Source organism: Peromyscus maniculatus, chromosome 5 (genome assembly GCF_049852395.1).
Source record: "Peromyscus maniculatus bairdii isolate BWxNUB_F1_BW_parent chromosome 5, HU_Pman_BW_mat_3.1, whole genome shotgun sequence".
Classification (NCBI taxonomy): Eukaryota; Metazoa; Chordata; class Mammalia; order Rodentia; family Cricetidae; genus Peromyscus; species Peromyscus maniculatus.
This window is the reverse complement of record NC_134856.1, coordinates 89,574,380-89,646,468: the sequence shown is the minus strand read 5'-3', so window position 1 is coordinate 89,646,468 and position 72,089 is coordinate 89,574,380. Positions and strand designations below refer to the sequence as shown.

General features: G+C 39.6%; 1 long non-coding RNA gene across 1 annotated transcript; it reads right to left on the bottom strand.

Moving 5' to 3' along the window:
• Positions 1-19,643: 19,643 nt before the first annotated feature.
• LOC143273391 (uncharacterized) lies at positions 19,644-63,462 on the bottom strand. Its single transcript, XR_013051477.1, has 4 exons — positions 63,225-63,462; positions 23,391-23,495; positions 21,743-22,009; positions 19,644-20,946 (listed from the first exon to the last, which is right to left on the bottom strand). It is a non-coding gene; the product is annotated as an uncharacterized LOC143273391 (long non-coding RNA).
• Between the last annotated feature and the right edge of the window lie 8,627 nt (positions 63,463-72,089).

The following is a 72,089-nucleotide window of genomic DNA, read 5'->3' as shown; positions in this document are numbered from 1 at the left end:
CTTTGTTTATGATGTTTCAGAAACACTAGTTTATACATTTACAGACCATGTTTGCTATTACTGTTTAGGAATGGTGTGCTTCTTTTCAATTCCTGCTTTCTCCTGGGCTATTGTTTACACAGTGGAAAGCTTTCTCAGTGTACATGAAGCCTCCTTAATCTCTGTGACACACCATAAAAACAGCAATGCTTAAAGGTTTATAAAAGTATATGTGAGCCCATTTTCTGTTCCCATAAGTGAGTTCAATGGCCTGAGTAATTTAAAGAGTAAAAAGGGTTATTTGGCTCCTGGTTTGGAGATTGGGAAGGTCAAAGGGCACTGAGCCTGCATTTGCTTGGTATCTACTAAGGGGCTTCTTGAGTAACTGTAAAGGCAGATGGCATTGCACATCAAGGCTGAGCAAGTGTACTAGCTTGAAGCACTCTTCCTCATCTTGTAAAGTCAGTAGTGACATCATAGGGATCCTACTTTATCTAACCATAGTTACATCTGAAAGTCCCTGTCTCCAAATGTCATTCAGCTATGATTTAAGGGAATTCAATTTCTACAACATGAACTTTTTGGTGGACATACTCAAACCACATTTAAGGACTTTTCTAGAATAGAAAAAACACAAACACCGATTAATTTTAAAGAGAGATGATATGCATTTTATAAAAGCTTTTCATGATAAAGGGAAAAAGAGAGATTCATATGATGCCCCTCAACCTGTCAGTTTGTGTCATATTTTATAGCTTCAAATCAAATAATAAGAAATCATATAATCAGTGATGTATATTTCTTTCTGAAAACCAAATTTATACCAATCAAAGCTCTACATAAGAGAACAAGTCAGGGCTTCCTTTGGTATTTATTTGTTTGTTTGTTTGTTTATAGACAAGTTGTCCCTATGTAGCTCTATCCTACAATCCACTATATAGACCAGTTAGCCTCAGACCCACAAAGATCTACCTCCCTGAGCCTACTGCATGAGAAAGAAAGCTTTTGCATGAATATCCTTTCTTGGCTTCAAGATACTTGAATGCATTCAACCCAGTCACCCATCCCAAACACATTCAAATGTGTTTCTCTGTCAGGAACCAGTGCATTCTGTTTTGTTGACTCTACTATTTGTCTGAGCTGAAGACTAACATTCATAGACCTTTTGTGGGAGCAACCCAATCTCTATAAATATTAAATGTCTTAAGAAATAAGAATGGGGATGCTTGGAAATGTGGAAATGAGTTATTTGTAAGCCATATCATCCAGTCTCTACATCAAGCCTATGTGACCTTATGATTTCAGAGAATTAGATTAAAATAACATTGGACTGTTGGTTTCTGTTTATCCTGGAAGCTCTATTTCTGATTATGAACTAGAAAAGAGAACTCTAAAAGAGGAATGGAAAGTGATTAAACCTGACATTCTAAAAATGGAGCAAAGGTCAAACTTTCAGAAGATAATGGATTTGATTACCTTTTATTTAGATTACTGATGCTTGTCCCTTTCCTTCCTTTCCTTAATCGTCCTAACTCAGTGCTAGCCTAATTAGCAGTCTCCTGTTTAACTTCCTTCTCTTATTGTTCCTCTTTAAAGCCCTGATTATTGGTATAGGATCAAGGAACTTAAATACAGGAACCCAAAGAAGGACTTGAGATGGCTTCTGGCAGAAAAATCATTGCATCTGCCTGTATCCTTGGCTCTCATAATCCTTCTGCAAAACAGCACTTGGCCTCATACAGTGAATCTAGGACAGGTTCTCAGGAGAGGTTCATTCATTCAGTAAAGAGTGGCTATTAAAGAGTCAGTCATGGACTGGTGGCATAGTGCAGTACAGTGCTTATTACAGAAGTATGAGAATCTGATTATATCCTCAGAATTCACATAATAAAAGCTCTCGGAGGTGGTGTGTGTTTCTAATCTCAGCACTCGGGAAGGGAAGTAGAAACAGTTAGATCCTTAGCGCTCTCCCTTCCTGCCCAGTGATGTGTGTGTGTGTGTGTGTGTGTGTGTGTGTGTGTGTGTGTGTGTTAAATGTTTAGCTAGTTTTGGCGTCAATGATTTTGCTTCTAATTTAATGGCCGTGTAATTAGGTAATGGAAAAAAAATCAGTTCTCAATAGTCCATTCTTGAAATTCAATAGAAAAAACGAGCAAGGCAGACTGTATTTTTCAAAGATGGCCACAGTGTCATCATTCACTCATTCTTCAGTGTGCCCTGAGTACTGTTTCCATTGAGAGATGGAGCCTGTGGACTACTCTAGGATGTAGGCCACTACATGTCTGTTTTGTCGCTAATAGCAGATGGTAGAAGTGATATGAGCCTGTCGTACTAGGCTAGGGAAAAAAAGACAAGGTAGACTTGGCTATCTAGGATGCTTGGACTAGAATCCCGAGCAGGTATGTCATGGTCCCATTGTCTTAACATCATTGTATTAGAAGACAGCCCAAATTAGCATATTTAGAGAAACTATGTCAGAGGTCTCTCAGTTATTTTTCCCTTGCTTTGTCAAAATACTAGTCAGGGACAACTTAAAGAGGAAGGATTTATTTTTGTTCTTGCCTTCAGATGGTTCAATCCACTATGGCAGGGGAAGTTTGATAAAGCATCTCAGTTTACATCACAATGGACCAGGAAACAGAGAGAGACAAGAAGCATCTAGTGATACTAGACTGCCAAGGAGCTGCTCCTGTGAACCAACTTCCTCCAGCTAGGTCCCACCTCTCAAATTGTCACAACTTCTCAAACTAGTGCCACTAGCTGCAGACCAAGCATGCAAATACAAGAGCCTATATGGTATGCACATTTCATATTTGAAGCAGAATAAGGTCCTAAGTCTACAAGAAAGAAGAAAAAGGACTGAGACAGAGAGATACAGAGAAGAGCTGGTGGGGGATTCTTATCAGTTCTCAGTTCTTTCAAGGTTCGATTTCACCAGCAGTAGATGAGCTAAGACCCCAAAGTCATATGGTTATTTCAGCTGCTAAGTGTTGGGCCATTTTCTTTCAAGACAATAGATATCCAGATCGATAAATGTGAAGCCTTAGCAAAGACCCTGGGGAGCCTGGAAGTGCTTTTCCTGTTGTGATCTGGACCCCAAGTGCTTTCCTTCTCATGCACTTGATTTCTTATTCATAAGAAAACCACAACATTTGCTATAATATTCTTTTTGCAGAATATCATGATTTATTTCCAATGAGATAATGTATTCCTAAGAAAAATAAATATTGTTAGACGATAACACAGTATTTTAAATTTCTAAAGAAGAGAGAATAGAGTGAAATGAAGATGTTTTGGTAGAGGATTTCAGAAAAAAAAAAGAAATTAAAATAAATTGTGAACTGCCTTGCATAGGAAGGGACATGCTATTTACTACTTTATGTATTATAAAAATATGTAATTATATATTATTATCCTGTTATGATTATTTCCATTATTATTTTTGAAGAATGAGAAGTGGCTTTCCAGTCATCTTGTCATGTTTTTATCCTGACTCTATCATTAAGTAGCAAATGAAGATAGGTAACTTACCTATGAAATTAGCTATTTAATAGACACGAGTTGTGCACACCTTCATCCTTCCTATAAATTTTATTCTTCTATTCATGTTGTCATTCATTTTCCTTTGATGACATTTGCTCTTCTTGTCTTTCAGCACATGGCTCAGACATATTATTCTCTGATTGTCTTTTTCAAGGGCGGAACCTGTAACTAGTCTACCCTGGGTTTATGGAACCATGCTTATTTCTTTTACAGCACTTATTTCAATGTGCTTTTGTCCTCTGTTGTCTTGCTTATCACCCTGATTAGAGTGTGGCCCATGGGGGAACAGCATGTATCTTCTGTGTCTATCTCCCAGTATGTAGTGCTCATATTGTAGAGAATGGGGAAAAAGAAGGGATGGATCAGTGGATGAGTGAGTTATATATTTGCGTTAAACCACAAATAATGCAAAGCTGGAAAAGGTTTGAGGCAAAAGCTTCTGAGATACTTCTATACTACATAAATTATCCATTTCCAGTGACTAATGTGTCACCTTACTTGATTTGCCGTGAATTTAAAGGAGAAATAGAAAAGGTCTGGAATTCTAATGGAACAATTTGTCATGTTTTTTTTCTTGTAACTTTTTTTATCTCAAGACTGTGGAATCTCAAGTTTATAATTTAAATCTGCACATGTTTCCTATTCACTTAACTAAAGGTGGATTTTCCATGAAACTTGGACTTCTTGGGGTCCCTCTGTGAGAGTTCACAGAGTTGTGTATTGTGTGTATCTTCTCAAAAAGGGCTTAACCTTATATAATGAGACATAATTTGCTTCATCATCCCCAAGGTAACAGTGTCCTGTGTCAGCTGGTGGTAGAAGCCATGGAGATTTTTGAAGCCTGTCTAAGGGGAAGTTAAGTCAATGTCATTCATTGTGAAGGCAGTTTTGAAGGTCATTTTGGAATGTTTCAACAAAGTGAAAAATTCCAAATTCTGACTTTGTGAATGTATATGGTATTTATTCTTTTCATCTTCACATTATTTATAATCTTACAGTGTAAAATAAAAAATCAAATAAAAATGAATGTAATACAAAGGAAACACAATTAAGTACTGCAATTGACCTCAAAATAAATTATGCTAACATGGCAAATATATTGCATAATAATGGTTCATAATACACTGAGAACAATAATTTACTGTAACAGGTATTTCTTAAAGAAATATTAAATAATATTTATTGTTAGTTAAAATATAAGAAAATAAACATTCTGGGAAAATTTGAAACATGTATACATGTCTGGAAGAAATTGAGAAATATTTCACCAAATTTGATTAGAAAGTTGGAAAATCACTGGAGTAGGTCAGTTCGGGCTGTCTCTCGACCATTGCTAGTAGTCTATTATGGGGGTATCTTTGTGGATTTCTGTGGACCTCTCTAGCACTTTGCTTCTTCCTATTCTCATGCGGTCTTCATTTATCATGGTCATTTATTCCTTGTTCTCCCTCTCTGTTCTTGATCCAGCTGGGATCTCCCGCTCCCCTAAGCTCTCTTTCCCTCGACCCTTGCCCTTCATTACCCCAACTCATGTCCATGTTGTTCATGTAGATCTCATCTATTTCTCTGTCATTATGTGATCCCTGTGTCTTTCTTGGGTTCCTGTTTTCTAGGTAGCCTTACTGGAATTGTGAGTAGCAGTCTAGCCACCTTTGTTTTACATCTAGTATCCTTGTATGAGTGAGTACATACTATGTTTGTCTTTCTGAGTCTGGGTTACCTCACTCAGGATGATTTTTTCTAGATCCATCCATTTGCCTGCAAACCTCATGATGTCATTGTTTTTCTCTGCTGAGTAGTATTCCATTGTGTATATGTACCACATTTTATTTATCCATTCTTCAGTTGAAGGGCATCTAGGTTGATAGGATGGCCAAACACCCTAATTGTTGTGCTAGAAACCCCATCCAATGACTGAGAGAACCGGATGTAGAGATCCACGGCCAGGACCCAGGTGGAGCTCCAGGAGTCCAACTGGTGAGAAAGAGGAGGGTTTGTATGAGTGAGAATTGTTGAGAACCAAGGTTGGAAAAAGCACAGGGACAAATAGCCAAAAGAATGGAAACACATGAACTATGAACCAATAGCTGAGGAGCCCCCAACTAGATCAGGCCCTCTGGATAAGTGAGACAGTTGATTAGCTTGATCTGTTTGGGAGGCATCCAGGCAGTGGGATCAGGTCCTATCCTAAGTGCATGAGCTGGCTGTTTGAAACCTGGGGTTTATACAGGGACACTTGGCTCAGCCTGGGAGGAGGGGACTGGACCTGCCTGAACTGAATCTTCCGGGTTAAACTCAATCCTCAGGGGAGTCTTTGCCCTGGAGGAGATGGGAATGGGGGGTGGGCTGGGGGGAAGGTAGGGGGGGAGCGGGAGGGAGGGCAGGAGGGGGGAGAACAAAGGAATCCATGGCTGATATGTAAAATTAAATTAAACTATAAAATAAAAAAAGAAAATTGGAAAATATTGTTTGTCAGCAAGAAGCAAGTCAGAAAGACATTCCTCTAGTCATAAAAAATAATTTGGGTGGCATGCAATAGAGAGAGGCTTAAATTCTCCCTCTTTTATCTCTAGACAATTATGTTACACTGTCATTTTGGTGAAGAAGCAAAGAATAGTTTAACTCCCTCCCCTCCCCCACCAAAGAAATCATATAACAAGGACGTGCAATTAGAATTTTTTGTTTTATTTTGTTTTTAGAGAGAGTCTCCCTATGTAGCCCTGGCAGCCCTGGAACTCACTCTGTAGACCAGGCTGGACTTGAAATCACAGAGATATGCCTTCTTCTGCCTCCATGATGCTGGGATTAAAAGGCCTGTATCACCACTCCTGGCCTTGCTTAGATCAAGTCTAAGTCTAGTTAGTTTTAACTGTCAATTTGAAAAAAAAAAAAAAAAAAAACCTAGAATTACCTCTTTAGAAGTCTTAATAAGGAATTACCTAGATGGGTATGAACTATGGGCATGAATGGCAAGAACTGTTTTGATTTTTAATTAATGTAGGAAAACCAGCCCACTGTGGGTGGCACCAGTATTAGGGAGTCCTGATCAGCATAAGAAGCAAACAAGGATGTATTTTTATTATGTCTTTCTTTGCTCTTGACTGTGAGTATGATGTGACTAATTACTTGAGTTCTTGTCTTGACTTTCTCACAATGATGGACTGTCGTACCCTGAAATTGTGAACTAAAATAAACCATTTTTCCCTAAGCTGCTTTTTGTGAGGGAGATTTCATCAAACCATCAGAAATGGAAGCAGAATAAGTGATACATCAGGCAGGTAATCAAATGTTGTGTAATTCTCCCAAGATTTGTAATGCATATGGCACTTGTCAGCTTTATAATATTTACAATTTATTTTTATTTCTTTTTCCCAATGAACCTTGACTTTTCTATTTGTATGTTGTATTACTGCTCAAAAAGTGTGACCTACAAATCTTAAATCTAACACTCCTTATGCAATTATTTTACTTGTGCACCCTATTTCAGATTTCTAACATCTGTGCTTTAATGTGCTGTCTAATACCCATAAACTTGAGAGATTGCATCCCAGTCTGCAGTTAATGAATTGTTCATTTTCATTTAAGCTTCTGTGAAAATAACTTCCAATCCTCTTGTAAAGATTTCTACTTTTATTCCCATTGACTAACATTTAGAGGATTGTAATGTTCAAGGAAAGACGAAAGAAGTGGAGATGACATATGGAAATGAGGTTGGTATATACTTACAACAATGCACAGATTGTAGGACCATGAATAGCAATTCAACAGGATGGCCAGTAGCAATAACAAAGCAATGGCCCCACAAAATATGTTGTTCTGTTGTTTATCTTTTTATTTGGCAGAATGAGTCCTGGAATAGAAGGACTTAGAAGATATTTTTATAAATAGTAATCTGAATCAATAAGGAATATAAATTTTTGTGGGACTCACCAACTTCAAAACCATTTATAAGGTGATTGACTATCTCTCATGATAGAATTAAGATGTGTGTCCATCAAGAATGCAGTGGCTATTGTCATGGAAGCTTAGTTGTTAATTTGGAAGGTTAATCCACAGGACTCTGTATAGTAAGGCTATTTTGAATGGAAGGTTTTGTCTTCAAAGAATAGCACTGCTTTTTTTATACATTTACTCATGTGCTTGGTAGGTTTGAAAAAATGGCTTAATCATAGTGAGAGAATAGAGACATTATTTCTATTTGAAGGGATAACTTGAGCTAGGTTCTTGCTCACACTTCATCTATCATGTTCGAGTTTCTGTGGTCTCTGTGGATACTTTCACTAATTTCCTTTCCTGCTGTTGAATGGACTTATTCATGTGTCATCCAGAGAACACTGTCTTCTTGTGGCCCTCCCATTTTATCATCCACCATTTTCCCAGCATTGAAACACCAGTGTGTTCTAGGGCTATTTACTCCTCATGATTTTAAATATTATACAATGGTCATAGCCCCAGGTTTTTTTTTTAACTCTGTCAAGGTCTTATCCATGTCTTGATTTTCATGTACTGTTATCTTCCCAAATCTTCTCCTGCACAGACATGTTAAATAGAAAATCTCCTTTAAAAGCAAAACCACTGAGAAACAGTTCTGGAACCTTGTCACTTTCCCTACCTCTAAACTGGTTCAAGCCATGGAAACACCTGCCTGCCCACAGTCAGTCTTTCCAACTGCCCTATTATACATTAGTTATTTACTGTCTCATAACCACCGTCCCAAACTTAGTGATATAAAGCAACATCATTTGTTGTCTCATAGTCTCTGTGAATCTAAATCTAAGTTTATCCAAGCCAAGTACTCGTGGCACAGGGTCCCCTGTGAAGTCATACTGAAGGTATCTGCCAATTGAGTTTTCAGCTCGGAAAATTGCCTTCTAATTTTGCCTCCATGATTGGCAGGTAGGTTATTACTCTTGTAGACTGATGGACTGATGGCCTTTTGTTTCTTGTAAGCTCATGGTTAGAGATGAGATTCAGTTACATGTAGCTGTGTTCTTTCAGAGTCAAGTCAGCAAAATAGTAAGAGATATCAGTATCACCCTAAATAGAAGCAGAGGCTTGTGCACCCCATTCTCAGGTATGAGCTCCCATCATGCCTCAGTATTTAGTTGGTTCAGAACAAGTCAATGACTTTAGCACACATTCAAGATGATATACACAAAACAGGCATGAACACAAAAAGATGGGGCAATTGGGTGCCATGCTATATGCTGCCTCCTATGTTCCTTTATATTAAAATCTTAAAAGATCAGCATTATATCCCAATAAAGTGCAAATCAAATAATATTTCACATAATGGAAAATGCTCAGAAGTTGTCCCACCTCACTCAAAACTTGAACAGTCTAAGAGCCCTCCCTGTATGGAGATGATATCACCTGATCCTCTCTCATTATTCCTCTAATTTTATCTTCTTGCTGCAATGCCCTCTTAACATATTTCTGCTTGAGGACTTGCCTGTATCTGAGTCTTCATCCCTTGGAGACTCCTCCACATATTTGTTCTCTTATCTGCATGCTTCCAGTACATTATTTGCTTCCAGGGCAAATAGTAGGAGTCATAGGACACAGTGGGATATCCCACATGCTTTGCTTATTAATGGTAGTGAAAATGGGGATGTTGGCATCATTTCATGCATGTTCAGGACCTTGCACAGAAGAAGCATGCAGTACATTTGTTTGTTGTTTGAGACGGGCATACTGTCTTGGCTTCTTTGAGAACTCTTGAATAAAGTTCAATTTCTAAATATGTGAAACTACACATTTTAGCTTGTTTTTGTGCATAAGTATTTTATTTCATCAACTTTTCAAACCTGTGAAGCCAGTTCTTTATTATTATCATTTTCTTCTTTTACACATTAGAAATGTGAAGCTTAGAGAGTAAGTGAAGAGTACACAGTTGGGATATGATGATGCCAACAGAGAAATGTGTGTTGTCATCTCAGGGACTCTCCTTCTGCCTTTCCGCTCTGCGCTTAGAAACACATCAAGGAGAAGACGTCAGCATTCGGGCATGTTCCATTGCTGAAGAAGCTTCACTAGGGGACTAGAACCAATATTGACAAAATTGAAGAGGCAATTATAAAACTGAATCATAGTTATGCATAATCAAAAATACTTAATTAAGACAGAGCGAAGATTGCCGAAGGAAAATTCAAGATGCACAGTTTAAGGGTTACCTCTCTCCCCAAGCAAGCTGTACAACTTTGCAGTTTGTCATTTTCTTGAATGAATCCATGTTCCTTATCTGTAAAAAAGACATACTTCACAAAAGTGATTATATGAGAAAAGAATGTGGAAAAGTTGTCATAAATTCTATTCCTATAGGAATACAAGGCATGACTTTTGTTACTATGAAAAATTATCATCTTACTTGAAATGGTGAACTGAAAGCAATCTAAATTTTTAAATGACTGTATTTCAAATTCATCTATGTGAGTCTACACAGCATGTAAAATGCATTTAATGACTAAGTTGTATAGAAAGTATAATTAATTAAATGCAACATGAGTTATTGTTTTATAAAGGATGCACTAGTTTCTACATTGAGAATTTAAAAATAATATGTCATTGGTCCTTCCTCCATGAAAACATCTGACTATAACATATCAGAGTACTTAGGCATATACAGTAATCAAAGTATGAAAGTTAGATGAAAAAGTATAAATTTTTTCATTTGACTGTGCTGTGGATATCACTCTGTATAGATAAAATGCTGATTGGCCAATAGCCAGGCAGGAAGTATAGGTGGGACAAGCAGAGAAGAGAATTCTGGGAACAGGAAGGCTGAAGCAGAGAGACACTGCCAGCCGCCACCATGACAATCGAAGATGTAAGGTACCAGTAAGCCATGAACCAAGTGGCAACTTATAGATTAATAGAAATGGGTTAATTTAAGATATAAGAACTAGATAACAGAAGCCTGCTGTGGCCATACAGTTTGTAAGTAATATAAATCTCTGCGTGTTTACTTGGTTGGGTCTGAACAGCTGTGGGACTGGCGGGTGAGAAAGAGTTGTCCTGACCGTGGGCCAGGCAGGACCAGGAAAACTCTAGCTACATGACTGATTAATCTAGTCAACACTTAATACACGCATTTTAAAGTCTGTCTAGATTTCCAAAATGAGGCCATCCACTCATGAATGTGATCTCATATAAATGCTTTTGATTAATGTACTTCAGGCAACACAAGATTCAGGCAAACTGATAGCCAGTGGCACTTTGGTTTTGAACTCATAGTTCAGCAGTCAACTTTGTTCTACAGATAGTCTAACAGTACAGTCTGTATCAAGCATATTATTTCTTTTTCATAGCTGATTCTAAAATGCAGGGTAGACACGATTAATGTACAGCTTCAACAAATCTACTGTTTTTAGTTTTTTAGACAAGGAAAGTCTCACTGTAGAGCTGAGGCTGGCCTTGAACTCACCATGTAGCCCTGGCTTGCCTGAAACTAATGGCATCCTCCATTACCTCCTCAAGTGCTTAGATTATAGGCACTGACCATTACATCCTGCTTATACTTTTGGATAACTTTAAAATTTTTTTTTAAATTTTATTTTATTTGTAAAAATGGGGCATACATATTGTGTGAAAGTGTGCTTGCCCATATAGGTATATGCAGTGTGCAGATTGCCAGGCATAAGCCCCCAGGATCTTTCTGTCTTTGTCCCCAGTGCTGAAGTTACAAGCTTGTGCTTCCACATTGGGTTCTTCATGTGCTGTGATGAATTGTCAGCTTGATTCAACCAAGAATCACCTTGGAAGTGAGTTTCAGTGAAATATTATCTACAATGGGTTGGACTGTGAGCATGTCTGTGGGAGGTTATCTTGATTAAGTTAATTGATGTGGGAAGAACAAGCCCATTGTGGGGATCACAATTCCCTAGGAAAGGAATCCGGAACTATATGAGTGGAAAAATCAAGCTGAGCACAAATTGAACCAACAATTGAACATGTGTGTATCCATTTCCTTCCCCTTCTGACTGGTGTGAGGTGTTCAGCTGCTTGAAGTTCCTGTCACCTTGATTCTGTGCTGTGATGGATTGTAACCTGGAATTGTGGCCTAAAAGCAACCCTTTCTCCCCCAAGCTGCTCTTTGTCAGGGTAATTTATCACAGCAATAAACATGAAACCTAAAGCATTTGGATATGGAGATCAGAATTCAGGTCCTCACATTTGCTCAACAAGCCCTTGTAACTCACTCAACCTTCTTGCTAGCCCTAGACACCACTTAAAGTAGTGAACCCATGGTCCATACCAAGACCAGGTGAGGAATTAAGGCACAATTTTATTAGGACTATTCATGATGATTGCCATATTTTGAGCATCTTAATACTGAATAAAATTCCTGTGCAGAATCTATACCAAATTAGAATTAGCTGTTAGCAGCATATTGATGCTTTGCTTTTGTTGTTTAATTAGGTTATTGTTTTATGTTTCTTTTCCTAATAATTTTATATTTGTTTAATTTTTTCATATTCTATCATGTCCCCGACTTATTTCTGTGTTTTGAATTTGAAAAATTATGAAGAGCTCCAAAAGGTATCTCAAGAATAATTGAACATTTTTTTTTCTTGTTTTAATCATCCATGTATTGCAAACCATTCTCTATGTAAATATACTGCAGAAACCCTAAGAACCTTCTGTGAGGCTTTCCAGGCACTGTAGACTCAGAGGACAGGCTACTGTAGCCATTAGGCAAGTGCGGCCAGGATTCCATGAAGCCACCCTGACAGTCCTCTCTTGGAAACTCCCCCGTCTGCTTATTTCCCCTGATTTCTCTTTGTCTTCTTCTGTTTCTCAGTAAAAGAGAAGCAGAAAGAAAGGCTTTAATGACCACAGTAGCATGCTGGCTCACAGACCTTTTTGTAATAATAGCTCATCAGTCACTAGCTAACTTGTAAATCTTCAAAAGGCAGAGCATGAATTTCTGATAGTTTAAAATAATTAGTGACAATTCTCAGTAAATATTTTTCTCCAGGATTTCTTAGCAAGGTATGAATAGCCTCTAGCTTCTGATGCAGCTTTTGCTGACAATTCAAACTTAGTTGAAAATAACTTCGAAAGAACATTGAGATCAAAGAGCTCGTGATTCATAAGCAGAAACAAAGGGATTTTCAACCAAGTAGATTAGAATTTTAGAGATGACTGCCACCTGGCATTGTCAGGATGGGTGCTCTCAAGGACACTGGAGCTGAAACTAGAAGGATGGGAGAGAATCAAGTTTCTAGAGAAAAATGCCAGTCCAAACAAGTGCAAAGCCAGAAGGCAATGCAAGCTACCTTGGTCACCCACAGCATCCACAGCATGCCAGATGGCTTGTTGGTGCTAGGGGTGGGAGCAGAGGATTCGTGGGTCACAAAGACATATTTGGTTTAAAAAAATGGAATGCACTAAGTGATTACTGTATGGCAGCTCCTAGGGATGCAGAAGTGGGCACACTCTATAAAAATTCCTGTCATCCTAGGGAGAAGTAAGTAACTGAAGAAAGCAGACCACATACACAAACTAAATAAAGAGAGACACAAATGTGGGGGAAGAAAACATACTAAGACAATAAAGGGATGTGGGCTGTGATTATGTCTGTTTGCTTTGTTGTCTCAGTTGCCGCCATGCTGAAGGAACTGTAGGACTTGAGTAGAAGGAAGACTCCCAGTTGGGGTCCCTACTGTGGTAGGCTGAGTAAGAGAGAGTAGAGGCTTCTCATCAAATGATAGCAGGAAGGGAGTGAGAAATGGTGAGAGTCAGTATTGAGTGGACTTGCCCGTGAGATTGTGTATGATAGAGAAGACTAGTCAATGATGTCCTCAGCAGCTGGGTAAATGGCAGGCCTCTTCCTGGAAGTAGAGAGACAAAAGAAGGAGCACGGTGGGGCCATGACAAGAGTTTGGTGATGACAATGGATATTTGAACTCAATGTTAGGTATATAAGCAGAGGGGACTTGTGGACATTTGGTTACAAATAAAATAGTCATTTTCAGTTTTGGGAGAGAACAAAGCACAAATACAAGAATTGACCTGACTTCAGACCAAACTCCACTGTCTCATGAGACTACAGTGTGGTCAACCAGTGTTTACTGGTTTCCTACTGTTCTCCAAACCTTCTCTTGAGCACCAGTAGAAGACACAGGGTGACTTGCGGGGCACACACACATGTAAACAGCTGTGATGACACATATGCTGAGTTGGGGGTTACAATGACAGGAAGACAGAATCAAAAAAGACCTCCTAAGGTATGACTGGAACAAGCCAGAGAGCTCGGTGGGTTAAAGGACAGGTTCTTGCAGATGCAGTCACTTTATTACCTGGGGTTATGCTTCAGGGAGGGCAGGTGGACTGGTAAGGCAGCTAAGCTAAGCTAGACCTGAGGATGAGCAGCCATAGAGAATTCAGGAGGACAGGGCTGAGAGCAAACAGCTGTGCTATGGGGTAAGGTGGAGACTTCAGATTTAATATTTGAGTTTCATTTGGAGTTAAAGATAAACGAAGACACCTTTATGATTGGGAAGATGCTGAACCACAATCAGATCCCTGTTTCAGAATATTAATGGAGAAAGCAAGCTACTGTGTGGAATGCATTGGATATAGTGGCTTGATCTCACTTGGATGGCTGCTCACAAACACTGTGGATCATAAATGAAACATTCCTCACCTTTATCTGACCCAGACACAGGAAAGACAAAAGACAGTTTCAGGTTGGGAGTACCAATAAAACCATGAGGTTTGTATAGTGACGTGATGAAATGTGTGTGGTGGTGAGAACAGGGGACACAAAGAAACCTCATGCAGCAGGGAGACCCCCAGTGCTTTGAGATGGATTGCAGAGAGAAGATTTGAGGTGATCAAGGTGAGAAGAAAGCAAAGTTGCTATTGTCCATCTCTCCTGTGATGGGTCCATACATAAAGGAACAACACATGTTGATACTGTAACATAGCTTCATTTTTGAGAGAACCTCAAATAGGGGAAAATATAATACCTTCAATATTCTCAAATTTATTGACAGAACCTTCTTAAATGTGAGACTGACTTACCCTTTGCAGCCACCCTCTTACCTTCCTTTTTCTTTTTGTTAGCTAAACATTGAACACAATTATATTTAGATAGGAATAGATTTAATTTGGTACTGACAGCTGTTCTTCCAAATTGCCAGTCTTTGCTTGTCCTCAGATTTTTATATATAAAATTAGCAACTTGGTAATCATTTATGACCCCCTGAGAACAGAAGTTATTAAAGGACCACATACTTTGAAAACAGACATTGTCATGAGAACCCCTCAGCCTTGGAGTCTGTTGACTTTTGCTAAAATGGCCACAGTAGCAAAATAAAATACTCTCTCTCTCTCTCTCTCTCTCTCTCTCTCTCTCTCTCTCTCTCTCTCTCTCTCTGCCTCCCTCCCTCCCTCCCTCCCTCCCTCCCTCCCTCCCTCCCTCCCTCCCTCCCTCCCTCTATCTCTTCTTTAAACTGTTCTTTATCAGGCCTCATTCAGTTATGGAAAAAGAGAAAAAATAGGAAAGGAAATGTAAAAAGATACATAAGATTGAAGGAAAGTGCACTCCTTTTCTGAAGAGATCATTTCAGAGAGGAAGAGAGAGAGTGTGTGAGATGAGAGGGAGAGGCAGAGAGAGAGAGAGAGAGAGAGAGAGAGAGAGAGAGAGAGAGAGAGAGAGAGAGAGAGAGAGAGAGAGAGAGAGAATTATTACAGGCTACTTCCCCATGGCTTTTGATGAACATATGTGCATCCAGATTTACTCTTTTCAGAAAGATGTGAGTACACAATAACAGAACAGCATCATGGGAGAAATGCTTGCTATTTTCCTAAGACTCACTTTGGACAGTTTTAACAAACACAGTGTGCAGAAACACTTTGGGCTTTCTACACTCATTCTCTCCAACAACCATTTTGCAGCAATCCTGCTATGTGACAAGAGTCCTACTGCAAGTGGTGGTATGTTTCCCTTTTTTTCCCTCTCCCAAATTACATAGCCCTTTGCTTGCTTGTTTTACACAATGTGTTCAAATTCTGTGTGTTGTTAAATCAATCAGGGTCCTTGAAGGCAAGAAAATTCATGCTGGATTCCAACTAGTTTATCTCAATGAAGGGCCCACTCTTGGATGTACAGACAGTGTTGAGCTATTTGTTTAGCTTCAGAAAGACAATTTCATTTGTTAACTGGGTCAAATACATTTTTTGTATTCATTCCATTATAAATATTTTTTCAAAGATTTTTTTCAAAGAAGTAAAACACCAATGGAAATTAACTTTATTATGAAAACTTCTATCATCGATATTTTACAAAGAAGAGGGAGTTCCCATGAGAGAGAGAGAGTTGCTTCCCAGTTGTTCTTAGAGTGTATTTGTGTAATTTTATAATGCAGCTAAGGTCTGTTAGAGGCTGAACTGTCCAGGAACTGAAGCTGTGCTAAAGAAGGCATCATGCTTCCTAATCCCAGGAATTTTATTCTTATTGTTTCTCATCACCCAGCAATGTTTTCTAACAACATTATAAAACCAACATAACAAGAAATGGCGGCATGGTGGAAGTCTTGAGAAGGTGATGGGATTATGAGACATCATTTGTTGTTTTGTCAAAAGGATTACCACTAAGCAAATTAAATGACTAAATCATTTTTCTTTACTCCTTTGGTTAATAGCACAGTTCAAAGCCACTGAATTTGGGGATAATTTGTTATATAGTATTGGTGGGTTTAAACTTGTTGGGACATACTTCATGCATAATAAAATTCATTAGTGGTATGGGCATATGTTCTTCAAAATCATATATAGTATAAGCATTCCCTATTAATTTGGCACACTTCTGCCACCCCATAAACTTCCTTCAGCCCATCCCCTAGATTATAGTAACCATCACTTCATGAATTCTTTGTTTAAGAAAATTTATATAGATTATCATAACCTTAAGATATAGAATATGTAAGTTCACTTATACGGTGATTTTGCTATCATTATTAGATATTAGTCTAGAAGGCTAATGTGTTTTTCTTTTCATATATTTTCTTATTACTATGTTAAACAATTTTCTTCTGTTGGTTTTCTTCTTTCCTGTACATTGAAGACTGAAAATGAAAACCCCTGAATTCTCAACTGCAATCAAAGAGAATGACAGCAACCTACAAAGGTGCTCTCACCAGTTTTGATCCAAGCCAGCAGTCCTTTAGGCAATGAAATGAGTAAAGGACAAATAATGGCATATTTCACAAGAGTAGCATTTCCTAGGGCTTTCCATTGTCATTCTCTCATTTCTCATTATTTTAGTCTTTCAAAAAATAATATTGAACATAATTTCTTGGTAATCATAGGTGATGACATTATCACTGGGATTATGAAATACCAAAACATCCAAAGCTGCATAAGCATAATGTAACTAAGATCCTAAAATAAACCTTGAATTTGTAAAGGAAATCAACAGAATGTATCATATTTACACCAAACAAATTTTATTTTTATTAACATATATTCTCCCCCCTTTGGCCTTTGGAAGAATTTTAAGAAAAAAAATATGTCATAAGATAATGTTTGAAGTACTCTTTAAAACTAAAATCTAAAACTGTATCCAATGACCATTGATGTTGAATGCACACAAGATAAGACTTGAGACACTCAGAGTTAGCAATGCAGTGAGATATCCACATTCCAGGTGAGGAGGACAAGATGAAGAATGAGCTCTTGTGAAAGAGTTCAGTGAGAAATAACCATGCAGAGAAGGCAGCTAGATGCACGATAATTCAGGAGGGATCCAGCTACTGGCTTGGGGTTGTTATTTGCTTATTTATTTTTATTTGTTCAGTACTGGCGATTAAACTCAAGACTTCATGCACACCAGGCATGCTGAACAAGCTCTGAGCCCCAGTCCTTCTTTTAATCATATATATTTTGGTCATTCTTCCAAAATAATTCATATGAAAACATACCATTCTTTGGAGCTACTTAGAAAGACTAACCCTGAATGAACCCTATTAGAGAAGTCATGAAAGAATCAACAGTCCACCTGAGTCTTCAAGGATTTTGGACACATTGCATGGGATGACAAGATGGCTCAGTGAATAATGATGGTGTGGCCAAACTTGATGACCTAATTTTGATTCCTTGGACCCACATATTGAACAAAGACAACTCCTGAAAATAGTTCCCTGATCTCCATAGTGGTATCATAGTACACACACACACACACACATACACACCTGAAAATAGTTCCCTGATCTCCATAGTGGTATCATAGTACACACACACACACACACACACACACACACACGCACGCACGCACGCACGCACGCACCAAATAAATGAATAAATAATAAATAGCTTCATAAAATTTAATGACCTAAATAATAAAGGTCTAGGTCAGACAAAGTGGGCTACAGTTGGGTCCGACCACATAGGGTGTGATTATTAACTATCAGTTCAAGCCCTGGCTGCAGAACACTTGTCATGGTTCATTAGACATATTAGAATATCAACAATGGTGTCCTTCCTGCAAGATATGCTAGTGTAATAATGGCACAAAGCTTGTATGAGTAATCAACCAATATCTGATTTGACTTAATGCCTACTGCATGAGATAGAACCCATGCCAGACATTGCTGGCGTGACCAAGAACCTAAGACTAAATAGTTCAGCGATCTAGGATAAATTCAAATATTATTTTTCTAAAAACAAACAAACAAATATAAACAAAGAACAAAAAAAGAAAGAAAAGTAGCAATAAAATGACTCAATGATATTCTGCTATATTTATAGATCAGTGCTCTGTTCAGCCATCATCAAAGAAGCTTCCTCCTGTAACAGATGGGAACAAATGCAGAGACTCACAGTCACTATGCAGAGAATGAGAAACCTTGAAATACTCAACCATAAGTGGAATGTCGCCATTCAATCCCTCCCCTTAGGGCTCAGGGAATCCTGTAGAAGAAGAAGCAGAAAGAGTATAAGAGCCAGAGGGGATGAAGGACACCAAAGAAACAAGACCCTCTAAATCAGCCTGACCAAAGCACATAGGAACTCACAGAGACTGAGGCAGCATCACAAGGCCTGCATGGGTCTGCAGGGTCTGCATTAGGTCGTTTGGGTAAATATTATGGCTTTCTGCTTAGTGTTTCTATGGGATTGCCAAGAGTGTCAACAAGTGTGTCTCTGTTTCTTGGGCCTTCTCTTGGGCTCTTTCTCTTCTGTTTGTTTGTTTTGTTTGCTTCTAATATGTGAGTTTTTGTTTTATCTTATATTATTTTCATTTTATTATTATCAAACACTATCTTATGCTGTTTCCTGTAGAAAGCCTACTGATAATCTTTTCCCTTGTCAACCAACTGGCATCAGCACTACCATGTACCCTGTTGTATAATAAACAACCAAGACACTTGTCAAGTGTTGATACAGGTGTTAGTCCCTAACCACTTTTTATATGCTTTAAATTTTGAAATTCAGGTGTATCTGTCATAACAAATAAACACTAGACTGTATCACATTTTGAATTATTTCTTTAAGATCTTTGGAAATTTATTCAGCAATATGAAATTTTTGTTTATAAGTTTTGTTTAAAGTAAACATAGGTTTAGAAACATTTTAGAGCATTTGATGTCAGATCCATTATTACAAAATTTGTTTAAATGTTTTAGAAAATACTCCATTGGGAAAAAATATTGAAATTGGGAAATAAAACTACATGACATTAGATTAAAGATTTTTTTTTAAAAAAGGAATTTTAGATTGTTTCATGAGAGATACTCTTTGATAATCAGAAAGTTTCCTTTAGTGGTAGGCACATATTGATGTTCAATAAATAAATTAAATTAAACCAGCTAACAAAGAGGATTAATCAACTTTGGCACATTCAGAGATCTATAACAATTATCCAAATAATTCTTAGATACAAACCTGGTATTTAGGAAGTGATTCTTTTAATTTTAAATGCTCTATGGTGCTGGACAGATTCTTTTCTTTTTTATTAAGATTTTTTTTCATTCATTTTACACACCAAAGATCCCCCCTTCCCTCCTCCCGCTCCCCACCTCAGCCTCCCTCTTCCAACCCAACCCCCATTCCCTCCCACAAGAAGGCAAGGCCTCCCATGGAAAGGCACATCCAGTAGAGGCAAGTCCAAGCCCTTCCCCCTGACTCAAAGCTGCACAAGGTGTTCCATCATAGGTAGTGGGCTCCAAAAAGCCCGCTCATGCACCAGGAATGGATTCTGATCCTACCGCCAGGGGCCCCCCCCAAGCAGATCAAGCTACACAACTGTCTCGCCTTGTCTATCTAAAGGATCTAGTCCAATTCCATGCAGACTCCACAACCACTGATCCAACTTTCATGAGTTCCCACTAGTTTGGTTTGGTAGTCTCTGTGGGTTTCCCCATTATGATCCTGATGTACTTGCCCATAGAATTCCTCTTCTCTCTCTTTATTCCTGGAGCTCTGCTTTGTGTTTGGCTGTGGATCTCTGCATCTGCTTCCATCAGTCATTGGAGAGAAGCTCTGGGATGACAGGATATTCACTGGTCTGATCACTGGGGTAAGCCAGTTCAGTTCAGGCACCCTTTCCACTATATTTCTAGTAGTCCAAGCTGGGGTCATCCTTGGGGATGGGTTTCTTTCTATCCTCAAATAGAGGAGGACCAGTCTTTGGTCAAGGGTATATATACATGAGTAGCTGCACTCCCTTGCTAGACCCTCCAAACAAACTCTCAAGGGTAGATTCTTTTAAACCACTGTTTACATTCATTTGACTTTTGGAAGCAAAGGCTAAACACATTGTGCTATATTGTATCATCTTGCTCTAAATGGTAATCAGTTTATTTCTGAATGATCAGATTGACCCACTACACAGTGTAACTTCAAACAAAAATATTCATTTTCACACTACAATAGTATTCATTGCAATTCCTTTCTGATTCTGCTTTCCCTTCGATATTCTGCTGACTTCTTCCATCTCTAGCTTCATGCACAGTGGCATGTTATGAGACAACTGGCTTGGTGAATGCTTCCAATATTGGAAGATTGTCTCCTGTCTACTCTGGGTCTAATACACATAAAACTGTAGAAGAAAATGTATACTTCAATACAGAGTTTTCATTATGCATTAGATGCCTGTAAAATTCCTTACTAAGTCCTGTAATTGCACATATGCAGTTTGTCACCTGGCATATGTAAACACGAAATTATTTGATATTATTGCATAGTTCCATCAAAATGCCAAGCAGAAAAAAAATGGCTTCCAATATTCACCCAGAGTTTAGACAGGAGGCTTTTGTTTGATGGGCCAACATTTATAATTCTATCACGAAGAGTCTTTTTCCGTAGTGCTCACAGATTGCCAGTAAAAGATAATTCTTCCCTTGTGGACGTGCTTTATATCACATGCCCTCCACGTGCTGATGAGATCTTTGCATGGGTGATGCCAAGAGAGTAGTTTATCTGTGGAGGGAGAGACGCCCATAAGTGATAATGAGCCATGTGTGTCTTTCAGGACTGGAAATGAGTTGTTGCAATTGAGGTTAATTTTGACTAGCTCAAAAAAATGGAGAATGACCAGTTCCTGGCTTAATTCTAAAATCAGAGAGAGAGGCAGCTCAGTGGGTAAAGGCACTTTCTGCCAAGCCCCACAATCTGAGTTCCATCCCTGGAAGCCACAGGAGAGAAGGTACAAAGAGAGAAGCAACTCCTGCAAGCTATCCTCTGACCTCCAGATGCATGCCATGGCATAAATATGCCCATCCCCATCCTCATGCAAAATAAGTGTATAAATGTTAAAAGGGCTATAAAATCAAGCAGTGTTTAATTGCATTTTATTTTATTAATTATTTTTTATAGTCCTTTGGCTTATCCTGTGTGCCTGTGTTCAGTGAGCTCTTCGGAAGTTGGATCCTCTGTCTTAGGGACTATGCTCATACCTCATTTGATCTCCACTACTCCACAACTATCCAGCTCACCATTGCCTTGCCCTCCAATTTTTCTGGGTATGGAACAACCTGTGAGGAAATGCTGCAAGGGAAAGGAGGGAGCAGATTTTATAAGTGATATGATGTTTGCCTTTCATCTCACAGCCAACTCTGGGAATTGCTTTAAATTGAGAGATAAGCCACACCAACGCCCAGCATTTCCTTGTGAATTCATGCCCTTCTTTCTGTGAGTAAGAAAAGGAACCAAGATAAAGACCTGTGTCATATTTCCTATTTTCCCTAAAGGTTTTGGTTCTTCCTGATTAACTTACCAAAGATGATGACCTGAGCCAAGGCTTTTGGTGTTGCAACTGTTGCCTATGTAAACATGCAATAGATGTTGCAGTGAAGACTGGTGGCAGTGCAGAGCCATTCAGGGAGCTCCTCAGACGGATTCTCCTAGATGAGAACTTTCATTTCTCTATTTCTTAACCTCCATTGGAGAGAGTCACAACTGTAGGTCTGCTGCTGGGTTTTATTCTCAAGGATCTTTGGCTGAAGGGAGAAGCTGCCATTATCCCGGTGCTCAAGAGCTTCCCCTGAAAAGCAATGCATCAAATCTTTCAAAAAATAGGAAAAGAAGTTTCATTTATTCTATCCAACCCCCTCCCCATTTTTCAAAACTAGCTCAAGAGCCTGCAGTTCTTGGTAGGAAGAGAAGAGAGAGAGATAGAAACAGAAATAAGAGAAAGGGAAAGGGAGAATAGGGTGAGGGGAGGGAGAGAGTGGGGAGAGAGATAGAGACATAGAGGACAAGTGAGAGAGAGAGAGAGAGAGAGAGAGAGAGAGAGAGACAGAGAGAGAGAGAGACAGAGACAGAGAGACAGAGAGACAGAGAGAGAGACAGAGAGACAGAGACAGAGACAGACTTAATTTGTGCCACTTTTTGCCTGAATGGTGGCAGACAAGGACAGTCGTGGATTGCTGGGAATAGCGTGGAAGCTTCTGGTCATATCTCAGAGAGAGCTTCCTATATACTAGTTTCTTTTTCCAGGACGTTTTTCTCTTTCATGTTCTGTTCAAATGTAGGTTTCCTCTATCAGGGGGAGCACAGCAAGCTGAGAGATTTTATCTGACTTACATTGGTGCTTCCAGCCTCCAGTGTATCATCACTACTTAGTAATCAGAGGGCATGGGGTCTTTAAGGGAAAAGATTGGGCCAACAGTTAAGTATAATATTGCCATTGAAACAAACACACATGGACTCTGGGTCAATATTCAAAACTGAAAATGCAAGAAAAGAACTTGCTTGGTGCAAATCCCAGAAGAAGAACTGGGAGTCAAAGAGGAAGCTGACTGAGTTGGAAATGAAGTGCCCTGTAGAGGCAGTACACGTGGGTAAAGAGCCGAAGAGGCTGTCACAGACTCAGAGCTGGGGCTTCCTCAGCAGGCTGCCTTTGTCAGAAGAGAGTATGTTGTGCTGATCTATCCTCGCCAACTTGAAAAACGGTGTATAGAAACCTCAGTTTTCACAGAGAGATCTGCACAAATGATGGACAGCGGTTGAGCAATAGACCACAAGAGCTGGGTAGCTTGAGAGTCGGAACACCCTGCCCTTGAGCAGGCTGAATTGATGGTGACCTTCTCCCCTCTAGAGAGGACTGACCAGGAGGAAATAAGACAAACACGAAGACTTTGTTAGACAGCTTCTAGAAGGAACCTTTAACCATTTGCTCTGGAGAATTTAGCCAAACAATTCCTTAGAGGCAGAAGTTTGAATTGAACAATAGTAGGGTATATTTAAGATCTTGAAGTCTGGGGTAGTTTATCTTAGAAGAGGGTGCCATAAAGAATAAGGAGTGATATTCCATAATAAATATGTTAAGTAGAATTTAACACTTATAGATGCCAGGTACTTCAGTGAAAAAAAAAAACCATCTTAATTTATATAATCTTCTTAGTGCAAGTTCTAGTACTTACTGTTATTATCCTATCTTGTATATGAAGAACCTTAGAAAAGTCAAAGTCAGAGTACTTCTTCAGTATCACATTGTTGTTGTATTATTGTAGGAATTACAGAGGAATCTGAAACACAGTGGCGATATTGTTAGAACACAAAAGGAATTAGTGATCGCAGATCACTGTTTATAGCTAGGCGTCTATTCACCTGCTATACAAGTACAGCTGTGAGATACATATACTCTATTGATTCACTCCTTAACTATCAAATTAGGGACATTGATATCAGCATAACACTATTTCACATTCAAAATAGTGTATTAGAATGTTTACTGGCAGCAGACATCCAACATCCTTTGCCTAATATCTAGAGTTGGCTAACTTTTGATTCAGACTTTAGTTTCCTTGGTCACATGGAAAAATCTCTGTTGGTGTTCCTTAGGGAGAAGTGGCCCTGAATCCAGAGACTAAGGATAAGGATACAGAAAAGATTCTCACATACACAAGAACAATGGTTCAAATTAAGAGCACAGTGAGAAGCTTCCTCTGCCTTCTCTTCTATTAAGCCACCACCTCCCACTGAGAAAACTCTGAAGATGGGTTCAGACAAGATACAGGTATGGCTTGCAAGGTTCAGTCAAGCTTCACTTCCATTCCTACTTGATAAATATCATCATGTAGTCATGCCTTGAGTCTACTTTGCTTTGGTATGCTGGCTTCATACCTTGTTTCAACTGTACCCGTTGTTATCTTAGAGCCTTTCTATGTACTGTGGATCTAGACTGGATAAAAGGGAGAAAGGGAGCTGATCACCAGCATTCATTGCTCCCTGCTTTTTGTCTGTGGCTGCAGTGGGACCAGCTGCTTTATTCTGACACTATGCCTTGCCAGCCATGATTGACTGTATTCTCAAACTGTGAACCACAGTAAACTCATCTTTCCTTAAATTGCTTTTGTCAGGTGTTTTGACCCAGGAGCCCATAAAATAAAATAACGGATAAACCTCTTTGGGGGCTTTCTCTAAAACACATAAGTAATTTCTTCTTACTGGGTTACACCACTGCTTTAATCTTTTTGTCTCTGATTGCAATTTGAAGTCAATAAAGAGCATCTACCTCAATCAACAGAACCATCAACCCCATCTGATTTCTAATTCAGCTCACTCTGTGGCATCTTCACGGTAGCCTCTCTCCTACACATTCATACAGATGTACACTCTAGGCATGGACATAGATCATTGTATGCAGCAAATGCCCATTCACTACCTTCTGCTGTGTCCTGGATGCCTGGCCTCTCTAGCTCTGATAAGCTTTACTCTGATTTTTCTACCAAGAAATCTACCTGATACAGTCAATGAAGCTAAGTTTTCGACCATAGACATGTTGGTTCATATTCTTCCTTACTGACCACTGCACCAAGAGGGAAATTTATGGAGGCTCTGGAGATTTTCTGCATCTTAGCCTCAAGTGTGGGGCTATTGGCTGCATATTGGCTACATGATTTTGTTGAGAGAAGATAAGAATTGCCTGCATGGGTTCAGTGGAAAGGCACATTACAGTAGAAGGAAGTTTAAGATTATGTGTCTTATAAAACATAGAAGCTGGGTGCTGGAGACATGACTCAGTGGTTAAAAGCATTGGGAACACTAGATGTTCTGTCAGAGGACCCAGATTCAATTCCTAGTACTCCCAAAGTATCTCAAAACCATATGTAACTCCAGTTGCTCTGGGTATTCCTCTCTATCCCCTTCTATCATTCATGGGTACGAGGCATGCATGTGGCACACATACATGCATCCAGGCAAAATACTCATAGACAAAAAATTAATTAGTTAAACAAAGACAGAGTCTAAAAGAAAGACTGTAGCTAGAGTTTTTCTCTCTGGGTCCTGCCAAGTCCCGGCAGTCCCATAGCCCACTTATAAAATAAACACACAGGCTCTTATATTATTTAAACTGTTTGGCCTAATGGCTCAGGCTTCTAGCTAGCTGTTCTTATATCTAAAATTAACCCATTTCTATTAATCTATAAGTTGCCACATGGCTTGTGGCTTACCAGTATCTTTACATGTTGCTTGTCATGGCAGCGTCTGGCAGCGTCTCCTGACTCAGCCTTCCTGTTCCCAGAATTCTCTTCTTTGCTTGTCCTGCCTATACTTCCTGCCTGGCTACTGGCCAATAAGCATTTTATTTATACAAAGTGATATCCACAGCAAAAGACTACTTCATTTTTATAGCCTCAAAGTAGGTCATATTATAATATTCCTTTCTATGTGGAAATGACTTGATATTCGTTAGTTCACTTATTTATGATCTGCCACACTATTAGGATTTTTGTGTAATATTGACTAAATACCTGACAATAACAACTTAAGTGGGAAAGGTTTATGTGGATCTATGGCTGTAGAGGGATTTTAGCTTCTTATAGTGTGCCCACTATAAGAACTAGTGGACATAGTAGAGAAACTCCATCCCTGATGGAAAGAGCAAGAAGTAGTGACTATAACACATAGCAGATCAGGAAATAGAACACAGAAGGGAGTCAGCCTCACTCCATCTCCTAAAGGTTCCGCTGTGATGATATACTGTGTTCCCCAATATATTGTGCACCCTAATAAAACTTATCTGGGGTCAGAGAACAGAACATCCACTAGATTAGACATAGAGGCCAGACAGGGGTGGCACACATGCCTTTAATCCTATCAGTCAGGAGCAGAGATCTGTCTGGATCTCTTGAGTTCAAGGCCACACTGGAAAGAGAGCCAGGCAGTGGTGGTACGTACCTTTAATCCCAAGACTTGAGATCTCATGTCTTGCTTGGGAAAGACAGATGCCTTTAATCCCAGAAGGTGATAGCAGGAAACAGAAAGATATATAAGGCGTGGGGACCAGGAACAAGAGGCTTTTAAGCTTTTAGGCCTTTTAGCAGCAGTTCAGCTGAGATCCATTAGGGTGATGACTCAGAAATTTTCAGTCTGAGGATTCGTGGGAACAGAATCGGCTTAGGAGTTGGTGAGGTGAGGTTGGCTGTGGCTTGTTCTGTCTCTCTGATCTTCCTGATCTTCCAGCATTCACCCCAATATTTGAATCCAGTTTTTTTTACTACTACTACTACTATTAAGACCTTTGAAGATTTGTCTTACATTCGCCAGTCTTAAAAATAGATCCTTAATGTGGGGTCCTACCATTCAAATGTTTGCATTCATGGGTATGCATGCATGGGCTTGTGTGTGTGTGTGTGGGGGGGGTGTTTAATAGTTAAATCATGGAACTTCCATTGAAATTGAAGCTCCATGAAGGCAGACATTTATCTTATTTAAGTCCATCCCCAAGGTGAAGAATGGTGTTTACTGACTAAATAAATAGTAGACTTAAAACAAATGAATGGATGAATTGGTTGAAAAGGCTCTAGCTTAAAAATAATAGATGAAAGAGTGCACTGATTGAAAACAGGTTCTGCTTAGTACTATTCAGCTCTTTCTGTTGTATTAATTATCTCGTAAAAGCCATTGACAGCATCAAGTGGGTCGTGATGAGAGAGTTTATGCCACAGAATGTGCCCAATGCTATAAAACTGATTTTATTTTTGTAGTTAGAGGCTATTAAGTTAGTAGAGTGAGGCAAAGAGGTGAATCGAGCTCTCCAGCATAGCCACACTATTGGGACTTAGTAGGTATTTAGGATACAAGAATACCAGTAGTATAAAACATTTCCTGTTTTTGACACAATGCAGTAAGTACTATATGTAGATGATGTCTTTCATCCTCTCAAGCATTCAGGGAGTTCAATATATTATCCTAATTTCATAGGTGAGATACTGTGACTCAGAGAGGAACTCTACTTGTGTATCTCCATGTGGTTAGCTGGGAAGATGACTGGTATTCTTTGGAAGCCTTAATCCAGGTCTAGATGGTCTAGATTTTTGGACTTTCATGAAACCTAGATGCCAACCATGTAAGCCTAACTCCTACCTGGAAGCTATGTGATTTGCCTCAATCTTCTGAATCCACAGTTTATGAAATCCCAATTGACAGGAAAATTCCTTCTTGGGAAACAGTCCAGCATAGTGAGAAGCCATGGAAGACCTGAAGTTTCCCATCTGTGTTTTATTACTGATTTTCCATTCTACACTGAGTGGTTTTGGGCAAGCATTTCAACCTCTTGGCAGCCTACAATTTCTCTCATTTGTTATGTGAAAATAACACTGGTTTCTCTCTTTGGGAATTGATGTGGAGCTATTGATAATATTAACAATATCTGTCATATACTAACTGCTGAATAAAGAGAGTTATGGAACATATTTTGTCATGATAGTGTGTTCTTGGGCCACCATCTTAACAGTATTCTCTTCTAGAATAAAGATGATGTAGATTAATGTTTTCACTTATCTATATTGCACCAACAAACCACAATTGAGATTTGTTTGCTTTCCATATAAAACCAAGACCCACTTCAGAGGTGCATTTGATGTAAGATACATGTTATCATCCACAAGAATTTATCCTTTTGAAAATTCTATCGGAAAGTTATCTTGGAAACACTCCAATATTTTCAAGTTTTACTAAAACCCAAGATTCCAAAGAGAATTAAAATGGGTGTGCTAGCAAACTTTCCATTACAAAATACTTTAAAATCTTAAACTATAAGAAGAAAAATGCAACTGGGTCACAGTTTCAGACATTTCAGCCTATGGTCACTTGACTCCATTGCTTCTGGACCTTTGGTAGGAGAAAATCCTAGAAGTTTATCTCATGACAAACAGGAGATAAAGAGACTGGAAGAGAGATGGGAAGACGGAAAGACAGAGAAGGGGGCAAGACATACCCTAAAGGCATGCCCTTTTCTTTCAACTAGGTCCCATGTTCTACAGTTTCTATCACCACCCAAGAGTCTATTAAGCTATATTTGGTATTAGTCAAAAGGCCAAGAATGAATGGCCATTAAGTTACAAATCCATTCATGATATGAGATCTCTCATGATAACATCATTCTCCCAAAGCCCCACTCCTAAACACTGTTGCTTTGAGGACCAAGCTTTTAACACATCAGCTGCCGGGACATTTAAAATTCTTTTGCCCCTTTTGCTCACTTTTAAGGGGTGAGACCCTAATATGCTCTACATGGTGACCTTTTTCCACATTCAAAGAACCAGGTACTAACTAGCCTCATCGGCCTCCTACCAATGAGGAGGCAGAATGAAGCAAAATTTCATGTTCAATGCCTCATGGCTATACAATATGAAATAACGGTTATTTTACATTACTGCCAGCCCACATTTGGATCTGTCTCCTGAAAACTGTCTTTTGAGTTCCTTAATGGCAGGAGACTAGAAGACTAAAGAATCAGTATTATATTGTGTCTCTCTTTAGGTCCTATGCATTACTCTTTAGTGATACTTGTTAAGAAGCTATACTCTGGCTAAAGAAGAGGCTCAGCTCTTATCAGCACCTGCTCCTCTTCCGGAGGAGGACCTGAGCTTGGCTCCCTGCACCCACATTGTCTCAGAGTGCTCACAGCTACCTGTAACTTTAGTTCTAGGGAAGCTAAGCCACTCTTCTGGCTTGTGAAGTCACCTATACACATATGCACCCCCATACATGTAGAGAAACTCAAACATATGCACATGCCAAAAAAGAACAACAACCTCATTTGACTCTGTTTTCTTCATTTAACAAGTTTTAAATGCTAAAAAATAAAATATAAAACCACATTTTCAAATATTTGGTCTGAGGTGTAGCTTGGTTGGTTAAATACTTGCATAATGTATGCGTAAAGTCCTCGATTCAATCCCCAGCAACATATGCACTGGATTCTGTGGAACACACCTCTAATCTCAGAAAAAAAGCAGGAGAATCAGGAGTCAAAGGTCATTCTTGAGAACATAGTAAGGGTTAGAAGTTTTAAAGTTTTGAAGGGAGGGGGGAGGAAGCGGAAGAGGGAGAGGGGGGAAAGCAAAATATTGAGGTAAAGTTGTCTTTTATTTTTATACATGATGATCTTTGGAAAGCAATCACTTTTATTCCTAGCTTTAAATCTCAAGAAAACTAAGCAGGATACTATGTGAGCTACACAGAATGCTTGCATGCACTTGTCTTAGAATGCACGTCTATCTTCTGAGTAGTCTGCTTAATTCACACTGTGTCGGTCCAGTCCTAATAATGTTGGTCTCTCCTTTGAAATGCTGTCTTTTCCCTTGACTTCCAAATATTTAGTTTCAATTCCAACAAGAGAAAATCCTGGAAATAGCAGCATTGTTTGTCTTGCTTTCTCACTAGCCTCCCCTGGCTTTTCAGAAATCCCTCTGCCTCATTCTAAACAGGAAGTTTCAGCAGGCAGTCGTACAAATCGCACTGTATTATGTGGGATGTCACCTATTGTTATTGGAACAAAGGTATCCTGAAATAAGGACAAAGACTTCAAATCCGCTATAGTCTGGGACCCTTCAGTAGCCTCTCATTGTATCTAGGGAGTGATTGAGTGAATTGGGTCACTCCAAGAATATACTTAAGCTTTGGAAGCTCTGCTATTATCAGGCTGCCAGAATGGAGCTACACACAGAATATGTAAATGACATTTGCAGTAAGCCTGCTCACCAATCTGCTTTTCATACATGTGAAGCAGGAACTTTCTAAATACATGTGTTTATCCTTATCTGTACAAACACATTAGAAAATGGGTATGGGGAGCAGCCCATAACTCAGTCCTCAGTTGTTATTTTGTTTCTGAGACTGGATTTTACAGTATAGTTAAGAATGATCACAAATTCATAATAATCCTCCTGCCTTTGCCTACTAAGTGCTAGGATTACAGGTGTGTACTACCATGCCTGGTCATAACAATTTTTCTCAGAAGTTCTAGGAAAAAACAAACTATGTATTAATCAAAGATACTGCTAAATTTCCCCTTTTGAAATGCTACTTATAAATCACATACTTCTCAAACTTTTAAGATCTAAATATGCAAGAATATGTATATATACATATATACACACACATATATATATACATAGATACATATAGATACACACACATATATAATGTTATAAAGAAATTCTTTGCTATGCTAGATTAACAGGCATTATCAAAAGATAAGCTGTTTAAAGACTCCCATTTAGCTGCAAGCAGTTTCACAGATGGCTTCTCATTTCAAAGAATTCTGAGTGAAGAGAAGCGTTTGTCAAGTGAAATGTTGCTCCATCTCCTGACATTGCCTGTAGCTATATTCTACTTTACTTTAATAACAATTAGTAAATCACTTCAATATTACTACCTGGGATGATGATACACCTAAGTCAATGTCCTCCTTGTAAATTCTCTTCCTTTTTTGTTATGTTGCTCTTCTCTGTACAATGAGCTATTTTAGATATAAATATCCTTTTCCTTCTATCTATGTTACTCTCCTTGGAATCTCGGTCATGTGTATAGTTCCATGTGCTTAATTATATGCTGGGGTTATCGAATCATAATTTGATTAATGAAATGGCACAACTATGTTTATAGAGAATTTCCTACTAATGGTTTTAACCAACACTGCTAAATATTTTTTCGTGCTTTCTTCTCTCTTATCTAGGTAAAACCTTGCTCTCCTCTTTTAACACAGTTCCTAACACAGTTCTGCTTTCCTGACTACACCTTCTTACTTTGTTAGCTTCTATGTGAGAGGAGATCTTCTATCTTGTACACAGCTCTTTTCCAACAAGATGTTTGCAGCAGCTTCCAAACTGATTTTATCTTCTGATATTGCTCTTTATAAACCTTTGCTTGAGATAGGTTGAATTTTTTTCCCTTTTTGTATGGAATAATCTCCTGTTTCTGTAAAGATAAACTGCTACTCAAAGTTGGCATCAACCTGGGCATGGTGGAACACACCTGTAATCCAATCACTCTGGTGGTTGAGGTGGAGGATAAGTCTTTGAGGTTTAGCCTCATACTCAGTTCCATATTAGATTGGAGGCCAGCCTGGGATACATGAGATCTTGTCTCAAAACAAGAGCATAATATTAAATACAACAGCAACAAAAAAACCCAACCAATCAAACAAACAAGCCAAAAAAAATACAACCAACCAATCAAATAAAAAAACAAAATCTCAGACACCATTCTGGATGTCACATCATTCACATGTATAGATACCACCTGTGACTTATAGAACATGACAGTTTCACCCTACAAATTTGGAGATCCCATGCTATATTTTTCCTTAAAAAAGAAAACTCTTTAGAAATTCAGTCTAATTTAAAAAATTAATGCTTTAAAATGCATATTGACTTCTTGACAAATCAATGTGTTTCTGGCATTTTAATTAAACTGTATAATGATTTAATTAGAAGACCCCCCTATAAGAACTCAAAGATATTTTAGAAAACAGGGCACTGATTTCCTATGTGTGTGAATTTAAGGAGTGGTAAATGAATAAGAGGCCGTTTTGCATGATTGATATTGACCTTCTGTGAAAATAGCCTGCAGTTTTTGTTATTATGTGATTTCTACAACATGCTGTTTCATAAAAAAAAAATCAGAGGGTGCTAATTGTGGGTTTTGGAACTATGTGATAGAAATGCAGCTTAAACTAGAATAAATAAAAAAAGAACCATTTGGATTTTTGTAAAGTGGTGACTCTAGGAGTGGACCATCCTCGGAATCAGTGAGCTAGCATCCTAAGTTCAGCTATGTTACTGTAACTTTCTCTGTATGAATCACTGAATTCTGCTCCACATACCATAGGCTTTGCTGTTAAATGTGATTTCTCTGTCAGTTGAACAGAACAAATGGGTTGTGCTTCTGGTGCCTCAGGAAAAGGGATGTGCTACTTTCTTGCCAATTCTGATCCCTTGTACAGTTAATATTCCTTCACCCTGGCTCAGGTTGACTTGTGGCTATATAACTGTCTGGAGGGATGGGTGGGATACCCTTGACTGGCCATGATGGTTCACAAGCTTATCCTTATACCTAAGCAATGCTGTTCGTCATTTTTACTAGAACAAATAGAAGATGATCAGGCCCCAGAAGTTGAAAGCTGTTATTTTTAAAGGTCATGGGAACTTAGTGTCTATCTTAGTTCTGCTATTTGTTTATAGAAGACTCTTGAAATTGTTATTCTGAGACGTGACATGGCATGGTCTCAGTATGTATAGACTCTGTCCCTGATATCATCATGCTCTGTTTGGTTATTCAGAATTTAGAAAAGAGCACAGCCATTGTAGATTATTTTACTCTTGTCTAAATAAGAAAAAGAGAAGCTGAGAGAATTGACCAAGACCCAAAACAGCAAACACGAAGAAGCTGCAGAGGGAGTACATTCTTCTTCTTTCTGCTCAGTTCATTGGAGTAAGGCCCAAATCCATCCTCTGATGAGTTGTGCTGGGCTCATGTAAACACTTAGAACCCCTCTCCCCTTTTGTTCTGATTTCTTTCCTGTAGTCTATTCTTGGTCTTCAGATATTAATGAGAAAATGTCAACAAACTTTCTGCAAGAAATTCAGTTTGTCATATTCCTCTAGACAAAGTGTCAGCGTCTAGGAGCATGCATCTCTAACTGTTCCTTTGCCTTACTGTGTTCTTCTTTCTTCTGAAGCAGAGAAACACAGCAAACAGACTAGATCCTGTCTAGATAAGATTGTGTCACTAACACCACCCAGCTAGCTCAGGTGTGTCAAAGAGACAAAGTCATTCATCCAAAGATCAGTGACTTCAAAAGGGACTTGCAGAAGCACATGGGACAATTAGATGTCTCTCAAAGCCACAGTTTAGTCTGCCTGATTCATCCAGGTCAAAGCATGGCTTGTCTTTGGGAAGTAGCCAGGTTCCTTTAGATTTATGGGTCAGAACAAATGGAATTATGTAGTACCTGTTACATATGTATAAAATGATTGTGCATCTCTACCAAGGTTAATTTATAAGTAAGCGTGTCTTTCTAAGGGTGAAAGGCTTCCCAAGTCCCCAAGTTGTCAATGGTATATAGGTTCTTGGCTCTTGTTCATGGTAGAATAATAACTCTCAAATGCTAGGATTACAGATACATGTCACTATGCCTGACCATAGCTCAATTCTAGGTGTTAGGAAAAGCAAAATATGTATTAATAATACTCATCTTTTGAAATGAATCTTATAAATCACATGCTTCTCAAACTTGTAAGTCTTCATCTGTAAGACAATGTGTGTGAATAAAATACATATTATATTATACAGCAATACATTCTTAATGTCATATATTAAACTACATTATTGTAAATGCATAGGATTTTTCCCAGTGACATAACCTAAATGCCAAATAAAAACAGGCTTTGTGTTTCATTTTAATATGAAATTAGCTGGTGTAAATTGACCTTTATGGCTTCCTCTTTGTGTTGAATTATCCTTCCTTCTATGTACTCCAAGCATTGGTTTTCAGTAGTATAATCCCCAGTGTTGAATATGCAAATGGCCTACAGTTTCAGATTTTGAGAGAAAATTCCATAAATAGGGGTCTCTGAGAACAGGATAGCAAAGGAATTGTAAGTATCTGGGCGTGGAGCCGGGTGGAACTCAGCCAGAGGGATAGGGGGATAGGGGGTGCTTTCAGTTTTGAGAATGTGGCATCCAGATGGGCCACATACTTGAGAAGTCACAAAGGTCTGAAAAACCTTAGAAGGGGGTGGTGCTGATGGGGTGGTTAGGACACAGCAGGGTGCCTGGAATGCCCTGAGCTCTTGCCATTCAGGAGCTGGGGACAGACAGCTGCAGCAGAGAGGACTTCAAGGGACAGAAGGAGGGGATTTCTGTGGAGGAAGCCTGTGAAAAGTGATTCTAAGTCCATCGATGTGACTCAGGGGCTTCTCATAGTGCCTAGAATTAGGATATCAGTCAAAACTGCATCACAGTTTGTATAGGTGGTTTTCTTATGAAATGGGTGCTTTTTATATATTTTAATTATGTCCATATCTTATTTGTTTTCATGTCCTGTGAGTAGGTCCAAGTTCTCATTCTTGCTTTCTGGCCGCTCTGAACAGCTTCAGGAATGGAAAAGAAATCTGGGAAGTGTTATGAAATGACTGTAAATGTGAATACACAAAACAGTCTGTGGGAGTAGAATATGTTTTGAAATACCTGTATTTGTCCCTCTAACTGTCTCTTTTGGCCCCACACCCTGTACAATCTTAGATTATGAAGCAAAGAGACTACTAGTATGCTTGTTATTCTTTGTAGGGAATTCCCGTTTTTCACTAGCAGACTGCTTTGTGAATTCTACTTAAATTCTTTAAGTTTGGTTCCCAGGTATCTCTAGGAATTGAGTGTGATTCTAACTATGAATAGAAGATGGCTCTGCTGCTGTAGAAAATCACAATTTCCTTCTCAAAATTCCACATTCTGAGTAATAAGATGGTTTACTCACCTTTGTATTAACACAGAAAGAGATCTCAAGAGGTCTGCTAGCCAAAGAATCATCAGCAAACTGAAGTTGAGGAAACTGAAAATATTAACACACTGACATAATTGTGTCAAATAAAAGACAACATGTTACTGAAATAGTGGAGCTGTGGGGCTCAGCAGCTATGAGTGTTTACTGTCTTGCAGAGAATCAGAGTTCAGTTCGAATACCTGTGTTGGACACTCAGAACCACCCGTAACTGCACATCCGGGAATCTGATGCCCTCTTCTCGCCTCTTTGGTCATCGTCATTCTTATGCATGTAGCCGTACACAGACACAGACACAGAGTTAAAAACAAGTATAAATCTTTAAAATATTCTAAGTATCTCTTCCTCCTTCTTCTGCACTTTTCTAAAGTAGTCCCATATGAGGGCCTTCATTTGAAGAGAGGATATTATGAGATATACTAAGTTCTTGTTACTGAAACCATTAGAAAAATCCTAAAATTGTTCAGTTCTGAGAATACAATAAGGTGCCCAGCAAGCGTTTCTCCAAATGAATTCATTATTACAAACTGGGAAGCACAGCCATGAGCGTTTCCCTCCATTTGAGCATCTCTCTATTTTGCTTTTCAAAGTTCTGATTGGTGAAGAGGAAAGTCAACTAGAAAAAATTGCAGGTGCTCTGAGGATAGGGATGGGCAAAAAAGGTGGTCATGAACTGATGAGGGATTTGCCTTTTTTTCCCTCCAAGAATTTGCCAAGTGTTTGGTAGATGACCACAATGATGATTATAAGCTTTGGTGTACTTATTCCCCAAACTATAAAACTAATCGGTGATAAGAAACCCACTGAAATGATGTGTTGTGATTCCTGTTACCAACAGGACAGGCTCAGTTACACTGGAAACTGGGAGTCTGTATGTTCTGTCTATTACATCCCTATGCTGAAGAAGCCATGGACATCTCCATCAACACAAAACATCTAAACCTGATGTGGCTTTTTCACCTTACAAAGCACTTTGCAAGTGAAATGGAAATAATAGTGATGCTCATCTAGAAAATATGGAAAAATTGTTAAAATATTAGCATAAGACTTTGAGAACATTATAAGATATGCAAAATAAAAGTAAACTATATACATTTGTCTATTGATCAAAGTCTGGAATAGTTATTTTTAAATCCTCTTGGTTTTGTGTTTTCAATAGAGAGATAAAGACAAAAATTGTTATTGATTGTACCAAGATAACTTCTGCTGACACTTTTAACAATTAAAAATATGTGACCTTTAATTAGGATCAAGCTTGGCTGAAAAGATGGCTTGGTGGTTCAGAGCACTGGCTGCTCTTGTAGAGGACCCGAGTTCAGTTTCCAGCACCCACATGGCAGCTCACAACCATCTGTAACTCCAGTTTCAGAGGATCTGATACCTGTTTCTGGCCTCTACAGAACAATGTTTTAAAAAAGAAAGAAGCAAAGAAAAAAAGAAAAGAAGTAGGATAGAGCTATAAAATAACCTATCTTTTTCTGTTGTTAGCAAATTGGTCCTCTTATTTATTTATTTTAAAAAAGTTTTTTTTTTTTAATTTTACATACCAATCACGGTTCCCCCTCCCTCTTCTCCTCCCACCCACTCCCCTCATCACAAATTGGTCCTCTTATTTATTTAATTTAAAAAAGTTTTTTTTAATTTTACATACCAATCACAGTTCCCCCTACCTCCTCTCCTCCCACCCACTCCCCCCATCCCACCCCCATCACTCCTGAGAGAGGGTAAGCAAAATAACTTCTCTTAAGACTCCACCTCTCCTGTAGCACACAAGAAAGCAGCCTCTGCTCTCTAAGCAGCACACTAGAGCTGACCCTGTTGTTGGGATACAGGTGAGCCAGCCCTGAGGGCATGAGAGCAGGAGAGCAGACCCCACCACACTCTTGTGTTCCCCCTACAGCAATCAGGAGAGAAGACCTTGCACCTTGCCTGGGCAAAACAATGGAGCTGGCCTTGGCAATATGAGTGAGGGGGCCTCTGATGACCCAAGGCAGAAAAACTGGTCCCACTCCTTGCTGGAGGTTGCATGGGGGTGAGCTAGCTGAGGCCATGCTGGAGAGCTCATCTGGGTAATGATGAGGGAAAGTTAGCAAGCTGACCAACTCAACCACTACCCAGGTCCAGAACCAGGACTGAGTTGGTTCACCCCAATTACTACCGAGTCTATGAACTGTTGTAGAATATTATTTTAAGATGTGTTACATTTGTTTATGCTTTGGAACATTTAATGATGCAAAGATGTGTTGCATTTCTTTATGTTACATTTGTTTAACTCTCTGAAGCTGTGTTGCTTTGCCTGTCTAAAATACCTGATGGGTCTAATAAAGAGCTGAGTGGCCAATAACAAGGCAGAAGAAAGGACAGGTTGGGCTAGCAGGCAGAGAGAATAAATAGAAGGAGAAAAGATCAAGGAGCAAAAAATAAGGAGAGGAGGATGTTAGCCACATCCATACTCCATAGCCAGCCACATAGGGCGCTATGGAGTAAGAGTGAAAGTAAGATATACAGAAGTAAGAAAAGGAAAAACCCCCCCTGGGATAGGTAGATGGGATAATTTAAGTTAAGAAAAGCTGACTAGAAATAAGCCCAGCTAAGGCCTGGCATTTATAAATAAGAATAAGTCTCCGTGTGTGATTTATTTGGGAACTGGGTGATGGGCGCCCAACAGAACAAAGTACAAGAGCCAAAGGGTAAAACACAACCAACAACAGTGAACTGTTGGAGCATGTGAAGGGGGTGAACCTACAGACCCAAAACAGTGGGATCTCCATGACACAGAACAACATTGGGATATCCAAGAGGAGCTCCAGTGAGCCCATTACTGGTGGTTTTCCAGAAACCAGAGGCCTCAAACCAGACCAGTGACTCATAGCAATGGACACTTACAGGTAAAGATGCATGGACTAAGGGGTAGGTTGTGTGACTCACTGGACAACACTACAGCTTCCACAAGATTTTTTGTTTTGTTTTGTTTCTTTGTTTTGCTTTGCATTTGTTTTTGCTTTTAAATTTGGTTTTGTTTTGGGGGAGGTTGCAAGGGCAGAGGGTGGATAAGAGGGGGCAGGGAGATAAGTGAGATCAGAATACATGATGTGAAATCCACAAAGTGCTGTGGGATGTTCTGTAGGTCCTGTGGGAGCCCATTCTCAGGTTCTTTGTGGCGTTACCCAGCAGGTCCTTATAGAGGATGATTAGGACCATGGGCCTGAGTGCAGGTGTTTGAGATGGTCTGCACTTGGCTGTGCTGGGGGATGGTCTGTATGTCAAGTTGCTCTGATTGGTTAATAAATAAAACCTGATCGGCCGTGGCTAGGCAGGATAAAAGGACAGAAAGGCAGAAGGAGATGCTGCAGCAGCCGCAATGACCAGAGAGGCTGCAGCCCCCGCCATGACCAGCAGCATGTGAAGACGCCAGTAAGCCACTAGCCACATGGCAAGGTATAGATGTATGGAAATGGACTAATTTAAGATAAAAGGAAATGGTTAATTTAAGATAAGGACAGTTGGCAGGAGGCCTGCCACGGCCATGCGGTTTGAAAGCAATATAAGTGTCTGTGTTTATTTGGTTGGGTCTGAGCGGCTGTGGGACTGGCGGGTGACAGAGATTTGTCCTGACTGTGGCCGAGGCAGAAATATCAAGCTACATTTGGCGCCCGAACTTGGGGCTAAAGAAAAAAAGGGCTAAAGAAAAAAAGGGAAAAAAAAAAAAAAAGGACTAAAGAAAAAGGACAAATGAACAGGGATAAAGGCCGGTGTTATGAAAAAAAAAAATACTAAAGACAAAGTCCCTTAACCAAGAGGCGCTCCAATAAAGTGTGATCTGAGAAGAATCCTCGCGTGGTGGTAAAGAGGATTCAGAACTCAACACACGGAGCGGTGACGTCAGTAAGTTCTCCAGGAACGGTGACGTCGGTAAATGCCCCACAGTTCCTAAATTCTCTCTCTCAAATGAGCGGCAGCCGCCGGTTTGAGTTACTGGCGGGTTCCTGGGGCTTGGAAGAGAGAGGAAAAGGAACATAGACAGTTATATAAAGAAATAGAAAGTTTAAAAAAATAAAGTCGTTAAAAGTAATATAAAAAATAAGCCATGTAAAGATGGATATCACACAGAGAGTTTGGATTATATTGTCTTTGGGATTTTTAACTGCAGAAAAACATTTGATCGTAAAAGATGTTGAGTTAAACCAATATGTATATATTAAAGATATCTTGACTTTAAAATTTGGATATAAGGATGTGTTACTTTGGAAAGGAGACTCTGCTTTTGTCTCTACAGAAAGCCAGAGGCTGTGGAATTGTTCCAGATTAAGATACATCAGGTTTGATCAGCCAAGACCACCTGAAAGGTCTCCGATGACACCATGGCCCAGATGATCCAACATCCAGAATCGTTTCAAGGCAACTGGCTCAGACGATACGGTCTCACGGACTACTCCATGATCCTAAAATTTTCTTTGCATCCCCATAAGATACAGCGCCCCCCTCCAGCAGGAAGTAGTTAAGAGAAGCTACGCCCAAATTCCCAAATATACCAAGCTGGCTTTGGAGATGTGTAAAAGTTAAAACCTTCCTTTTTAAAAAAAAAAAAAGAAAGGGGAAGTGCTGTGGGATGTTCTGTAGGTCCTGTGGGAGCCCATTCTCAGGTTCTTTGTGGCGTTACCCAGCAGGTCCTTATAGAGGATGATTAGGACCATGGGCCTGAGTGCAGGTGTTTGAGATGGTCTGCACTTGGCTGTGCTGGGGGATGGTCTGTATGTCAAGTTGCTCTGATTGGTTAATAAATAAAACCTGATCGGCCGTGGCTAGGCAGGATAAAAGGACAGAAAGGCAGAAGGAGATGCTGCAGCAGCCGCAATGACCAGAGAGGCTGCAGCCCCCGCCATGACCAGCAGCATGTGAAGACGCCAGTAAGCCACTAGCCACATGGCAAGGTATAGATGTATGGAAATGGACTAATTTAAGATAAAAGGAAATGGTTAATTTAAGATAAGGACAGTTGGCAGGAGGCCTGCCACGGCCATGCGGTTTGAAAGCAATATAAGTGTCTGTGTTTATTTGGTTGGGTCTGAGCGGCTGTGGGACTGGCGGGTGACAGAGATTTGTCCTGACTGTGGCCGAGACAGAAATATCAAGCTACAACAAAGAATCACTAAAAGTTAAAAAAAAAAAGCTACCTCTCAAAAGTAACAAGCATTTGCTATTTATTGATTTTTTCCAGAAAAATAAGCTTGCACTTTACTGTGTTTGTGCCTACTTATACACACATGCATTGTGTAACTTTTCAGTTTGTCAGTCCTTGCTTAGAGCCCATCTTTTTGTAACCTGATACGGCCTTCATATGTACAACCAAATACCATTAACTATATTTGTGATGCTATACATGGTTCATTTTTCTTAATCCTTATTGCCTATTTATTTGCATTCAATGGAGAAAGTTTTATTTTACGTTAACACCAATTCCTTTATGCTTTTGAATAAGTTTAAATGGAAGAAATGGTGAAAATAGTGATATGTGGGTGCATATGCAAAACTTATACCACCTTTAAGGACAAAAGTAGTAATTACATTTTAAAAAAATCAGAGAGACGCTATTAAAGTTCCTGACAGCAAAAACAGTATTACTAGGTTCATATTTCCAACTTTTAATAATTGATCTCCATAACACACTATAAACTTGAGTGTAATTAGACTCCTTATGTATATCACTCATAGTTATACATGCTTTAAAGATATTTTTACACTGTCCTTTAAATACATAATACAATCCCATCTCTTGACTTCATGCTTTCTCTGCAAAGTGTCCTGTGGATAACACATAAAAAAGACATTATGATTCTTTTTCTTCTTATTAATAAATTTTCTATTAATTTTACATACTAACCACAGATCCACCTCTCCTCCCTCCTTCCACCTCCCAGCCTTCCCTCCCAACCCACCCCCTATACCCACTTCCACCAAGGCAAGGCCTTCCTTGGGGAGTTAGCAGAATCTGGTACATTCAGTTGAGGCAGGTCCAAGCCCCTCCCCCTGCACCAAGGCTGTGCAAGGTGTCCCACCATAGGTAGTGGGCAACAAAAAGGCCACTTATCCTGATCCTGATCCCAAAGCCTGGGGGCCTACTAACCAGTTAAAGCTAAACAACTGTCTTGCCTATGCAGAGGGACTAGTCCAGTCCCATGGGGGCTCCACAGTTATTGGTTCACAGTTCATGAGTTCCCACTAGTTTGGTTTGGTCATCTCTGTATGTTTCCCCATCATGATCTTGATGACCCTTGCTCATAGAATCCCTCCTCTCTCTCATCAACTGGACCCCTGGAGCTTGGCCTGGCACGCAGCCATGGATCTCTGCATCTGCTTCTATCAGTTACTGGATGAAGGCTCTATGATGACAGGTTATTCACCAATCTGATTTTCAGAGTAGGCCAGTTCAGGCACCCTCTCCACTATTGCTAGTATTCTAAGGTGGGGTCATCATTGTGGATTCCTGGGAACTTCCCTAGCACTCTCTTTCTCTCTATTCACATGATGCCTTCATTTATCATGGTATCTTTCCTTGCTCTCCCACTCTGTCCCTGTTCCAGCTTGAATATTCTGTTCCCTTATGTTTTCATCCCTCATCCCCTACCCTCCATTGCCCCCCCTCCCCGACCCCCAGTTTGTTCATGGAGATCTCATCTATTTATCCATCACAGGACGATCCATGCATCCCGCTTAGGTTTCTCCTTGTTAGCTAGCTTCTCTGGAGCCATGAGTTGTAGTCTGATTATCCTTTGCTTTACATCAAGTATCCACTTAAGAGTGAGTACATACCATGCTTCTTCTTCTGAGTCTGGGTTACCTTACTCCAGATGATATTTTCTAGTTCCATCCATTTGCCTGCAAATTTCATGATGCCATTTTTTTTTTTTTACTGCTGAGTAGTACTCCATTGTGTATATGTGCCACATACATATCCATTCTTCAATTGAAGGGCATCTAGGTTGTTTTCAGGTTCTAACTATTACTTATGAATAATGCTGCTATGAACATAGTTGAGCATACGACATTGTGATGCTTAAGGATGTTATTCTAAGTGGAAAAAAAATATTTGCAGAAAAATACCAATCATGAATAATAAATACAGTGAGTGCCTTGCTAACTATATATATATATATATATATATATATATATATATATATAATATATATATATGTGTGTGTGTGTGTGTGTGTGTGTGTGTGTGTGTGTGTGTGTATACAGTTTGTAGGTTCACAAATAAATATGAAAGACCTGCTTTCCTTCAAGTGACTTCAAGGGACACAGATTGTTTGATATCATGTCAAGTTGCTGGGTGGAAGGGTGCTGGAATGAGAAAAAGGAGGGAGCAAAATAGAAGGTATACTTTTAAAACACAGTGTGGATGTATTTTTCTTAAAAGGGGTTAATTGTCTCCTTAGGTTTCAGAAGACCAGTTAAAATTGTGTCTGCTAGATGAAAAAGTGAAATGTACTTGATTTCTTTTATCTGGGACAAATGCTTTATCCATGTTTTAATATCTGATCAATTTATGCTGTGATGACTTTATCAACATTCTTCCTTCTTGAAGCAGGAAAGACATAATCATTTTTACCCAAAAAGGGATGAGGTTTTTCCAAATTGGATTTCATATATTCTTGGCTAACATTTGTTGAATAATCTCATGCACTAAATGTGTATGTTGGATACAGTGTGAAAGGCGAAGAATTATTTTTATGATCAGAGGAGTAACAATTGAGTAGACATTAAACAAAATGAACCATATCCAAGGTAAGGAGAAGTGATTGCAGAAGAGATCAATGAAGAAAAGAAGGTCTTAGAACACCAGGGATGGAATTAGTATTTATCATTGGGGACAACTCTGAAAGTGGTTGACTCATTCTCAAGCCTTTCTACTCCTGAGAATGTGGACTAGAAACATTTGGGAAATAAAGGTATCTGCATGATAGAGTAAAATGACCACTGAACAAGTATTGTCAAAATGACTTAGCTGCCAAAGGAAGACCTTCACTCTAGAGGAGCCTAGAAAGGACTTGCTTGAACCTGCAGTTGGGAGCCACAAAAGTTGAGTGGCATCTTAGTATTGATATCAATAGAAGGACATCAGCACTCTAAAGGAATGGGCAGGCCAGGCTGATGACATACAGCTGAAATTCCAATAACTTGGAAGTAGAAATAGAAGAAGAAATTGAGTTCAAAGTTACACTTGATTGAAGAATGGGCAGAAGCAAGCTGGAGGTATGAGAGATCCTCTGTTTAACAAACGAACAGCAGGCTAAAGTAAATGGAGGCGTGAGTTACAAAGCAGATACAGACAATGGGTATAATAATAGTGCCTACTCCATAGGTTTGATGTTTTGATTCATGTGTCAAGGGCATAGAGGCAGTGCTCAATGAATGTCCATTATTGTCTTTACTGACACATCACTGACACAGATAATTGCAGGCCTGCCTTGAGACTTATCATAACTACTTACTTGGTATTGCCTTAGGCTATGGGTTTTAATTTCCTGATCTAGTAAAAAGAAATTATACTCTCATAGACTATTGGGAGGATGAATGTGCATAAATATGACACCACTGGAAATGTAACAAGTATGCAGTAGAGACCCACTGAAAAGTTAGACTTGACCATGTTGCCAGGAAATAAGATTCAAGGTATTGTATATATTCAATAGACAGAATCCCTTAGACATTGGTTCCAGTTCAGAGCGCACCTCCTTCCTCTCTTGTATTTTGTCATGTGAAAGTGAGTTACTTCCTAAGGGTTATTAATGTTCTCTGTTCTCCTGCCTTGGCTTAGGCTGAGGTGGCACATTGTGACGGAGATTGTACTCTTGAAATGCTCATTGTCTCTACCCCTACCAAAGGCCGTGAAGGCAATAAGAGGAAGGGAGGCAGACTACATATAAAGTCCAGGAATTAAATCAAAAGTAGATAATAGACCCAAATTCATCCTTCAGACAGCCAATAAAACACCTGCTCCATAATGCTCCCTCACAGCTGTGAGGCATGCATTCTATGACCTTTGAAAATACCCAACTTTGCAAATTCAATTGTAATATATAATTTTCCCCTAAAATGCAATAAAATGTAAGTGACCTCTTCACATCATTAATGCTTTTATACAAAAGGAAGAAAGTAATTTATAAAGCTGTGAAAATACGACCTTGCTGGGGCCTTGCTGAAACTGTCCACAAATCACTGTCATTGGTTTGCACTGGTACCCGCCTTACAAAGATCTAAGCCCTGCATTGGAGCCACTGTGGAACTCAACAACTCATTCTTTCCTCCTTGTCTTTTTTCTGTCTAAACTAGCATGTTATCATAATTTACAGTGGAAAGATATCATTATTTTGAAATTGCAATCTCAGAGATCAAATTATTTTCCAGCAGTTTCATAGTCCCCAGCACTGACCTAGAGACAAAAGCTCAGACAGGCTCCTTACATTGGCATACCTGTCTGTGAAGCAGGTTCCACACATCTGTGTGAGGCTCTGCTCTCCTACAGAAGAAACTAACTAGCACTTTCTATAAGTTTAAGAAAGTAGGGAGGTAGTTCAGTGGAGAAAGTACAGTCTGTGCAAGCAGAAGTTATGGTTGCATTACCAGGATCCATAAAAATTCAGAGCATAGGGGCATTCATCTGTAATCCTAGAGTTTGGGAGGAGGGAAGGTGTGATGGTATTGTGTTCCCCGAAATATTGTGCACCCTAATAAACTTATCTGGGGTCAGAGACAGAACAGCCACAATATTAAACATAGAGGATAGGCAGTGGTAGCACACGCCTTTAATCCCAGAACTTGGGAGGCAGAGCTAGACAGACATCCATGTGTTCAAGGATACAGCCAAGCATGGTGACTCACGCCTTTATTCCCAGAAAGCGAGCCTTTAATCCCAGGGAGTGATAGTAGAAGGCAGAAAGATATATAAGGCGTGAGGACCAGGAACTAGAAACATTTGGCCTGGTTAAGCATTCAGGCTTTTGAGTCAGCTGAGATCCATTCTGGATGAGGACTCAGAGGCCTCCAGTCTGAGGAAACAAGATCAGCTGAGGATCCGGTGAGGTGAGGTAGCTGTGGCTTGTTCTGGTTCTCTGATCTTCCGGTTCACCCCAATACCTGGCTCAGGTTTGTTTTATTAATAAGACTCTCTAAGATTCCTGCTACAGGAAGGTGGCAACAGAAGACCCAGGGGTCATCTGGGCCAGTTAGTTAGCTAAAATGTCAAGGGCCATGTAGAGTGAGAAGACTATCTCAAATATTAAGGTAGTGTGTACTACAGGAAGATAGTGGACATATACCTGTAGCCTTTTCATGTGCACACATGAGTTAGAGCACATTCACACAAATATGAACACACACACACACACACACACACAGAGGGAGAGAGAGAGAGAGAGAGAGAGAGAGAGAGAGAGAGAGAGAGAGAGAGAGAGAGAGAGAGAGAGAGAGAGAATCTCGGTACTCACTTAGGTGTTGTGGAGAAGCAACCGAAGAAGTACGGGGAGGAGCAAGGAACATAAGAACACAATCCAAGAAAGAGACAGCTGTTTGGCAGAATGGGTTATGGGGGTGTGGTGGTTGTTAATTCAGAGTTTAGATAGATTGAGAGTAGAATCTGACACAATTGCTAATAGAATGGATAGGTGCTGTAAGAGATGAGGATCTCATGACTAATTTTTAGACTGGAGGCATCCTGTGAATTGTCCAAGAGTTGGTATAAGGAGCCTCCCATGACAGCTAAGATTTTGGAGGCTCACAAGGGTTATGTAATTTGCTCAAAGTGACAAATCCTGCAAATACAGAAGAACATGAACCCAGGTTTCTCTGATTCCAAATCCAAGCTCTTTCGCTGTGCAACTTCTCTTCATTTTTAACTTTATTCTAAGACTAACATGGCAGTTAGCTTTCTCTTTCATTTCCAAAGATATACATGTAACACTGAAGAACCACTAAGAAAATTACTAAATAATCCCTTTGGAACTTTGATCTTGGGCCAGCCAAATTTTCTGTGGTTCCTGTGCTCTGGAGTTGAACAGAGAGAATATGAAAATAGGTGCCAGCATCATGGCATATGCTTGCAGGCCCATAGCTCTGGAGAACAAGTCACAGGCTGCATCCTGCAGACTACTTCCAGATGCCATGTTCTAGCCTTTGATGCTCTACACATCCCACTCTACTTTTGCTCATCTTTACCTTTTTAGAGTTAAATTTCAAATATACAACCCCTTCCCTAAGTATACAAAAAAGGCAGAATTATTTTACTAGATATACTTCCACTCCAGGACTGTTTTCTTCTGCAGCTTCCATTACTAATCACTTAATTGATGTTAACTCCCTTAAACCCAGTGTCTAGAGGAAATGTCTTTTCTGATGGGCTTAAAGTGTTTAGCTGGAAAGCACACTACCCTAGAAGTTGTCCAGTTATTAGTTCTGTCTGATCATGGTCTCCAAAAGTTTCTTCATTGAACATATTGAGGTATACTTATGCCTCTCTCTCTCTCTCTCTCTCTCTCTCTCTCTCTCTCTCTCTCTCTCTCTCTCTCTGTGTCTCATCTATTTGCCTATCAAACATCTATCACCTACCTTCTCTCACCTATTTACCAATTACCTATTTACCTATCATCCATTCATCTATCTATCTATCTATCTATCTATCTATCTATCTATCTATCTATATTTCATCTATCATCTATCTTTCTATTATACATTTGTTTATCTACTATTTATTGTCCCTCATTTATTTACTAATCATTTTATTATATATCAATCATCTTTGTCTTAATTATTATCTGTTGATTGATTGATCAATAGAGCTATATTATCATCTATCAATATATATTGATCAATTGATGAATTATTTATCAATTTTCTATCATCTATCTATATACATTCATATTTATATGTTTATATTGATCTGTATGAAATTATTTTTATTTCTACTTCACAATTGTAATTTTGCTACTGTTATGAATTATAATGTAAATATCTGATATATAAGATGTCTGATATAAGACCCCTGTGAAAGGGTTGTTGGACCCCCCCAAAAGAGTTGTGACCCATAAGTTGAGAACCACTGCCCTAGGACTTCGTAAAGCCAAGCATTGAAGCACAGACCTGATTCCAGCACTTGAAAGAATCAGAAGTTTAAGGTGATCATAGACTATATACAAAGTTCAAAAGGCCATGTAAAATGCTTTTAAAATAGGAAAAAAAATCACAAAGAAAAACAAACAAATAAGAATTCTAAACAGAGCCAAATCAAAGGATCCTTTTCTTAGTCCATAGACACTTACAGTGTGGAACTCAGGATGTTATTATCACAGCATCTCATTCTGATTGTTCCTTCATTCATTCAACAGATGCTTACTGAAGCTCTAGTAAATATCAGGCAGAGTGCTAGGAATTGAGAATTCAAAAGTGAATACATTTCAGGTCCTTGGCATGATTAGTCAGTTGAGGTGAAACATGCATTTTTAAAATATAATGAGAACTAATTGCAAATTCTGAGAACTGTGAAGGCCTCCCAGGCTCTTTTCCAGGAAGCCTATTATCTGCTGAGCATGTGTTTATTCTCTGGTCTCTGGTGTCCAGACCACATTCTCTAGGGGTTTCTTTCACAGAAAATAACAGTCTCAAAGGGATTATCCTGTGTGTTTATTTGTGCTTTTCAGTGTAGGCAATGGCATTATGTGGTTCTGTGATGTAAACACTCATCTACACATCATGTGATTTGGCATCCTCAGCACCACAGCATTGTCATGGCAACAGTCTTGATAGTAGGGTAAATAAACAGATTTATAGACCTTATCTGAAGTAACAAACACCAGGAACATCTATTATATTCTAGATGTAGTTGTAGATTAAGTTGGCATAGGTAGTTCAAGGGAGCCAAAAGTTTGAAGTGAGTCCCAAAAGTGTTTTCAGCTTGAATTGGCACTGGAGCACACTGATCAGATGTCCTGGATTATGTCTACAGGTTGTTAGGTTAATTCTATTATCAAACGGCACAACTCTATTTCTTTGCTCAGTGTGGCTAAAATCACCTTATGTAGGGGATACCAGAAAAATTTTGCCAACAGATTTAACGGCCCCTGACTTGAGCAGTAACAATAACTCAAACCTCATTTGAAAAGAGCGACAAACATGAGCTTAGGAAAACCTTTCCTTGACTAAAGAGCACATGTTCCAGAAGACGAGCCCCGGCAGACTGACTGCATTCTTCTATAGTTGACATTCTTTCCCCGCCGACTTATTTTTACTTTCTGTTTGAGTTGGCTTGGTTTTATTTTTCCCTAAACGGTCTCTTTAGTCCTTCCTCCCTGGTTAGGGTTTCCAGAGTGAAAGTTCTTTCTGCCCACACTTCGCAGAACTCAATGTGGACTCTTGTCCAGAGTCACTTGACGTCAAGGCTGACTTTTAAGTTTGCCAGAAAGGCGTTCTTCGGGGAACGGTTGACACCACCACTTTCTCCCTTTAGAATACAGCCACAGGCTGCTGGAATTTATAGCCCACAAATTGCATTTCTAAACTTAATAGAGGTAAGACAAGGGGACACTTCAAACACTGACAACTAACTCCTTCAAAATGCTTCTAACATCAACATGTTTTAATTCATTACTTACTTTCCTCCCTTCTCTCCTTAAGTTTAAAAATGCTTTTTACATACAATTGCTTTTAGAAAGCATACTTAATAATCATTTGTTTCTATCCCCTAGGATCATTCTCTATTATTTACTTTGCTTTCTTGGATCAACTGCCCCTTAGATCTTAATAAAAAAATTACTTGAAAGCTTGTGTTTTGCTTATTTATACTTTTAATTTGAGTCTGTAGAAATCTCTAAATGTTTGTAATCATTTAACAGTAATGTTCTTGACTCTGCTTTCTGATCTAAAAAAATGACCCTTGAAACATTTCTATTTTCCCTTTCTTTTTAATGTATCCCATTCCACCTTTTTTTTCTCCCTTCATTTTTTTTTAACAGGCTGTCATGGAGTATTTGTTTACCAAATGTTACTTTTCTTGGATCAAATCTATTTTTGAGTCATGCAAAAGCAAACAACTGTTTGAAGCTGTCAGGCTTCGTTTTTATTTATGCATGAATAACATAAATAACTTGAAAATGACCCTAGCCTGTTTTTCTCGGATTTAGATAGAAAAAGTGCTTCTGGGCAATGTTTATGCCAAACTCTTTGTGCCAACTTTCCAGTTTTGGTGCCAACTGGCATTTACAGCCAAGTTGTAAACCTTTGGTAAACATGACCTGTAATGAAAAGGCCAAGACAACCTGAACCAGGGCACCAGGGGATGGATGTAAATTTACTCTAAGAACAAAATTCTAACAGGAACAGAAGGGGGAAACCAGCAGTTATAAAGTGTTCTTTCCACCCACTGTAACATGGAAAACACACAAATGGTGGGGTTTGGCTGCTAAGATCCTGTTAGACCCACTTAGGTATTTTATTGATTTCCTTTGCCATTGTTTCAGAGAAACCCAGTGCTAAATTTGAAGTAGCATTCTTTGTGTCTCCTAGATTTTTTTTTTTTCAGAATGTAAACTCTAACTGGGAGAGGAGAAGAGCCTTAGCCTTCAAATTTCAGGTCTGATGACATGTTTACAAGTGCTGGCCAGAGTGCTTACACAACAACTGAATAGGTCCTTTTAAAATCAATTCAGAAATATCCATCCATCCCTGCATTCTGTTTTAGTATGCTGTACTCAGCATGCAGTTTGTAAAACTACAAGAACATGCTCTTTCTTTGTTAGGATTTTACTGATTTCTCTCTCTTTTGTGTGTGTGTGTGTGTGTGTGTGTGTGTGTGTGTGTGTGTGTACATGCATGCTTACATATATGTGCATATACATGTGCACATGCTTAGATGCAAGCACAAATGTGTGTGGGTGTGTGTATCTATACGAGCATGGGGAGATCAGAAGTCTATGTTGGTTGTCTCCCTTGGTTACTCCTCCCTTACTCTTTGGAGACAGGTTCTCCTACTGAACCTGGAGCTAGACTGGCTGGCCAGAAAGCCTCAGGGATCATCCTTCCTCTACCTTCCTAGAATTGAGGTTACAGACACAATCTGCCATGCCTGACTTTCTATGTGAGTTCTTGATATCTAATTCAGGTCCTTATGTTTGAGGAGGAAACCACTTTACTTACTGATCCATGCATTTCCACAGAGCCTTGTTTATGATTCTGTATACATTTTCTTTTCCTTTGAGTGAGGCCTAGGCTTCTAATTGACCTCCCAGATTCAGCAGGTGTGTCTCCTGTTTATAAACTTTCATCTCTCACTCCTTCCTGGGTTCTAGGTCCTGAGACCTGGGTCACAGGTCCTGAGTGGGTGGTTCTGATCCTGGGTGCTAAGTCCTGGTCCTGTATCCAGTGCCAGTTTCTGAGGCCTGGCCTAGTGTCCCAATCCAGTGAACTGAATGGTTTTCAATCCTGGTCCCGTTCCTAGTCATGGATCCAGTCTGTTCCTGGCCTGTGTCCTGGCCTAGTTTCTGGTCCTGTGTCTTGGTCCAGAGGCTGGTCCTGTGTTCTGGTCCTATTCCTGACCCTGTGTCCTGCTTCTGTTTCTGTTCCTGAGTGATGATCTGGTCATGATCTTGGGTTCTAGTTCCTAGTCCTGGGTCCCAGATCTTGATCTTGGTCATGATCTTGGTTCTAGTTCCTAGTCCTGGGTCCCAGATACTGTGTACCTGGATATTGTCTCCAGCCTTATATCTGCCAAGAGCCACCTCCTCAGTCTTCTGCTCCTTCCAGCAGCTGGACAGAGCTCCTCGGGCTGCCTCTGCTCAAACACTCTGAGCAAATGGTTGCCTACATTTCTACCTCAAGTTCTACCTATCCTTCTGCCAGGATGTAGGTTTCTCCTTCACACAGCTTCATCTGCCTGGACTCATGGGTATTGCTATTGTATCATGTCTGTAGCCCCCAGTTAGTCTATGTAGAAAAAATACTAGTCATTTGATTCTTCACCACCCAGGGATTTTTCCTCAGAAAAGAAAAGATCAGCTTTTGCCTTTTGATTTCAGCTATTCAGTCATCACATTCATTGAAAGATACCTGCTGTCCAGTGTGGTGACCCTCTTGGTTCAAATTAGAGCCTTACTCATAATCTGCAGATTGGGACTCCAGGTGTCCTGCGTGAGAATGTAGGAACAGTCTCCTTTGTTGTTAAATATGACACAGTATGAGAAAAACGAAACAGAAAGGGACTGATCTTTGGAGGCCCAACTGCCCTTTCTTGTACAGAGTGGCATGGAAGTAACCTTAACTGCCCTTGAGTCCAAACAGCTGAGGGACAAAGAAAGCTGTGAGAGGCGTGTCATTGTTCATCATGCCCAGATTGGTAGGCATTCTTCCTGTTGGAAGGTTTGGGGTTTACATACTATAGTGATAGATTCTGAAGACACTTTCCTAACAGTTCCAGAATGAAGAACAAATAGAACAGGACTGGAAAAGTGGCAAGCCAGCAGATGAAAGTTGTGTGAGGGCCCAGACACCTAGGACTCCATTATAGGAGCAAAGTGTGCGGTACCTAGGACTGGCCACTGGGAGACCCGATTTCCTCATCTACACAATGAAGAAGTCTATGAGACATTGTGTGTGTTCATGCTGGCTCTGAGCCTCTGTGGGATTAGTGAGGTATTTCAACCTTAGAAATCATTTCATAGGAACCTCACAGCTGGACCACTGAATAGTAGATATTCATGAATGTAAAACAAAACAAAACAAAAAAGCCATATCCAATTTCCATTCACACTGATCCTTGATTTTTTTATTTGTTGTTTGTTTTTTGTTTTGTTTTGTTTTATCAGTAGCTTTGGGCTAGGTAGATGATTCAGCCATTAAAGGCTAGTTAGGCTCAGAACAAAAAAAATAAAATCAATATCTTCATCTCTGTTTTCTAGTCTTTCAAACATGCAAAATTATTCTTAGATATAAACCCTTTGGAGAATACAGTTTTATTTTGGTTGACACTTAAAAACATTTTCTTATTGTGATGTCTACACACAATAAAAATTATTCACCCTGACCAATGAAGGGAATTTCATCGTTTGTGATAACACTGGAGAGCCTTGAGTACACTATGCAAGAGAAACAGGCCAGGCATAGGAAGACAAATTCCAACTGATCTTACATGTGAAACTTAACTTTCTAGAAACTGAAACCACAGAAGCAGAAAGCAGAGTGGTAGCTGTCATGATTTGGGAGAGTGGGATGGAGAGATGCTGGGCAGTAGGTAGATATTTCAATTACAGGATGAATATGTTACAAACAACTAATGTTCAGGATATTTACACTGGTTAATAATAGTGTATGGGGGGCAGCAAGATGGCTCAGCGGGTAACGGACTTGTTGCACAAGCCTGATGACTTGAGTTTGATCCCAACATCCCACAGTGGGAGGAGAGAACCTACTCCCAAATATTGTCCTCTGACCTCCACATGCATGCCCTCACTCACACACATATATCATACACTCCTTATAATAAAAATAATTTTTATAATATAAAAAAAGAAATACTGTATGGTGTCCTTGATGTTTGCTAAAAGGCTGGATTTTAAGTGTTCTTGGTACACACACACACATACACATACACATATGCGTGCATGCACACAACGTTAATAATATAGAACAATAATATTAATTAGCTTGATTGTGGTAATCATTTCAGGTTTATATATACATATATATCATAATGTATATCATGACTATAATTTTCATTAATTATATCTCAATGAAGATGAAAAAATAAAACAATTACTAATATCTTATAGAGCTGGGTGTATCAATATTGTAACCATGTAACCCCAGCACTTGAGGGGCTGAGACAGGAGAAGAGCGACTTTGAAGCCAACCTGGTCTACTTGAACTTTAGTGGAGGGTGAGGACTGCTGGAAAGTTTGTCAAGGATATACAGCCCGAAGATGCTTGCTGTCACTGTGATGAGGGAGTTTTGTTCCTTTTTAACAAGGAGCAATCTCTCCATTTCTCTGCTATTTCTCAGAGTATGATACTGTCCCATTAGTCCCAGGCTGTGGGGGTGCTAGGGTGGCTGATGCATATGTCCAATAACAGGAAGACTTCAAAGGCAGAACTCTGGTTCAGTCAGCAACAGACAGATGCTTCACATGCCCTTTGCTGAGCTCCTTAGAGTTTGAAGTCTCCGGGGCTGATTTAAAAGCAAGTTCCTGCGGAAAGAATCCAGCCGGAAAGTTCTCTGAAAACAGTAGTGGGAGCTAATCTCTAATAAAACAAAATGTTACCATTCATCTGGAAAGATTTCATACATCAAATACAAGTTAAATAAAAGAGACAATGTGATTAACTGATGCCGATTTCTTTTTTAATATTGACTTTGAAAAGAGTTCACAGCCATAAAAAGGCCCAGCACAGACTTGAAAGCTCCAGACTCTAAAGATAGAACTGTCAATGCATTTACAAGGGCGGTGCGTGTAATAAACATGTTTATAAAAATAAAACGAATGAATGCCCGTGAATTTCAGATGCTAAATAGAGCAAAGGCACATTAAAAAGGGCAATAAATTCAAGGCCCACATCCCCGCATTGTGGGTTCCTCGTAGCATTTATTAACAGCATGTACAGGACTGGCCATGCCCAGGGCATTGGCACCTCTCTTCCACCTCTCCTGAGGCTCTTATAGCCTCTTCCTACTCCTTGTCTCCTTTCAGGCCCAGAGACCCCTACAGCTGGACAGCCTTTCTGTGCTCAGCATGCTGACCAATTTCACAACGTTTATTTTGTAGCCTCATAAATGCTGGCATGGTTGGAAATGTATAGGTCTTCACATGCAAAGTGGACACCCTTCTGTAAATTCACCGACTTCCTGCTCATCTGTAGGAAAATGCTAAGCGCCTTCCTTCAGGTAAAGATGCTGGAAAGGTGGGGGTATGGGACATGGCAGAGCTGCCCACCTCCTGAGGTGTTTATCTTCTAGAGAAGGGGGAGCAGAAAGAACAAACGGGAACACAGGCAGGCAGAAACTGCACAGACATGAACCATGTTCACTTGTCCAGCAGAGAGAAATGTCAGTGATTCAGAGCAAGTCACAAAATTAGAGATAAGATATGTGGCTTGCTTACTGTGTGATACTAGAATTCAGAAGGTTGCTTGAAATTTGAGCACTAGAACTAAGAAGGGAAAAGTCAGGAAAATTAGCTTTTTAGGACCAAAAACCAGAAAGGAAGAAAACTGAAGAGGAGTAAAGAAATGGAAATGACAGATCCATGTAGCTCATATGAGAGCTCCAGGCTTGCAATGGGGTGTGACTCTAGTGTGGGCACTCTGAAAAGCAGTGTGTTGACCCCATGTGACCAAGTATGGGGCCCCTCAGTCACAGTGGGAAATGGATGAGACAGAAACTCTAGCTGAAGCTTCTATAGAAATGAAAACCACAAAGACAGCTGGGAAACCAAGGAGCGCTCAGCTAAGTGAAATCTCACAGAGCTGAAGTGTTTTACGAGAGAGGCAGAGTCTGGCCTGTAAACCCAGCTACCATAGAGACACAGGTAGGTGGGTCGCTAGTTGCAGCTTGCCTGGGCTACTGAATGAGTTCAGGGGTATCATGAGGAGAACCTGTCATGGTAGAAAATGAAAAGAGGGCTACAGGTGTGATTCAGTGGGAGGCTACATGCAAGGCCCTGGAATCAATCCCAGTAGCACCGTAATGGGCAAATTAATTAATTCATTAATTTAAACAGAAAGAGGCAGGCAAATGAAACAAACTTTTGTAGACAGGCTAACAAACTCAGAACAGAGATGTGGTTTGGGGGGCTGGAAACATACTTTCTAGCTGATGAACGCATTTCTCCTCTGCCAGTAGGTGTCAATTGTAGACAGTTTCTTGGCTAGGGGTGGGATTCCATGTCCACTTTCCTCTCTCAGTGTTGGGACCCAGTAGCAGACCTCCTCTTGAGGTAACTTATTGACCCCTATACCCAATAAAAATGGAATAGAATTAACTTATTTCAGCAATAGAGCCGAATTCACTTTCCTACCAGATCCTACCGCTTACTATCTCTTTACAGGGATAAATTTTCAATATGAGTTGCAGAGAAAGCCAAACGTTCAAACCATCTCAGACCATAACATAATTGGAGGGTTTGATTTTTGAGAAGATGGTTTTATTTTGACCATCTTGGTAAAAGACTGATAGTGATAAAATGGAGGATCTTCCTTAACAAACATTTCAACTTGCTTATTAAGTGTGAGGCTGGTTTGTCGCTGAGTATGTACATTCACTTTGGAAGTGGCCCTTTAGAAAACTTCTAGGCAAGAGTGGCATACATATATTTAGCCAGCAGCAAGAGAACAAAGAGAAGGTGATGACACACTATGCCCACCTAAAAGTCCATCATCAAAGTTACATGTTTCTTTAAGCCCAATTCTTTTTTTTTTTTTTTTTTTAAAGATTTTTATTTATTTATTATGTATACAGTGTTCTGCCTGCATGTATGCCTGCAGGCCAGAAGAGGGCACCAGATCTCATTACAGATGGTTGTGAGCCACCATGTGGTTGCTGGGAATTGAACTCAGGACCTCTGGAAGAACAGCCAGTGCTCTTAACCTCTGAGCCATCTCTCCAGCTCCAAGCCCAATTCTTAAAGCAATGATTCCTACAGGAGCACAGTGAGTCCCAGAAGTGAGTTTATTAGAAATAAATAGACTCATGACTCTTGACAGGGCTTTCTGTGAGTCCAGAAAAAGGCAGAGTATAGGAGGACTGTTTTCTCTAAGTTGCCATTGGTTTTAAAAGGGAAGAAATTTGAGATTTGTGTCTGTTTGCAAGTGTCTGAAAACTGCAGTCAATCTCATCATGCATGCATGCATTCAACCACTTTGCAGACACTTACGGAGTTCTAAATACTCCATTAATCCCTAAATAAGTTAATATGAGACTCCTCACCTCTATTTCATAAGAGATGTCTCAGGTTAGCCAAACAGATGATTTCAATCTTATTTTTCAGACAGTAGCAAATTCCTTGTTGAAAATCCTTGCTGTAACAGTTGATGTTGAAATCAAACATTCAGTTTCTCTAGGTATCCAGTAGAAACCCACAGTCTGCTGCATATGTATATATTAGTGCTAATTGGTTGGGTCACACAGATGTCCTTGTGCACCGATGTCATAGTGTTGGTGACTTGGGAGAAAAACTGACTCTGGGTCATGGCAGGTGGAACAGATAGAAAAATATGTTGTTTATCTGACAACCGATTGTATTTTGTTTATTGTAGCGCTTTAAAGTTGATGCATAATTCAAGTTAAGATTTTTTTAATTCTCTTGACTACAAAGGGACCTTTTGTCTCTGAGTAGAAGTAAGAGAACATATGTCCCTTTGATTAACAACCAACTTCAGAGAAACTTTTGAGGGAGCTTTCTTCTGTATTTACTCATGAGATTTATTTTGAACCTCTACTACTATTGTAGTCTCTAACGTGGGAGAAAAAGATCTACCTGCCAAATAGGTCACTTAAGAATAGAAATAAACACAATTGAAATTGGACTGTTTGGTTTCCATAGTGGCTATAAACCAACCGCACCAGATTTTTGTATTGTTCTGTCTATGTTGGTTTTAGTTCAAAATAACCAATTTCACCATTGTGTGGATTCTCTCACTAAAGGCACAGCATATTTGTAAATTAATTTAGTGGATTACAAAGCAGTCTTTTAAAACAGGATGGACTAGAACATCAAATATTAAGAACAATTATATTGTATAACATAGTTGAACAGGTTGAAATGAAACAGAAAATATGAAGAAATTCGACTTGTATTAATAACACATATAAGAGAGGATCTATGAACCATATAAGTAGTTAAAGATCTGAATAGAGGCTGGAGAGAGCAACTACTTGTAACCTTCTGTTTTAGAAGACAGTTTGAAATTCTCCATCCTCTTCCCTCCCTCCCCCTCTTTCCCTCCCGCCTTCCCTCCCTTCCAGTATTTGAAATATATAAATAAACTTTTATTTAGTTAGAAAAAACATTTTAAGCTTCAAAGCTTCCACTTCTCCAGCCATAGTTTCTACTCTCTTTGTCAATCACATGTCTTTAATATTAGCAACTGTATCTCTTCCTGGCAAATAAAACTCACTTTTTCACATGTTGAATACTAGGTGTCCTAATGCAATTTACTGACCTATAAAGTGAATTCTATTAAGGGTTGACTTGAGAATCCAAAGGAAGGGATGGGTAGCAAATACTCATTGAAAAAATGACTTTGCACCGTAGAAGGGGTTAGAGGTCCAAGAGAACAAACACTGGCAAAGTTCTTGCCCTGGAGGAGTAGAGATTAGAAAGAAAAGGGACACTGAAGGAATGAATCTATTTGTATGGCGGCTGGATGCCAACACTGGGAAAAGCAGTGCATAAATATTGGGGGGAGGTCACAATTTACATTCATCTGTGAACCTACAGGGGCTCTGAAAAACAGTCTAGGAAAAGAGAAAAATATGTATAAAACAAACAAACCCCCAGCAGCAGCAACAGCAAAACTTGCCAAGCTCTGACACAGAGCAAGGTCTTCTTGAGTCACAGTGCTGGTTGTTATTTTGCTGATGCAAACTCTTACTGTTTTCTGTAAAAGCTAAATTGTGAACAAAAGGTTAGTTTTCCTGAGGCAGTGGGCCAGTGGTCTGAAAAGCAGAAAGAGCAAGAGCCTACTAGTAGGAAAAAAAAGTAGAATTAGGGGTCAGCAAACCCTTCAGGTAAGTTTGAAACTAGATGCAGAAAGTCAGGAAGCAGCTGAAGAGGAAGGTGGGATATGGTGAGTTTCAGATAAGTAAGTGTTGTAATAGTGATTTCTCTCCATTTCTTGGCCTGCATTCTATTTAATGAGGAAACATTTGTAGGGAAATGAAAAAAAAAATCAGTGAATTTGACCTGTAACAACCAGGTACCTTCACTACCCAAAGCACAGTCTCAGTCACCCCAAGGATTTTCTAGTAGTGCTGTAGTCAACAGCTCCTCTGCATCTCTTCATAGCTGACCACTATGCTTATATCTGCTCCATGGATGGATACTTGGAGAACAAACCTCTGATGTATGCATCAACATGATGAATCTCAAAAAACAATGTGCTGTGATACTCAGCTATGGATAATATATGACTACTAGGATGATTTGAATATAAAACTCTCCCTGAAGAATCTCATGTTAGCTGGTGGGATTTTTAAGGTGCTTGGAAGATCACAAGGACTCTAGCTTCATCAATGGGCCAATCCATTGAAGAATTCATTGTTGAATGTTTATACTGGTGGATTAATCCATTAATCCATTGATTATATATCCATGCACTCTTAGGTGGTGGAACCTAGTGGAGCGAAGTCACTGGAAGGATGGTTTTGAAGGATTAATCTTATCCTCAGTTTCTATCTTTCTCTTCCTGTCCTATCTGTCAAGAAGCAAGCTACCCTGATATTCTGCCACATTGTGTAGAGGTTCATAAGCAATGAGGTCAAATGATCATGGACTAAAACCTCTGGTGCAATAAGCCAAAACAAATCCCTTTTCTCTGTCTCAGTCACAGTTATAGTTGCTGTGAAGAGTCACTATAACCAAGACAACTGTTATAAAAGAAAGCATTTAATTGGAAGCTTAGAGGCTAAGTCCATTATCATCATGGCAGGGATCATGGTGTTGGAGCAGTAGCTGAGAGCTATATCTTGATTTGCAGACAGAAAGAGACACTGGGCCTGGCATGAGCTTTTAAAACCTGAAAGTCTACCTCCAGTGATACATTTCTTCCAACAAGGCCACACCTCCTAATCCTTCTAATCCTTTCAAATAGTTCTACTCCCTGATGACTAAGCATTCAAATATTAAGCCTATGTGGGTTATTCTTATTCAAACCTCTACATTTCCTTAAGTAATTTTCTCAGATGGAGTGTCACAACAATGAAAAGTGACTAACATACTCCATTACCTTGAAGCAAAGGTTTCCTGTTTCAAAGAGTTCTTTTGGCTCATTATGGAATATGAAGCAGAGAGAGGCTGAGGACTTGACCATGAGATAGAGAAAAATTTTCCTTATTACAGAGGAATAAATGTTAAGTAATGAATAAGGCACATGCAGGATGGGAATACACTCTCTGCTTTCTGTATGTAATTCTTCATCCTGACCATGCCAAGTTTGTGAACTGCAAAGTCTTATTGACACTTTCTGTCTTAGCTTCCATTCCTATAAATGGGCAAGTTAAAGACACTGATCTCTTTGTGGTTTTGTATAAAGGAAAAAATTAGGTGATGCAAGTAAAATACTTGGAAAGAGTCATGTACCACATGCCACCCAAGCAATTTCTTACTCCTGCCTTGGAGAGTAACCAATGGCATGTCAGGCACCATGTGTTTCCTAAGCTCACATAGTGACATGCAATTCCTACTTCTACAAGTCTGAATACAATTCGGAAAATGAACATGTGGGAAAATTCACCAAACAGAATTTAGGGACTAGCAATCTAAGTAGAAAAACACATTAAAATTTTAATCTTAAATGTTGAAAGGCAGTTTTCCAGCAAAGCAAAAGTTGAATAAATATAGCCTACACTTTGAACTGCTGTAAAATACCTTGGTTTGTGATGTTTTCTTCCTCTAATGATAGTAACTTTTATAATTGCTATTGCAATTGCCTGGAACACAAAATTAAATACCTTTATGTAGGGAAAAAAAAGCCTCCAGCTGTTCTTTCTTTTAGACAATGTAGGGGTTTTTGAAAGACCATATCTTGTTAAATGCTTTACGAAAGCACGCTCAGAAAGAATTTATCAAATACAAATTAGGATTGTATGATTTTTTTGTTTTGTTTTTTAAGATTGTGAGGGAATTGTACATATATGAACCCTGGCGGGCTGCTGGTGGGATTTCTCTCTGATTAAATGATGAAATCCTATTTTGGGATCTCCCCTTTCTCTCTATCTATTTTTATAACTTTAAAAAAGAGAGAAAAAGGTGGGGGGTATAGCTGCCTGCCAGCACAGCTTCTAGTTTTAGAGAGGAATCTGAAATCCAGGCCAGACAGAAAAGGACTCTTTGATTCCTTCAGCAGATCCCAGTGTGAAGCATTTGGTGTGAACTCTGCATCTTCAGACCTTGGAGAGTCACAGCTCTGCTGTTGTGGTCCCCAGAGCCCTGGATTGTGGATAAGATCTTATCAGCCACATTGTCTTCTGAACTTGCCTTTCAGTGTGGTCTCACTGAATCTTTTCACCCCGATGTTTTATTCCTTACAGGATACATGCCATACCCAACAAACCTCAGGGAAGCTGAGGATAGGATAAGAAATGAAATCAAGAAATCCAGATAGGAAAAGTAAGCAATCACCAAAAAGCAAAAGGGTCATGCCGCTCATTTTATAGATTGTGAAGCTAATCTTATATGTTTGTCTTTCTAGAACAAAATGCAGAATACTAGCTTTTTATCAATGGAAGGGATGGAATCATTGCTGTAGCATTAAATCTTGCTAGTAAGCGCCCCTCCACCTGTGACCCCAGGACAATGGGCTTTGTCATGCAAAGCAGAGAGACTGTTTACTAGAAAGTGCAGAACATGGCATGCTCGAGAACTGAAAGCCCATGGACTGCATCCCTTTCTTGAGAGCTGATAGAATCATGCTGTCCATTCAGCATCTATACAGTGAGGCGTTAAGACAGCCCTGACTCTTCCTATCACCCCTGCAGCTGCATGCACTGTTTCCCCTTACCACCTCTGCTTCTGTAAATCAATGTGGAACCCCACCACACTTTTCACAGATCCCTGTCTCTCTCTCTTCAGCTCTTATGTTCCTCCATACCTCTTTTCTCCTTCCACATATATTTTTGACCAATTGTGTCTCAGTCAGCTTTCTGGGTCCATTTGGGACAGGTCTTATAGAGTTGATTTGGGTCACAGGAAGAAAGGATAGTACTTATTAAGCAAGAGGCCTGATTTCTCTACTCCCTGTGAGTTTTTGCTTGTTTGGTTGGGTTCTTTATTTTTGTTTTTCAATATTTTTATTAAAATAATTCCCTCATTGTATTTGTCTTTGGCAGTTATGCATCTTTTTACAAATGAGAATGTCCCACAATTTCTCCTTTTTTTCTTTTTCTTATTGTTTTATTATTTCCTTAAAGACTATCAACTGGGGGATGCAGCTCAATTGGTGGCATGCTTACTTAGCACATCAAGAGCCCTGTGTTAGAGTCCCAGGATCCCATGAACTGGGTGTGAGTAGCATGCCTGTTATTCCAGCACTGGTGAGGAAGAGGTATGAGCATCAGAAGTTCAAGGTCATACTATGCTGCACAGAGAATAAGAAGCTAGCCTCAGATACTTGAGACTCTGCCTCAAATTTAAATATGGAGGCTGTGGGGACTTGCATAAATGTATGTGAAGCCTCAAGAAGGGAAGTGATGTTCATCAAACCTAGGGGTTTGTAGAGATGGTTAGGAAACTTCTCTAACAAAGAAATCTACTTCAGAGATGACCTAAATCTATAGGCCAAGCTGATCTACGGATTATTACCCTGCCATTTGAGTTCTATTCTGAGTGTATTTAAGCATCCTGACTGTTCAGGTAATATGTTATATACTTATGGCATTAAGTTCAGCAACCCCAGAATATGAAGAGGTAGAAGAAACTTCAAGAGGGCTGGCCTAGTGAGAGGTTTTAGGATTTGGTGGTCTGTGCTTCAGGGAGATTATGAGACCTTTGTCTCTCCTGAACTCTCTCTTGCCTAACCTGACCATGTGGTACACGTGGTGAATGATTGAGCCATGTTCTGCAGCCATCACGTGTTGCCTCACCACAGGCTCCAAAGCAAAGGAGCTAAGAAATCATGCAGTAAAACCTCCAATGCAGAAACAAACAGACAGAAGCCTTGGCTGGATCGACTTCGTATGATTCACAAGTGGGAAAGCAGATTGACTTGATCTTCCACTCATCACCCAGAGGTCCTACTCTCAGAAATAAAAGTTTTGGTCAGAATATTTCATAATCCATTTTTGTGTAAAGATACCAAAAATATTTTCCAAATAAGAAAAAGCAATGAAAGATAAACTTTACAGATAGAAAACTCAACAAATATTGTTCATAATTAGATTAGAATATTTATTTTCAATTTTTTCCTTCCATTGAAATCAGATTTTTTTCATACAATACATTCTGATTACAGTTTCCTCTCTCTCTCCTCCTCCCCAATTTCTTCTCACTTCTCCATTTATCTGGATTCACCCCCTTTCTGTCTCTTGATAGAAAACAAACAGGCACCCAAGGGATAAAGTATGATATAATAAGATAAACAAAAACAAACAAATCAGAATAGGACAAAACAAACAGACAGAAGGAAAAGAGCCTATGAAAAGGCACAAGAAACAAATAGAGATGCAGAGGCATACTTGTTCACACATTCAGGGAACCCATAAAAACACAAATCTGGAAGCCATAATATATAATACTAATATTGATCTCAGCAGTCCCATTAATAAATTCAGGCTCAATGTTGATCAATTTTTATTAGCTAAAAAAACTGACACTGTTATTACAAAACTCTGTCTTGCTATAGATATTGCTATGACAGATAATCCTTCAATAAATAAAAATATATATACAACCTGTATATTATTGGTTTAATAATAAGTAGAGATTTAAAGTTATTCTTGGGGTGGAAAGAGAGGTAGGTTAGTACAGTATTTGCCAGCTAATCCAGTCCCTAGCACCCACGTAAAACACTGAGTACCTAAAATCTTGCTATGTGGGAAGTGAACAGACAGGTGAATCTAGGCTGGCTAATCTAACTGAATTAGTGCTTTAAGTTCAGTTAGAGACTCTCTCAAAAACAAAGCTGGAGAAGGGATTGAGGAAGATAGCAGACATCAGTCTCTGGCCTTTGCATATGTAATGCACACCTGTACATGTGAGACAGTTGATTCTTAAATTGGGTTCTTGGCTTGTCTTCCCAAGAATAAGTGGAGACAGAAAAAACAAAAACAAAAACCCAAGTAAACATTTTATTTGCTAGGTGGGAACCATTTAAATAGGAGAGTGGAAACTTGAATGGGAAAATAAAAACAAGTTGCCAACTAACTGAAATAGCTTGGTAGTGTAACAGCTGTAAGTTCTCAGTAGGCTTCAGGGTGCCCAGATGTGAAGCTGTAAGGCTCACAGCTATAGAGAAGGGCAGACTTTTACAGAGTGAGACTGTGAATTTGTGGAAGGAAGGGTGGCATGTCTCCTGTCTCTGTCAGGTCTCTATGGAAGCTGGAGAAAGCTAATATTTGCAGCTGAAACAGTTAGTTGCTTGGGAACGCTGAAAATAAAAAATAGTGGCTCTCCAGGTAGGAGCAGTGGGTCCTCAGTGTGTAAACAAATTCCCTACCTGGAAAGCAGAAGCAGCATATCTCAGTGAAGGAAGAGTGTGAACCCCAGTAAGTTACCTGCCTGTGACTGGTCTCTAGCAGCTCTGTCTCCAGAGAGTTCCAGGAGCAATCTTCATCCTCCAAGAAGTATCTGTGAGCCAAGCCCTTGGCCAGAGCTGAAAGATGGCTGATAACCAGGTTCCAGCCAGAAGCAGGACTAGTGAGAATCTTCCCGAGTTGTGCAGAGTCAGGTGGGCACTGATTGGCCCAGTGTATTCACAGCAAGGACAAAAACCAAAACACAGATAAGTGTGCATTGAGCCCTTCCTGCCCTAGTACTGAGCTATGAGATCAGAACTTTGCAGATTCTTAACCACCATCCGGTTTAGTGAGTGCTGTACCCTGAATGTCCTCTGAGGACATGTGGCTGCCTAAGCACTCTGTGAAGTTTTGTCTTAAAACTGTCTTAGGTCTTAACAAGTGTTCTTTTCATCCCACACTACAACTGATTTGACCTGAGATATTTCTATTGCTGAGAATCTTTTTATCATCTGAAGATGGCAGGGATGAGAAAAATAACATCCTTTATTTACAAATTTACTCATTTTTAAAAAGGCACATTTGTTTGTTGTGTGTTTGGAATGGGGGTGGGGGTGCCAGTGGCACAACTTGCCACAGGACATGTGTGGAGGCCAGAAGGCAAATTTCAAAAAAATCAGTTGTCTTTTTCTACCATGTGGGTCTCAGGTCATCAGGTGTGACAGCAGCGTCCTCTACCCATCTCACCAGCTCCAAGAGTTCATTCTTCATCTTTTAAACTTAAATTTGTATAGGATCATAGGCAATGAACAAGAAGAAGTGCAAATTTTGAAATGGTATTTAAACAGCTAGAGAGCCTGAGCTGAACTCTTATTTCCTACAAATTTATATATTGAATTGCTAAGCCTCAATGTGCTTGAAGACAAGGCCATTTAGAAGGTGACCCCTCCATGCTGCAATACTTCCCTGACAGGAAAGATGTGCACACTGATGCAATAGTGGCATTACTGTCATGGGATAACTGCTCTGGTTGAATTTAAGGCCTGTAACACAAGAGAAATTTCGTGCCTAGCACTGTAATCCTGGCTGAAAGCCCATGACTATGGATCTCATAGGTCCTACAGTAGAACTTGCTATTGTTATTTTACTAAATGACTGTGCTGTTAAATTGCCTTCTAAATATTTATGCTTATATCAATAGACCTGAGTTGCTTTCAACTTTTTTCGGAGGAGCTTCTTTTTATTTTATTTATTATTTTTTTCCAGTAAGCATCAATCGATGAAGAGAGGCATAATTGATCAAAATGATAGGAATAAGAGGGCTCATTTCTAAATAGGAAATATATATTAGTGCTACTGCCACTATGACTCGGGGTGAGGAATGTTATTTCTGGATGAAATGGCTATATAGTTCATGAACTCCTGGCAGTTGTGCTTACCTGCACAAGACCTATCCAAAATCATGCCAACCAAAATATCTGCATAGATAGGCCCCACCTCACACTGAGGAACTATTGGCAGTTGCTAGGAAGGGAGAATAGTTCTTTATTAGGGGGTATGGTGGCTAGTAGGTTTCCTATGCTCTAGTGGCTCCCATACACTCATTCTTATTACAGATGGCATTAACTAGAGTTAGTGGGTTATTAAAAGCAGAAGACATGAATTTGATATGAAAATGTGTTGGGAGATAAGGGAGGGTTTGGAGGGGGAAATGGGAAATGGATATGACCACATTTTATTGTATACATGTATAAAATTCTGAAAAAGAATAAACAAAAGTATAAAATTTTAAGAGTGGCTGGGGAGATGGCTCAGTCAATGAAATGTCTGTGGTGGAATGGGGACTTGAGTCTTGATCCCCAGCATCCACATAAAGGGCAGGCATGGCTGCATACTCCTATAACCCAGCTCTGCAGTGGCCAAAAGAGTTGGCTTCATGCTACATTGATAAACTCAGGTTCATAGAGAAACCCTGCCTTAGAAAATAAGGTGGGGAGTGAGTAAAGATGATACCGGAAGTCAACCTCTTGTCTCCACATACATACATATGTGTACTCATATACACACACATTCACACTAAAAAGCACATACACCATATAGAACACATCACACATACATTTTTAAAATTGAAAATAGATTCTTTTCTCTTACAATGTATCATGATTATAGTTTCTCCTCTCTCTACTCTTCCCAGTTCCTTCCACCTCCCCTTCCCTCTGGATCTACTTCCTTTCTGTCTCTTATTAGAAATGAACAAGGCTTCAAAGAGACAACAACTAAACATGACAAAATAAAATAAAATAAGATGAATGAAAAACTATCATATTAAAGTTAGACATGGTAACCCGACAGGAGGAAAAGAGCCCAAGAGCAGGCACAAGAGTCAGAGACCCACTCATTCTCAAACTCAGGAGTCCCATTAAAAATAGCAAGCTAATAGCTATAGTATATACTCAAAGGACCTGGTATAGACTGTTGTAGGCCCTGTGATTGCTGCTTCAGGTTCTGTGAGCTCATACACACCTTACTTATTTCATTCAGAGGGCCTTGTTCTCCTGGTACCCTATATCCCCTCTTGGCTCTTACAATTTTTCTCCTCTGTTTCCTAGGAATTCTCTGAGCTCTGAGGTGAGGACTTTCATAGAGACCTCCAATTTAGACTCTCTTTCCCCATAGTTTGGCTGTAGGTCTCTGCATCTGTTTCTATCTGCTGCTGGAGGAAGCCTTTCTGATAAGGACCGGATAAGGCACTGATCTTTTGAGTATAGAAGACTATAATTAGGAATCATTTCATTGATTTCTTTCTAACACCAGTAGTTGGTTTTAGCCTAAGTTTGAGCTATTTAGTCTCTGGTTTGTGGTTATCCAAGCAGTGTTGGGTATTAGTTCCTTCTCATGGAGTGGGCCTTAGGTCAAATCAGGCATTGGCTGGCTACTCCGACAACTTCTTTGCCATCATTGCCCTAGCATATTTTGTAGGGAGGCCAAATTGTAGGTCATAGGTTTTGTGGCTGTGAGTTGGTGTCCATGTTTCTTCTTCAGTAGCTTGCAAAGTACCTCCCCATACCAAAGAGATTGGAACTTGGGTGTGAGGGCTCCATGTAGGTACCAGCTCAACTAGTCCATGTTCAGTGAGTTGTGTGAGTGTTGTTCTTGGCAATGGGTATTTAGCTGGGAACTTCATTTCAGCTCCACTCCTCTCTCCCCAGACCCCACCCTCAGAAAGCATGCCTATGGGCAGCTCCTCCCCAGGAGCTCCTGAAGACTGAGCCTACAGGGTAGTCAAGCCCCATCTATAGACCTGCCATGTGATTTCTCCTCTTCCCCCTAGATCACCTGGAAATGCTTTGCTCAGATAAAACCTGGACTTTAATTTGACTTGATTTGACTTATTGCATCAGTGGAGAAACCCACAAGTGGGAATTTTCAAAATACTTATCATTGGGGCCCTCTGTCAGTTTGCAGAGAGCAATCTTTAGTCTTAGTGTACAGTTTGGGTTGTTTGGGGCCTTCCATGGCCCACAACTCAATTGAATGTAACCCAGTCCCACCACTGGAAGCCTTGTCTGGTTACAAAAAATTGCCAGTTGAGACTGTGTATCCCCCATTACTAGGAGTTCTCATTAAGATCACCTTCATAGATACCAAGAAGTTTCTACTATACTAGGTTTCTACACCACCTTGCCTAAGTCCCCCCAATTCCAGCTGTCTCTCTCTGTATTCAACCCCTCCATTCCATCTCCCCTTTAACTCCTAGTTCACCTGTTCATCTCCACTCCTAGTTCACCTGTAGAATCTATTACCCCATCCTAGGGAGATTCCTGAGAACCCTCTAGAACCCTGCTTCCTCTTTATCTAATCTCTCTGGGTCTATGGGTTTTAGCTTGATTATCATCTACTTAATGGCTAATATCTTCTTATCAGTGAATACATCTCATATTTATCTTTCTGGGTTTGGGTTACCTCATTCAGGATGATTTGTTTTTTAATTCCATCAATTTGTCTTCAAATTTCATGATATCATTTTTTTAAATAGCTGAATAATACTCCATTGTGTAAATGTGCCACATATTCTTTTCTTTTTTCTTTTTATTTTAATTCTTTACATGTTACATCCTGACTGCAGTTTCCCCTGCCTGCCTCCACTCCTCCCAGTCCCCCGCTGCCACACTTTTCCTCTTCCCCAGATCTTCTCCTCCTCTGCTTTACTTCAGAAAAAAGCAGTCTTCCCAGGGATATCAACCAAATATGCATAACAAGATGCAATGAAACTAGGCACAAACTCTCATATCAAAGCTGGGCAAGGCAACTCATTGGGAGGAAAAGGGTCACAAGATCAGGCAAAAGAGTCAGAGATATTCTCTACTACCACTGTTAGGAGTCCCAACTAAATCAGGCCACCTGAACGGGTGAGACAGTCAGTTGGCTTGATCTGTTTGGGAGGCAGCTGTGCATTGGTGCCAGGTCCTGGGCTCGTTGCATGAGTTGGCTGTTTGAATCCTGGGACTTATGCAGGGACACTTGGCTCGGTCTGGGAGGGGGGAATGGACCTGCCTGGACTGAGTCTACCAGGTCAACCCCGGTCCTCGGGGGAGACCTTGATCTGGAGGAGGTGGGAATGGGGGGTGGGCTGGGGGGAGGGGTGGGCGAGAGGGGGAGAACAGGGGATTCTGTGGCTATTATGTTGAACTGAATGGTGTTGTAAAATAATAATAATAATAATAATAATAATAAAAATAAATAAATAAATAAAATTAAAAAAAAAAAAAAAAAGAACACCAAGCTACATAACCATACATATATGCAGAGGACCTAGCTCAGACCCACATAGGGTCTGTGATTGTTGCTTCAGTCTCTGTGAGCCCCTATGAGCCCTGCTTAGTTGATTCTGTGGGTCTTGTTCTTGTGGTATCCTTGACCCCTCTGGTTCCTAGAATTCTTCCCTCCCCTCTTCTATGAGGTTCCCCTGACTTCACCTAGTGTTTGGTTGTGGGTCTCTGCATTTGTTCCCACCAGTTAGTGGATGATGCCTCTCTGATGAGAATCGGGCTAGTCACCAATCTATGAATATAGCAGAATATCATTAGGAAATTTTTTGCCAGTTGTATTTGGTTCTATCCTGTGTCTCTAGGCTGCCCAGCCTCTGGTTCCTGGCCATCCAGGCAATATCAGTTGTGGGCTCCCTGGGATGAAGTCTACTTGACCCTGGTGGATAATGACCTTTTTGATGTGTTTTGGATTTGGTTTACAAGTATTTTATTGGGTTTTGTTGTCACTGTTTGTTCATTTTTTGTTTGTTTGTTTGTTTTTTGGTTTCTCTTTTGAGACAGGGCTGCTCTGTATAACCACTCTGACTGTTCTGGGACAGTCTAGATTCAAACTCAGAGATTTGCCTGCCTCTGACTCCTAAGTGCTGAGATTAAAGGCATGAGCCAACACTACCCAGCTTTTATTGAGTATTTTTGCATTTTTATTCACAAGGGAAATTGGTCTGTAATTCTCTTTCGTTGTTGAATCTTTTCAGGATTGGTTTCCTTATAACAAATAGAGATACCAGAAGTTTCTTTCTTTCCTTACATATTCACAGCTATGTATCACCTCTCATCAAAAGCTGATCATGCTAACAACTCAGTCTTGTTCTTCCATAGCAAAAAATGTGAGAAATAAATGTTTAAATAAATGTTTATTGTTTGATTCATTAAGTCTTGAATATCAAAAAAAAGTCTTGAATATCTTGCTATGACAGCAAAATTATTGGTTTTATATGAGCTCAGGAAGCAGAAAACATGTTAAACTTTCCTAAGATTGATTTTACTTTCAAATTAAATGAGTTTGTATGTGTGTGAGTGAGTGTGTGTGTGTGTGGGGGGGAGGGGTGCAAGTGTATGTGGAGGCCAAAGAGGATTTCTCTTGGAGCCGAAATTATAGGGAGTTGTAAGCTGCCCAACCTGGATGATGGGAATTGAACTCAGGTCCTCTGCAAGAGGAGCTCCTAACTGCTGAGTCACCTTTCCAGCCCTATATTAAGTTTTCTACTCATTTAGCACAAGACTTCCTTTTCTTCCAACTTCATTAACAGCTATAATCTGTTAAAGACAGCTGTCACGAGACCTGAGACTTCTGCTAACACTATCCTAGAGGCCCTTCATGTTTTCATTAGCACCCACATTGACACTCTTCAGGGTTCTCCTTGATTCTTCTCAAGGCTCTGTAGCTTCTGCTGATATCACTCCAAAGTCATGGTCTCACACTTCAGTTACCTGTTACAGCAACAACAGCCAGGCTCCATATCCCAAATTCTTTCTAGTGACTTATAATTATTTACCAAATCACTTTAATCTTAATTACTTCAAGCAAGGACAATTTACTCTGTACTAGACTTGAAATCTGGGCAGGACCAGAGGGATAGGCTTATCACCCCTGCAAGTGTTAGCTAGGATGACTCCAATGGATCGTTCCCAGACTGTAAGCTAACATGGACACCATGTTGTTACATGTTTGCTTGGCACTCAGCTATGGCTGAGAGCCTTAGCTCTTTCCTTTTGGGGTATCTGCTTGTGTGACCTGCATGTACTTCCTCCCCAAAGAGGAGTAGAACAGATGGCAATTTGTCACCATCAGGATCTGGTGTGTCCCTTCTGTCATCAGCTATTGATGAGCTCTCTAAGCACTCAGCATCAGGGAGAGGACATAGACCACACTTCTTCGTGGGAGAAATATTAAGGAATTGCAGAGCTTTATTTCAAACTTACCAGTTTTTTAATTAAAATATTTAAAAATTATGTTAATTGACTGTAAGATCACAATATGGCCAAGAATATGGAAGATGCAATATACTCTGTAATGAAAGTCAATTTAAGCCATATTGTTTCTTTCAATGTAAAGAGTATATAATCAAAATTTGAAAACCAAGTTATTGAACAAAGAAGTTTCAAAGATTTCATTAACTTTAGGGACCAACTCCACAACCTTGCTTTATGGTCTTTAAAATGAAAAAAAAAAAAAAAAAAAAGAATCAATCTTACAACATGACCTCAGGTGCTTTGAACATAATTCACCCATGATTCCCACAGTTTCATTTTTCATAACTTAATCCATGTGCATACATTGCAACATTTTAAACCAATAACTTATAAATACAAAAATGCACAACTACCTCTAGACTTTTACTGTGTACTCTCAATAAATGTGTGCTCCAAGTTCAAAGTGCTTTTTTTAGGAGGGTCTGACACAAGGCGATTACATTTAGTGTTAATTTACATTTAATTTGGTGTTGTATTCAGAGCCATTTATTTCTAAGCAATGCCTCTTTTTCCCTCTGTAGACTTTACTCCTTTGATATATGGTTCCATAAAGATGTCAGTAGACTTCTTCACCTTTCTACCAGAGGTCTTTAAGTAATTTTCAGAAGCATATTTTATTTCTGAGGTTATGAATGCAGAACTGGGGACAAAGATGCCTTCTGTCAATTGCTCAGGGACACAGAGGTTCCTGGTGTGCGTGAAAGCATGTTTCCCCCCAGGAGTACCTTCTTCTAATTGCTCAGCAAAGCTACCTAATTTTACATGTTTGCCTTTAGAAAATAATTGTTATTGTTACTTGAGTTGGAATGGACTGGATTATAATATGCAAAATTTCCTTTTCAGCAATTCAACCTCAGATTCTTCCAAAGTTAAGGAAAATAGAGACAATTAACACTCGTTTCCTCATTTTCATTGTCCAAACTGAGGCGTTTTAATCTGACCTTGGAAATTATTAGTAGGTCTATAGCAAAGGCTTATTTTTTTTTCTTTTATGGAAGCTATTCCACAGCATTACATGTTCTCAGGAATTTAATGCAGTGTCTACACAGATCTTTATAATTATTCTTTTTTTTTTTTTTTTTTTTTGGTTTTTCGAGACAGGGTTTCTCTGTGTAGCTTTGCGCCTTTCCTGGAGCTCACTTGGTAGACCAGGCTGGCCTCGAACTCACAGAGATCCGCCTGGCTCTGCCTCCCAAGTGCTGGGATTAAAGGCGTGTGCCACCACCGCCCGGCTTATAATTATTCTTAAAATTAGAAAATTATGATCCAATTTATCCAGACATGCAGCTGTATCTTATAGAACCTTGATAGGCATACTTCTTACACCCTCTGGAAATCAACCTAAGAGTTAGATAATATTTTGTGCTTCTGTGGTTTATGTCACTATTTGAAATGAATAAGCATTCATTTATCCACATGTGTATGTATGCATGTCCACGTATGTATATGAGCATTTGCGTCTCTCTGTGTGTGTGTGTGTGTGTGTGTGTGTGTGTGTGTGTGTGTGTGTGTGTGTTACCCCAAGTAATCATTGCTGGGAAAATGCTTTGTTACTTCTGGGCCTGAATTAAATTATTTCTTTATTATACAGTCAGAGATATAATACAGACAACTTACAGGAACTTGAATTGTACCTCTGGGCTCATTTATGGAAGTTAAGAACATGGTGACAGGTTTGGATGTTGATTCCTTACCTGTATTGTGTTCCTATGTAAATTATGTCCTATTATATTTTATAAAATTCTTAGACCCTATCTTCTTTCTTTATTGATTTTGAATTTCAGAGTCAGAGCTGAGTGGCAAACTGAGTGAAATAGTTCGCTGATGGCCTTGGTATATTGCATCTTCTTGTCTGACTAAACTATACTCAAAATATCAGATTTTGCTGATCTGATGGCTTTGCTTCAGAAATGAGTTCTGCTTCATACATTCAGATCCCAACATTGCACAGGGCTGCATGGCGGGCTGTGACATTTCACCCTTGGGGGACATGGGATGCCCACAAGACTGAGGAAGCTAACTGGAACACACATAGCTGGGGCTTAGGTTCAGACAGGATGCAGCAGGCCCCTCCCAAGCTGAGAGAAGCAGCAGCACTGAC